Genomic DNA, 63,304 nt, shown 5'->3' with positions numbered 1-63,304 from the left:
GAGCCACAAGCCAAAGCTACTAGTGGTTGTAAATTTGGAAAGACCATGTGTGACAATCTTTTCTTTTGTGTGTGTGTGTGTGTTAGCTTTGCCTTGTTTAGGTTGGCAAGTGGCATCTGTGGCTTTTTGGTGGGTGGTTTATTAGGTACCCACCTTGGATTTACCCACATCTTAAATCATGTGAATTTCTATGAAGAACTATTTGCACCTTGGGTTGACGCCATGATAGAAGACATGCATATGGAGGTCCACAGAATGGGAAAATTAATAAGATTCTTGCGACTAGGGATTTCATGTGAGCCTCTTTATTGTATAAACAAGGAGAATAACCAAGTGATTCATGAGTGGACGATGTAAGGATTACTAGGACTTGGAAAATTAAGGGAAGAACGGAATCAAAATCAATGCTCAAATGAGTCGTCTTGGAAAGGGGTTGCCAAGCAGCTAAAATTTAGCTCTTTAAAGCTTGGACCTTAAGTCTAAGAGGAAACAATGTGTGGTGTATGCAAGTTATACTCACAATAAGTAGAATTATTCACAATATCCAATTTAAACTTGAATTGCCTAAAAGCAAAGGTGGAGAGTAGCAATAAATTATTGATGTGATACGATAGATGGTTATGGGTCTCTCACGTGTGCTTTTGTAAACGTAGCTCTGATGGCTAATTAATAACTTCTAAGATGAGAGGTGGCACACTCACATAAACTAGGGTGTAATATATAGTGGTGCCGATAAAAGCACCCTTCTCAACGATAGATCTGAGATGGAAGTAGATGAAAAGGTAGAGGTTCTAGGTGCTTTGCCATTTACCTATTCATATAGGAATCTATCTTCTGTAAGACGGCGCTGGGCTTTATAATGCGGCTTTACCATCATGAGGTTAATGACAAGTAGGGAAGTCATTAACTTCATGTGTGTCCTTGCATATGACTAGAGCTGGTGGCCCCAGGACTATTCTAAAGTCTTATCTGGCCTAGTGTGAAAGCTAGTCATTTGTAAATAAGTCAACTTTGACATTAACCACCAATACAGATCCATTTCGTTGTAATAGAATACTTGTGAGCTCTCCTTCTCCTCCCTACCCTCTTGCATGTGTTCTATTGTGTCTAGCTTTCTTGATGGTAGATAGATTTTTTTCTAGGTTTCTCCTTCTCATTAGTTTCTTCTCAATCTGCCTTTGTGAGAGAGGACCACCATGAAGGCTATCTCCTCCTTGTCTCCATCTAGGAAAGGGAAGCTCTAACTTCCCCTCCTTGGCAAAGGAGAACTCCAGTGTGACAATGGAGTGAGGACATGAGAGACAAGCTACATCACCCACACAAGAAGTTGTATTTGCAGCTCTATAGTAAAGTACCAAATGACACCTAATTAAGTATGGCTAAGATAAGCTCCTTACTTGAATATATGTGGCACCACCAACTAAGAAAAGCTTAGGAGCTCTGTTTGTCCATCCATTCCAAACTATTGGGATTACCTAATTAATATTTTTCAGTGTTGATTAAGAGGTCACACTCTAAAAAATGCATGGTTTGGGAACTTTGGATATGTTTAGTTTGTTGTTTTTTATTTTGTTTTCAAGCTTGTTTGCATCATTGGGACATTGTAGTCGCATATTTTGGAATGGAAAAACCATGATCTTTTCGTGATTCACATGATTTCGAAGACCACAAGGCTTAGATTTCATTACGTTAAATTAAGAAATAGCTTAGCATTTGTGAGAAGGATTGGAATCCACTCTAAAAATATAAGCTTTGAGCTTTATTAGATGTGGATTAGAGTGGGAAAGTTAATTTTTGTTCATGCATTTGATATTTTTTCATGCTTTGTTGGAATTGTTAGCTTAGAAGCATGTAAACTCAACTAAAATAAACAATTAATCATTATATAATCATCCATAATTGGATTCAGAAGCTTAATCATCTCTATCAAGTTCAAAAAAAGCCAAAAAACTTCAAAAACTAGAAACTAGAAGACATGAGTCTTAAGTCACGCACGAAAAGACGTGAGCATGAGCTATAAATAGGTATGAGACATGAGTGTGAGCTATAACAGGTGTGAGTATGAGCTATAACACGTGTGAGTATGAGCTATAACACATGTGCACATGAACTCTAATAGAGTGTAAACTATAACGAACATGAGCATGAACTATAACATACATAGATGTGAGCTATAATAGATGTGGGACTTGAGTCAACTAGGACGTGATCATGAGTTCGAGAGCAAGTGAATCTAATATTGTACCAACTAATTAAACCTACCTTGAAGACTTGTAATGACACACCTCCCATGTCCTAGCAAGAAGTTTTTGCTATAAAATCTGTACTAGCATCAATTCTTAAGAAACTTTTGTTCTTAGTAATTATTAGAGCATTAAGTACATTTATTATTCTCAAAATTCATACATTAACCCTTATTGAGGCATGTGGCCCCACACATTGCTTGAAGTCCTTTCCCAAGCATGCCTAGACTAGCTTCCCAAGGTATCTCCGTGTAAGAAGGTACCATGCATTGGCTCCTTTAGTGTACTTCTTTCTTATTTGAGCACTTAACTTTGTATCTTTTCTAGGCAGGTCCTTCAAGTAATCCTCGTGGTTGGTAGATTTTACAATCTCATATGGCAATGTGGTGCCAACCAATGAATGTGTGTTCAAGCTAAAAACAAACACCTATAGATATATAAAAGACAAGAGTGGAAGAAAACAATGGTGAGAACACATAATACAGCTCAAAACACCTATAGATATATAAAAGACAAGAGTGGAAGAAAACAATGGTGAGAACACATAATACAGCTCAAAACAAAGACAAAGATATACTTTACTAGTTCATCCAACTCATTCAAGCTTAACAATAGAGTAATCTCACTCACAAAACTCGGTAATACTTTGCACCACTTGTATTGGAAAATCTTTCTTTAATTGTAGTAGTCCATGCTACTGTATGGTGGTTTCCTTCCCAATTTAACATAAAACATTTGACCTAGAAGGATTTAAAACTCTGGTCTTCTTTGAATCTCCTCTTCAAACTCCTTGTTAATATCATGCCAAATATTATCCCACTTGGCCATAATCACATTAACCATCATGTTCTTCCTATTACATGTCAACTGAAGGCACCATTCTCTACTACATAACCCTCCTTTACAAAAGCTATCTTCAAACCTGAAACATACCCTCCTTTACAGAAGCTATCTTCAAACTTGAAACATCATCTCTCAATCCTCTAACTCTTGCATAGGGAATAAGCCTACATATAGGAGGGGAATTGGTGGTCATTTGTAACAACTAAAAAGCCTTGTTTTCTGCATTTATCTTCACCCCTATCCATGTAGATTTTGTTCTCATCCCTATTCTCAGCCAGTAGTAGGAGGAACCTCAAACCACATAACATAGGGAATAATTTGCAAGTTAGCCTCTTTTGGGGCTAGCTCATCATCCACCGCATGAATGCTACGTGCAATGTGGTTTGCAACAGTCCAACTATCAACATCTTTACCCACATCCTCCTCCTCCTTAAAATCAATCTCCACAACTGTATTAATCTAGTCCAAAGTCTCCGAGGGTAGAGGCTTATGGTCTATAACTCTTGCCACTCTTCCCCTTTTTCTACGCTTTCCTCCACCTCCCCTAGAGGTCAAGCTGCAAAAAAACATATAAACCCCACCATCATAATTATAAACAACATTATCATCATAATCATGGCATTGATACACCAATGAAACAAAGTTCATTAATCCTTATGAGTTGCAATTCATTATTTATGCTTGAGTGTAAGTTTTCTAGAAACAAATTGCAAGTCTCATTTACTTTTTCCACAAAATTCTAAATTTTTCTCATCCATTTATAGACACAATTTATCTGAAAAGAGCAACCTTAAGTGATGATGATGAAATGATCATCAATTAAACCTCTTGTGGTGGCTACTTTCTTTTATGCAACAAAGCATATCATTATCATCAATGCCATTTTCTCATAATGATCATTATCATTATCATAGGCTCGGCCTCCTCGGGCTTGTAAAAGAGACTTTTCACAAAAAAATAAGGCATGAAGAGGTCGCACCAACGCGGCCTCCTTAGACCTTTTTCTATGTGTGCCTTTAAGTCTTACAAGAGATGCCTTCATAACTTACATACCTATGGTGGTAAAGGCCATGTTGACACACAAAAAAAATGGCCAAGGGAGGTCGTGCTAGCGCAGCCTCCATTGGCCTTTTTTTGTGCCCTTGACCCTCATATGGCATTGCCCTTACCCCTCGTATTCACAGGTTTTAGGAGACAGCATGTCATTATTTCAATTAAAAAGGCCACATTGGTGCGGCCTCTTTCAAGGATTGTTTTAAAAAAAAATATTCACACCCCCTCACCATATGCTGCTATTAGTCTCCTATCCATCAGAGCATTGCTTTACACAGAACCATTATATAGCATACATGTCCATCTCAGAGCATACCTTTACTACATACCCTATATACCTATGGTGGTCAAGGACATTTTGACACAAAAATAAAGTGGCCAAGGGAGGCCGCGCTGGCACCACCTCCCTTGGTCCTTTTTGTGCCCTTAGCCCTCGTATGGCATTTCCCTTACCCTCATATTCACAAGTTTTTGGGAGAGAGTAGGGGCGCGTCCCACAGGTGCAGCCTCCTTTGGCCATTTTTGTGTGAGAGTAGGGGCGCGTCCCAGAGGTGCAGCCTCCTTTGGCCACTTTTGGGAGAGAGTAGGGGTGCCTCCCACCACAGGTGCAGCCTCCTTTGGCCTTTTTTTGTGCCCTTCTGTTAATCCCATTTTGGATTAACAAACATGATGCTTCAATTGGGGACATTAATAAGCGTCATGAAACAGCACTATAAAAGTTGTACATTATGAGATATTGGCCACCCAAGGCCTAGTAAGTAAGTTTTGGGCACCCAAGTGTGAATAAGGGCCAAATGTATATAAGGCATTTTCTCATAAATGAAAAGACACAATCCCCTTTGTGCTATAGAGAGCTCTCCCTTGTGTCTTGAGAGAGATTGAAGGAGAGAGAGACCATTCTAGCATTGTTCCTCTTTTATACTTGTGTGTGAGAGTGAGAGAGAGAGTGATTGCCTTATGCGACAGCAGTGAGAGCCACTCTACAGTGATAGCGTGGAGGTTGGAGCTTAACAAGCGAGCTTGTAGGCCTCAAGGGTTCGAAGCATTGGTAAATGCCCTATGACAGTTGTGATATATTTCTCATCCTTTAGGTGAATGTGTAGAGTTCCCTCTTGTAGGTGTGGTAGCCCATAACATTTTTGACGCTGCTACCAGGGAAACACCTTTGTTTCTTTTATCCTCTTGGAGTTTCAGCTCCTCCCATTGCAGAGGATTCATTATTGCCGTTGCATTCTAGGTGTGCATTGTGTGGAAAATGAATGGATAAGATGTGTGTGGTAGGAAGAACTCGTGAGAAATGGGTTGCGATGATTGTGTATGTTTGTCGTGGAGTGGTCTTAGGATAGAGCTTCACTGTTGTTCATTTTGATATTTGCATCATTGAAAGCACCCGGTTTTTCTTCTTTTTCAAAAATTCATAAAAATCAAAAACATAAGAAACCATTGAATATGCCAAGAACTTGCATTCCATTCCTTAGAAGTGGCACAATCAATTAGGTATCAATTGGATAAGTATTATGCACCCAAAATCACAACTTTCATCGTGCGAGAAGTTCCACACGTGAAACTGCAAAAAATGTTCATTGCCAAAAATAGGCAACCTTATCCTAACACCTCTAACGCCACGAAGTCTCTGCCAAAATTTTTGAACACGTGAAAGTTCAGCAAAGTGTTCATGACGTGAAACCTTCAGAAGTTGTTCATGGGGCGTGAAGCCCTCTCTTGTTCATGACGTGAAACCTTTTGAAATTTCTCAAAGCGTGAAACCCTTTCTTGTTCACACGACGTGAAACCTTCTCTACAGATTCACGAGTTGACCTTTCTCTGTAATTTCACGGCTTCAAAAACAAAGCGATGTAATCGGAAGCAAAATCAAATTGGGTTGACAAATAACTTATCAAATCGTACATACATGCACTTAAGATCTGGAAAACTCATTGTTTGGAGACGATCGTACACCTGACAAAAGTGCATCAAATCACCCAGGATCTTTCTATAAACAAAGAAGTGTGGGATCAGGATATTCCGCAAGCACACACCTGAGTGTTTAAGAAACTTGACCACCATAGTAGGCAAAGAGTCCATGGAAGAAGGGCTGAGATACACTAGATTTGGGGAAGAGGAGAAACCACCCTCCCCAACCAGGTCCAGTGGTATCATTGATATCGCACGAGGATTTTTTTGGTCTCCAAACCAGTCATGAAGGAGCACAATCTGCGAGCATGGGATCGTCAACCAGCGTTGGAATCGGTCCACGACAAGAAGTGCCCATCCAACCGTCCAATTCTAGGTTGTCGAATACTGGCACCCCCGAATAAGACGGGACATAGAAAGTGCAATCAAGATGGGTCAAATATTCTTTCCCACCACCGAGGAAGTAGAGTTAGACCTCAAACAGAGTGAGGTGGAATGACAACTATGAGAATTAATCTTAAGGAAACAAGAGTTCGATACTCAAACAATGCAAGCTGAGCAACAGAAAACGGGTGGTTTTAACCCACTCCAGTCACAAGGGAAGGAACCAAAAATAGTTATGGGAAGAAGTGAGGGAGAAATTCCAAACTTGGAACCCATAAACGAGGAATCCAGAACAGAGGAGGGGGGTTTACAACCATAGAAGAGGACGGTAAACTAGCAAGCATGGCAGGTGAAGTAGAGGACCGTCTGTACAACAAAAAGAATATTGAGCAGATGATCAATCACCCTACGTTCCTACAAGACATGGAACTCCTGATTCTACAAAGACGTACGGAGGCGACTAATGAGTCACTCCAAGGTACAACGGTGGCTAGACCATCCTATGGATGATCAGAAATACCTACAAGAGCCAATACAGGGAGGGGATGAGGTCTAGGAAGGGAGGGAGCAACTCCTCAAAGACCTAGGATAGATCCAACCATGGACCTTAATGTAGCCACAAGGACAGACCTGCTAAATATGGCGACAGAGATGGTCAGGGGATGGTCAGAGAACTCGGCAACTACTCTGGAATCCCAACCCTCCTAGATGAAACCACATATCATTTCCAAACTTGTCCAAAAATTCTCTAGGTATGGGGATCCTATCCAACATGTAGAGATTTTTGAATCCACATGTGAAACCTGTGGACCAGTCAGTGATGTGACAATGATTCATGGCTTTTCACTGACCTTGGAAGGAAAAGCTCATCAATGGTTCTAAGCCCTCAAGCCTGAGGATAAGGATAACTTCACAAGACTCAAGAACATTTTTGTGCCCAATTTTTCCCGAAGGATGACAGATGGAGCCCTGTGGCACAGTTACATAATATCAAACAAAAGGAAGTTGAGTCGATGAGAGACTGTGTCTCGTCTTAAGCACTTAAATTCAAGGTGAAAACTTTGGGAGAGGTTAACTCATGATTAGTTATTGCCTTGCTTCGGGAGAGGGATTAGAGACCACAAAATGCATGATTACTTGGTACTAGCCCACCGACCTACTACTCTTGATGCATGTTACAAACTGGCAACAACAATCGAATATGAAGATAATATGTTGGAATTGTCGCAACCGGAAGATGTTAAAACATCTTCAGTAACTACGACTTCGCATGTCTCGAGCCACCAAGAAATTCAAACTCAAAGCAAACAAGTCAGAAACATGACAATGATGAGCTCAGTAATGCCATATTAGAGAAATTGAAAGTCAAGGAGGGAAGAGAAACATGTGGGCATGGGTATAATCATCTTTACCCCTGTAGGGAATTAGTGTGGTGCTCTATGTGCACATTAAATCACACTACCACCGAGTGTCCACAGTTAAGAGCAAGGCCATTACTCTATTGTGCTCACTGTGTAAAATTAGGAAATCAAGACACTTCAATGTGTAGATATCCAAGATTTCAAAATGTTGCACAACTACCAGCACTTAGAGCCCCATTAGCTTTACCTCCTACGCCACCTGTACAGTTCACAGCTACTGCTAGACAACCCAACTTTTCCTACTTACCTAGGGGGATATTCCGGTCACAAGACACTTCACCTTTGCCACCACCCATTCTACCACCACAACCAAGTATTGATTGAAGAGCCGTCAGAAGATGTTGACATGGTGCGGGAAGTAGAACTTAGCGGAGATTACTACGAAGAAAAGACGGAGGTCATGCCGGAATATTACGTCCTACAGAACAATATGCCAGTACTTGTGTTTCAAACCACGATACAATGGAAGGGCAAGGACATGAGTTCAAACTTGAGAAGAAGACCGCTACAATGCTTTGGCTGTAGAGGGCCGCATCGAGTCACCGTACGAGTGCCCAAACAAGAATATGGTTCATACACACCAACCACAACAAGTTTCCAGAACTGGCCACAAGAGAAGAGTGAAAAAAGTGGGTAAGGGTAACATAAGGGTCACAATCCAAGATGGATTCGAAGAAGATACAATCGACACCACATCCACCCAATCGAAGGAAGAGGGGTATCAAAGGATCAATCACAAAGGTTTGGACCAAGAAGAGCAAAAAGGGCAACCAACAACTCCTAAGGGTGTCGGGGTGAATACCCCAATGCCAACGATGAAATAAGAAAGCTCGAAGACGCCAAGGCCTTAGTCAAAGAGTGCCAACAGTTTCATGAAGCCAAGCTGAGGGCCGCAAGATGAGGGCCAACCAGGTAAGGGCTACAGTTTATCCATGAAACGAGCCAACCCGGGATAGGGAATTATATGTGCCAACCCCAATTCCAGAAGAAATAGAAGAGGAGCCACCAAGCAAACACACTGTCCAGAATGTTTGAGGAAAATGGGTTGGGGGAGTCTATCCATTCCTTCCCTCTATGGAGGAATACGAGACACATACATGGGAAGAACCCTCTCCAAAGAACCCAGAGACATAGGAAGTCTCGCGGCTGTGTTGTCTATGCCACAAATGCCATTACGGAAACTGTTACGCAATTCACCAATCCTATGAACAGACGTAAAAGAATGGATGGAAGGCGGACTAAAGCCAGTTGAAACTATAGATGAGGCTCTACCACCTCTGTCTTGAGACATATGAGGAAAACCCGAGTCGTTTAAGATACCAGTTAATCAACTGGGACGCTACTACAAAAGCGACGACACAAATGCTACAATCCCGATTCATCATAATGGGTACCAAGCACTGGCTATCCTGGATGGTGGGGCGGGGGTTAGCATCATCACAAAACGTTGCCGAGAAAATTGGGGAAAACCTAATCTAAAAAAAGCCAATCTAATCGTTAAAATAGACTAATGAAACATCTTCAGGCTTCTGGAGAATGTTAAATTCAAACTCTTTATGTTTTGCTACCATCATACATTTGTGGTCATGGACTTCCTACGCCAACCTGATTCATATGACATAATATTGGGGAGACCCTTCATGAGGGAATCCAAATTGGTGCATGATTGGGCCTTGGATCATGTGTATGTACGTAGGGATTCCCAAATCTTAAAGATTGATCTGAGAACATGGAATGTGAGATCCCACTGTCCCCTCTGCACACCGGATTCCCGGTATAGTTGGCAGAGCAGAAGAAGCTCCCTCATGCACGGGGCAGGGTTTCCCACTCAGGGCCTCGCCCTCGAATGTCTGGGCGCACGAGACTAAACTGGTGTCATTCCAAAGACCAAAACCGGAAAAATTTCCCATGCCCAAAAAACGGGGACGATTCCACCATTTTGAATTTCTTAACAAATTTTTTTAACGAGGTCCAGATACTGAACTAACCTTCATCTGATTAAACGAGATAGAAGGAAAACTATTACAAACTTATCTTGAAGGAATCAATGCTTTTTTCCTAATTGAATCAGACACAGCCGTTGATCTATTCATTTGAGAAGTCTCCAGGTTATTATTTAACTATTCGAGTTTTAAGCGTATTCCTATTAATCAATTTTATTATTAAAACTCTACGTATGCATCTATTTATGCATAAAAATCAATTTTGATGAAAGTAACACTTTTATAATAAAAAAATCTTTTATGCATAAAAATCAATTTTTGATGAAAGTAACACTTTTATGATAAAAAATTTCTTTTATGCATCTATTTATGCATAAAAATCAATTTTGATGAAAGTAACACTTTTATAATAAAAAAAATTCTTTTATGCATCTATTTATGCATAAAAATCAATTTTGATGAAAGTAACACTTTTATAATAAAAAAATTCTTTTATGCATAAAAATCAATTTTTGATGAAAGTAACACTTTTATAATAAAAAAATTCTTTTATGCATCTATTTATGCATAAAAATCAATTTTGATGAAAGTAACACTTTTATAATAAAAAAATTCTTTTATGCATCTATTTATGCATAAAAATCCATTTTGATGAAAGTCACACTTTTAGAATTAAAAAAATTCTTTTATGCATAAAAATCAATTTTGATGAAAGTGACACTTTTATAATAAAAAAATTCTTTTATGCATCTCTTTATGCATAAAAATCAATTTTGATGAAAGTAACACTTCTATAATAAAAAAATTCTTTTATGCATCTATTTATGCATAAAAATCAATTTTGATGAAAGTAACACTTTTAGAATATAAAAAAATCTCCAATATGCATCTTTCTATGCATAGAAATTAATTCTAATGGAAATAACACTTTTATAATAAAAATATTTCTAATATGCATTTTTCTATGCCTAGAATGAAAATAACACTTTTAGAATACACAAACGGTGGGAATTACTCTTTTTGAATAATAAAATATAAAACTTATTTCACAAAATTTAAGAAAATTTTGCCATAAGCTCCTTTGTATAGTGGCTGACCATTTTTTAATTTTTTTCCATTCTCAAGTTACTTAGAAATGATCCCAAATGGTTTAAAGCATTCTAAACTAATCAAATTTCACTTTTTAAAGAGAAACAATATGAAAAGTTTAATTCTAAGAATTTGATTACATATCTAGGATAAAGAAAGATTGAATTCAAGAATAAAGAGATGGGGAAAGCCTTTCCAACAAGGCATAACATCATTTTTCATTTTAAAGAAAACAAAAATTAGAAAACCATTAAATGGAATAAAGAAAAAGTAGGATTTCTAGCTTATATGAATTTTTGTGAGCTTTCCTTTGGCTTGATGGTTTCAGGGATCTACTCTTGTTTGCAACAAGAGTGGCCACCAATTCTTTTGAAGAGGAAATGGTCAAAAACTAATGAATTATCAATAAATTCACTGTTTTGGCTCTATAGGGAGGAGTAGAGTAACAGTGCATAAAACACTATTAAGCTTCTACAAAGGGGGAGGCTTATATTTATAGGAAAAAGTGAGCTTCTAACCAACCAAACTGATTCTAGAATTTTTCAAATTAGTTTCGTCAATTTTTGACCATTTTTGGGTCAGTTTAGTTCACTTTTTGGATCCAGCTTTGAATTAGGAGAAATGAGAGAGATGAAATATCTAATTTTATTGATTTAAAACTCAAAAGCAATGATGGAAAAAAGGGGCCTACTTCATGAGGGGGAATCCTCACTCTGAGGTGTCAAAATTTTATTTTTTTAGTATTTCCTTTGGTCCTTAGTCCACTCAACATCTTATGTGAGTATTTACTCATTTTTGGGAGGATTTTATTTATTTCTTCAATTTACCTCCTCCCTACATTTGGATTAATCTTATTGGTCCATAGGAACCTTAATTTAAAATTTTTAGAAAATCTGGACTCTTAGGATAAGGTCTTTTGAACAGATTATAATTTATTTCTAATGCACCTTCTGAAATTCTTTTTAAACTTTTGTTTCAGAAGAATTTATTTTAATAAGATGAGATATTTTTCCATCCAAAGATATTTAAAAACTGAATCACCTCTCTCTAGAAGATTTTCTCTCTCTCTAGGCCAAAACAGGTAGAAACAAGATCTTTTATATTTCTGAAGAGGGATTTGATTGCAAGGGAAGATACTTGACTTCTTGAGAGGTTGGGGAGAAATCTTACATGGAAAGCACACCCCATGGAGGGACAGTTGTTCGGTAACAATTCAGTCACACAACAAACAGAACGGACCACCTCTATATAGATATGCCATCCCTCGGTGGGAGATCCCAAGGATGAAGAGGAAATGGAAATGTATGCATCACTTCCTCCTCTGAACTTCAGTGAAAACTGGATGCATGTGTTTGCCACCATTGATGTGATGCAACCCAAGGGGACCCCCAGTATGTGGAATCTGGAACCGCTGTCCCCACCGTGACCTTTATCTACATGATTAATTGACAGACCATTGACGACGAGGAATCAAAAGAGGAGACATCAGTAAAGAAGGTACCATAGCACAAAGCCATACCAGTGCTCAACACCTTAGATGAGGTGAAAACCAAAATGGTATATAGCCCAACGAAATGCAGAAAACCCATAGATGCCTAGTGGCTCAGGTACCTTGAGGCCACTAAGGTACACAATGAGTTCTCAAAAGATTGGGTTGAGGAGTTAAGTAAGATATCATTGGAGGGAAGGCACAAATAGAAAATCATCCTTCAAGAGCCAGAAACATCCAAGCTTACAAAAGCTAGGCAGCGAAAATGCAATAAAGCCCTAGCAGAGGCAGAACGTGAGGCTAGAAAGATCATGGCTAAAACCAAAAGTGAAAATGAGGACAAACCAGACTTGCTCTTAGTACCCGACCTCTTCAAAACCTATACTATTTGGCGAACGAAAAGTGGTCCAATTGATGGCTACAAGGGTGAAAGAGGATGGGCTGTCCACATCATACGACTATCGTCCAGTAGAAGTCAAGGAAGTGGATATTGTGGGACCAGGGGAAGTAGCTCGACCCGTATACATTGCTAAGGACTTAAAGAAGATGAGCTCATTGCTCTCCTTAAGGAATTTAAGGATTGTTTTGCCTGGAATTACAAAGAGATGAAGAGGTTACTACTCCTACGGTAGTACAACACAACATACAATTCCAATCATGGAAGGGTCGAGACTAACCAGGAAGAAATCATACCAGATGAATCCTAAGTATGCGGCAATTGTAAAGAAGGAAATTGACAAGCCCATTGCTGTGGATTTCATCTATGAAATCAAACATACGGATTGGTTGTCACCAATCATGATAGTGCCAAAAAAGAATGGAAAACTTAGGGTATGTGTTGATCTTAAAAAGGTCAACACAGCACTAGGAAAGACCATTATCAACTACCTTATACAGAACATGTTTGGAAAGAGTGGTTGGGAGAGAAGCTTGAAAAGATGCACGGGAGAAGAGAGCTTGAGATCTTGCAAGCACACACACACACTCACAAAACCCTAAAAGAGAGCACACAAGGTGAGAGGCTGAAAATCTTCTTTTTCACTCAACACTCAACACACCATATAAAAAGATAAGAGTACACACCATATAAAAAGATACTCAACCAAATACATACTAGGGTTCTATATAGTGTGAACCCAACTAAATGAGCTGACGCTATAACTATGCCAGAATGGCTGTCCACATAGTCTGTCATCCCACTGGTCGCATATCACCCATGATCTCACCAACCATGCCAGTGGTGTAAGTGTGGGGCCTATCCCCCAGGTGGGTCATCAGTGTCCACCACCGCCTCACTAGATGAGCTTGATATCTCAACAATCTCCCTCGAGCTCAACTCTATCTCATGTACACCAAGTGAAGCCCTAAATCTGCGGGGCGGGTACCCAATGCTTTGGTGTGAAGATGTCAGCGACCTAATCCTATAAGCTGACATAAACAAGCTCAATGTCTTCTACCAAAACCTTCTCTCTGACAAAATGGTAGTGGACCTCTATATGCTTCATGGGAGCATGAAAAACTGGGTTCCTGGCCAACTGTATACTGCTAATGTTATCACAAAAAATGACAACTTGTCTATCCACTGAGGTGGACACTGATGATCCGCCTGGGGGATAGGCCCCACACTTACACCAGTGGCATGGTTGGTGAGATCGTGGGTGATATGCGGCTAGGGGAGAAGAGAGCTTGAGCTCTTGCAAGCACACACACACACTCACAAAACCCTAAAAGAGAGCACACACGGTGAGAGGCTCAAAATCTTCTTCTTCTTCACTCAACACTCAACACACCATATACAAAGATAAGAGTACACACCATATGAAAAGGTACTCAACCAAATACATACTAGGGTTCTCTATAGTGTGAACCCAACTAAATGAGCTAGCGCTATAACTATGCCAGTCTTTAGAATGGCTATCCACACAGCCTGTCATCCCGCTGGCCGCATATCACCCATGATCTCACCAACCATGCCAGTGGTGTAAGTGTGGGGCCTATCTCTCCCAGGCGGGTCATCAGTGTCCACCGCCTCACTAGATGAGCTCAATATCTCAACACTCCCCCTCGAGCTCAACTTTATCTCATGTACACCAAGCAAAGCCCTAAATTTGCGGAGCTTCTCTTTACCCAATGCTTTGGTGAAGATGTCAGCGACCTGATTGTGTGTGTTGACATAAACAAGGTCAATGTCTCCTGCCAAAACCTTCTCTCTCTTTGACAAAATGGTAGTGGACCTCTATATGCTTCGTGCGAGCATGAAAAGCTGGGTTCCTGGCCAACTGTATACTGCTAATGTTGTCATAGAAAATGACAACTTGTCTATCCACACTGATAGACCCAAATCTGCAAGTAGCTTTCTCAACCAAGCTACCTCACATGCTGCCATAGTAGCACCTCTGTACTCGGCCTTTGCTGTGCTTCTTGCTACTCCAAGTCACACCAGCACTCCCCAAAGAAAACATGAACCCACTAGTAGAATTTCTATCTGAGATACTACCAGCCCAATCAGCATCTGTGTACCCATGTGCACATATCTCTGTCCCAGTTTCATAAAATAGTCCACAATGCAAAGTAAACCTCACATACCTCAGTATGCATCTCAATGCATCCAAATGCGGCTTCTGAGGAACCTGCATAAACTGACTCACTAACCCAACAATATAGCTCAAATCTGGCCTGGTGATCATCATGTAGATCAAGCTTCCTACTATGCGCCTATACATAGTAGGATCCTCCAAGATCTCTCCTGAATCTGCACTCAACTTGCCATTCTGATCCAATGGCACTGAGATAGGCTTACAACCTATCATACCATACTTGGACAACATGTCCAAGCCATACTGTCTCTGCAGTAATCAATACCATGTGGTGACCTAATCACCTCAATGTCCAAGAAATATCTGAGCTCCCCCAGATCCTTCATCTCAAACTTCTGTCTAAGCAAGATCTTTACATCAAAGATCTCTACATCATTATCCCCCGTAATGATCAGGTCATCTCTACATAGATAACAACAAGCACAACCCCTCTATCTCACTGTGTCTCACGTACAGCGAGAAATCTACATTGGCTACATGAAAGCCAATAGTGACAAGATATTCAGAAATCTTGTCAGACCATGCTCTTGGTGCTTGTTTTAAGCCATACAAGGTTTTCTTCAACTTGTAAATATGCTCGGGGTGACTCACATCCTCATAACAAGGTGGTTGCAACATATACACCTTTTCCTGCAAATTCCCATGCAAGAATGCATTCTTTACATCCATTTGATGTAAAGACCATTGCTTTGACACGGCCACTGCTATCACAACTCTCGCTGTTGCCATCTTGGCAACTGGGCTGAAAGTTTCCTCATAATCAATGCCATATGTCTGCGTATATCCTTTGGCTTACCAATCTAGCCTTGTACCTTCTTATGCTTCCATCACTGTTATGTTTTACTTTGTACAGTCACTTACATCTAATGGCTTTCTTGCCTTCAAGCAATTGCACTAAATCCCAAGTCTCATTTCCATATAGTGCATCCATCTCCTCATCCATAGCTTTCTCCCAACACACATTTCCAACAACAGCCTCATCAATGCATGTGGGCTCTGCAACCTGCACAACTTTTGCCATGTATGCATATAGTGATGTACCACATAACTATCATAGGTAAACCTTTGCACAGGATTCTTTACTCTCCCAGATCTTCGCAGCTTTGCATTCATTGCTTTCATAGTCTTCTTTTTTACACTGGGTGTTCTCATAGCTTCTAGTATCCCAAGCTCCTCATCATCAAGGCTCATCTTTGAGCCACTAGACTCTCCATCAACATGAGAATGCCATGCAGAAATGTTAGGCATACTAAGGGGCTCAACCACTTTCTCTTTGCCTTTATGTGATGTACTAATCACATTTGCAGGACTGGTATTATGCCGCAGCCTGCCACTCCATGGTCTATCAACTGAACCACTAGACGAGGACTCTCCTAGTCCACTCAAAGACTGTGATTGCTGACTTGCATTCTGTGCAACCACATTTCCACTCACATCAACCCCAATAGCTTCTTTTTTAGCAGCATACCAGCTGCTCATCTCATAAAAAACAACATCCCTGCTTACCCTCAACTCACGTGTAGCAGGGTCATAACACCTGTATTCCCTTTTGCTCAAGGGAATACCCAATAAACACACATTTTTTAGCTTTTGGATCCAGCTTAGTTCTCAGCTCATCTAGCAAATTCACATATGCAATGCATCCAAAGACTTTCAGATGAGACAAATCAGGTTTTTTGCCAGTAAACCTCTTCTCTGGAGTTACATCATGTATGGCTGCAGTTGGAGTCCTGTTCATGATGTAAATTGCTGTTAAAAACAGCCTTAGACCAATAGCTATGCAGCATATTCTTCTCTTTCATCAATGCTCGCGCAATCTCAGTAATATGCATGTTTTTTCGCTTAGCAACTCTATTTTGTTGCAGAGTGTATCTGCATGTAAACTGTCTCCGAATACCATTCTTCTTCAAAAATTCAGAGAACTCATTGGAGAAGTACTCTCCCCCTCCATATGACCTTAGGCACTTTACATATTTCCCTGTTTTCTTTTCAACCATAACTCTGAAATTCCGAAAATGAGTGAGCACCTCACCCTTCTCCTTCATGAAGTATACCCACACTTTCCTTGTGTGGTCAATAAATGTCACATAATACCTACAGCCTCCCATAGACATGGTCTTCGTAGGACCCCATACATCTGAATGCACAACATCTAGTGCATTTCTGCTCACATTTTTGTTACGTGAAAATACATTGTTAGACATATATTAATGTCCGGTCTAGGCCTAAGTGCCTCGGACTAAATTAATATATGTCTAACATATATTAATGTCCGGTCTAGGCCTAAGTGCCTCGGACTAAATTAATATATATCTAACATATATTAATTTAGTCCGAGGCACTTAGGCCTAGACCGGACATTAATATATGTCTAACATACATGCTTTGTTTGCTTTTCAAATTGGCATACTTCACATATTTTCTGCATACATTCAACTTTAAACTTTGGCAGCCTTGTCACAATTCTTTTAGTTTGCATAGAATTCATTCTCTGCACATTCACATGTCCAATTCTTTGATGCCAAATGTCTGTGTCTGCAATAAATCTTGAACCATTTGCAAATATCGCAGCACTCACTTTAGGCATGTTTACATTCAATGTAAACATTCTACCCACTCTGTTGTCTTTTGCAACCACCCTGCACTTGTCTTTAAAGTCTTCAACATAACAACCATCAAGGTTAAACCAAACCTGCAAACCCTACTCAATCATCTGGCCAACTGAAACCAGATTCTTTGTTATGTTTGGAACATGAAGTACATCTGCAAGGTACTTCAATTTGCCATCCTACATAGACAATGGCACATCTCCAACATGGGCAATTTGATGAGCAGTGACATCCCCTATTTCCACAAAACCTAATCTTTCAAGGTTTTTCATCTCCTTGTGTTGAGATATCGAGCTCATCTAGTGAGGCAGTGGACACTGATGACCCGCCTGGGGGATAGGCCCCACACTTACACCACTGGCATGGTTGGTGAGATCTTGGGTGATATGCGGCCAGTGGGATGACAGGGTGTGTGACAGCCATTCTAGAGACTGGCATAGTTATAGCGCCAGCTCATTTAGTCGGGTTCACACTATAGAGAACCCGTGTATGTATTGGTTGAGTACCTTTCATATTATGAGTACTCTTATCTTGTATGTGGTATGTTGAGTGTTGAGTAGAGAAGAAGAAGATTTTCAGCCTCTCACCTTGTGCGTTCTCTATTAGGGTTTTGTGAGTGTGTGTGTGTGCTTGCAAGAGCTCAAGCTCTCTTCCCCCCTGCATCTTTTCATGGTATCAGAGCCGGGTTCATGCTAAGGGCTGAGCTGCAAGCAAGAGAACCACAGGAAGCGGTACAAGGGTAAGAGCTTCAACTACTCTTTCCTATTGTGTTGGTGACTACACCCTTGTCGGGAGCTCTACGGGAGGCATCGGCAAACGGTCTCAAATTGAGGAGCTTTCTTCGCGGGAGTAAAGCTATAGGACAACTATTCAGTCCTATCAGACTAAAATTTTCGGGCCGAAAAGGCGTTTCGGGCGCGTCTGGACCTCCGTTTTTCAGAAAGCAGGCGATTTCAAGTACTGCGGGTAAGTCATCGATTCTCTGCAAAACTCTGTTTTAAGAACTGCAGGAAGACAGATTGACTGTGCAGACGCTGTGGGTGCTGCAAAGAGGTCTACAGTTGCCATTGGGTGTATGTATGCACTTTGAAGTCACTGGTTGTGACATTTGGGAGTACCGCTGTGCAGAAAATACTCCCAAATGTCACTGGTTGTGACATTTGGGAGTACTACAGTACCGCTGTGCAGAAAATACAGCAGTTTGTGCAGAAAAACCAGAGTGCAGTTTCTGGTAAAATTGTGTGTTTGGCAAGATGTCTAATGATGGCATAACACATATTGTGGCTGAGAAGCTGGCTAAGAATAACTTCCATGCTTGGAGGTTCAGGTTGACGAATTTCCTGATGGGAAAAGGCTATTGGGACTACATAGAAGGTGAGCATGAAGAGGCACCGGAGATACCGGACATAAATCCTACTGCTGCAGATGTGAAAGAATTTAAAGACTGGAACCAAGGAGCCAGGAAGGTTATGTATTGGCTCTCCATTAGTATACAGGACACCATGATTGGGCACATTCAGGATGCCAAGTCCCCCAAGGAGGCGTGGGACACCTTGGTAAAGCTCTATGAAACAAATACCAAGGCACGTAAGATACAGTTGAAGAATGAACTTCATACTGTGGAGAAAAAGAGCATGTCTGTGAATGACTATGCGCTGAAGATAAAGGGTATTGTGGAATCTCTTGCATCTATTGGTGTGTCAGTAGATGATGATGATAAGGTGGAAGTCTGTCTACGTGGTCTCGGGCCACAATACAAGGCGTTCAAGATGTCCATTCAGACTCGGGAAAACATTCCCAACTTTACAAATTTGGTGTCTATGCTGATTAGAGAAGAGCTTGGGTGAAGACCAACAGTCTTCACAAAGCAAAAATAGTTCAGAGCAACAGGCCTTCTACACGAGTTCAGGAAGAGGACGAGGTAGAGGAGGCCGTGGTGGATGCGGTCAAGGAGGTGGCCGAATAGGTAATCAGAATTATGGCCAGCAGCAGCAGCACCAACAACAGTCCCAAAATCAACAACAACAACAACAACACGCAGGAGGAAGAGGCAAATTCAGAGGCAGGGGGAGTCAAAGAGGCCGAGGAATTTGGCAAAGGCAATATAATGATACACGTGAATGCTATTATTGTGGTAAGCCTGGACATGTGCAGGCAGAATGTTATAAGAAGCAAGCTGACATGCAAAATGGGAAAGTGCAGCAAAACAACTATGCATCCTCAAGCAGAAATAATGAGGATAATGAAAGGTTGTTTGTTATGCAGCATGTCGTGAATGCCATGTCTGAAAATGTTGATGCAGTACAAAAAGATAATGTATGGTATGTGGATTCAGGCGCTTCGAACCACATGACGAGTCATGGGGAGTGGTTCAAGGAGATAAACCCGGAAAGACCAGGTTTTGTGAAAACAGGGGATGACACTGCTCATCCAATTGCCCACGTTGGAGATGTGCCATTGTCTATGCAGGATGGCAAAGTGAAGTACCTTGCAGATGTACTTCATGTACCGAACATAACAAAGAATCTGGTTTCAGTTGGCCAGATGATTGAGCAGGGTTTGCAGGTTCGGTTTAACCCTGATGGGTGTTATGTTGAAGATTTCAAAGACAAGTGCAGGTTGGTTGCAAAAGGCAACAGAGTGGGCAGAATGTTTACGTTGAATGTAGACATGCCTGAAATGAGTGCTGCGATATTTGCAAATGGTTCAGGAATTGTTGCAGACACAGACATTTGGCATAAAAGGATTGGACATGTAAATGTGCAGAGATTGAAGTCTATGCAGACAAAAGGAATTGTGACAGGGCTGCCAAAATTTAAAGTGGAAGGTATGCAGAAAATATGTGAAGCATGCCAATTTGGGAAGCAAACAAAGCATGTGTTTCCACGTAACAGATATGTGAGCAAAAATGCACTAGATGTTGTGCATTCAGATGTATGGGGTGTTGAAAAATACAAGTGAATAGGGTGTGTGTGGGAACAAGCTCTTGGATAGAGGCTGTAAAAGAGATGTAATTGTGAAAGAACCTGTGAAAAGGTGAGAAGAATCTACTGGGAGAGAATAATGGGTAGCATGAGGGAATTTAGGAGTGTGGAGATATTCTGGGAGATATTCAGGGAAAAGAGAAGAGGTGGAGAGAATCAGGCAAAAGGTGGAGATATTCTGGGAGTGAATCATGGAGAAATCAATGGGATTTGATGCTTGATGTAAACTCTATAAATTGAGGCATAGCCCTAATGAGAATTTGCTGGTTTTTTAGTATCCATGCCTACATTAATCTATCTGCTAATTATTCACTAATTATATCTTAATTATTTCTTAATCACTTTGTTAATCATGTTGATTCTAGTGTATGATCCACCCTAGCTCATCATTTTGCTCAAATTTCAACATGGTATCAGAGCCATGCCTAGAATCAACCAGATTTATGAGCCCATTAGTGAATTAATTAGGATTAGTAGGTAATTAGTAAAAAAAATCAATTTTTAGTGAGTTCTTCATCTTCCCCTTCACCCCCAGCCAGTGGAGGGTCTCTAGCACCTGGCACACTCACAATTAGGGTACAAGCTTCTAGCATGTCATAGCTAACTCCTTTGGCTACAAGCACATCAAAACGGCGCTGCAAACCGCGAAGGCGTTGAGGAGAAATCGACGATTTGGCCAGCGCTGATTTTTCTGAGTAAATTGCAGATCTACACTTCATCAATTCAAATTGATTCAATTCCTCCTAGCCCAAGGGGTAATCAAGCATGCTCTACAAGCTGGTGAAGACAGAATTCAATTTCATCAAGTCTACATTGAGATCAAAGCTCTTCATCAAATCTGCAGGTGACTTTGGTAAAACAGAGATTAAGCTTTCATTATTTGGTCAAATCTTGTGTTTCTTGGCTTAATCCTCTACTAGACTCATTGCTATTGATGCCTTTGAAAGCATTTGAGCTCATTTGAAGTGGAAGGCATCAGATCTGGGCTCCCCGCATACTCTGTTTTTTGCACACAAAATAGAGCATTAATTTGCTAATCAGTGATTAATCAGTGCTAATCACTATACTTTGGTGCAATTGAGGGTTCAAATTAACCATTAGGTATCTGATACAGGTCCCTATAACTTCAGATTTCAAATCGGAGTTGGTTTGATACTCCAACCATCCCGTACAAATTGGTTACCCTTAATTTAATGTAATTTCTGGTAAAATTGTGCTGATAAATTTGTGAAAATCATCATTTTGCATTCAACCCTTGGTTAATGCCTGTAAATCTCACTCAAATTCAAGATTATTCACAGCCAGAGTTGCATTTGGAATGTGCATGAGAATGAATGCTATACGCATTATGTATTGGGCACATTTTATCAGTGTAAAAATGGGAACAGACACTGCCCTTGTCCAGATTAAGGCAAGAGGTAAGACCTCCCGCATAAATTTGGGTTTGCATTGCATAATGATACAAAATAAACATAAAAAGCCCAAAGGAACTGTCAGCAAAACATTGAAACATGTTGCTCACATGGAGCAAAATGACCTGACGAACGAGCTCATGGCCCCAGCCATGAAAGAAGAAGAATATCTCTTCCCAAGAAGAGGATCCACACCGAGAAGAAGACCTGAAGGAAGACATGGACACAAGAAGAGAAGCTGCCCCGAGAAGACTGAAAGAAGAGACGAATGCGTGGAGAGAAGCTGCCACGACAAGAAGACTGAAGAGAAGAGAAGATGTGAGGCTCCAAAGAGTGAGGAGCCATGTGAAAATCTCAGAGAGAGAGAGAGAGAGAGAGAGAGAGAGACCCCACAACCCAATGTAACCTGCCCCAACAAAGTAAAACCACCTCTGAGCCACCAATGATGTAGGCCACGTGGTAGATGTATGTGTGAGCACTTTAGTCAAGGTCGCGGGCACTTATAGTAGCCTTGGACACATTGAGAGAGAGAGTGTCAAGGACTATGGAGCTTAGGGACTTGAGGCACTGGTCGCGAACTGTCAAGTAAGAAAGAAACTTGATACAGGGTCCAGGTGTGCTGAGATAACTTGAGGGGAGGAGTAGACACTGGTCGCGGACTTCCAAGTAAGGGGAGGCAAACTTGGTATAGGGTCTAGGTGTACTAGGAGTATTCACTTGAGGGGAGGTGTTGAAAAATACAAGTGAATAGGGTGTGTGTGGGAACAAGCTCTTGGATAGAGGCTGTAAAAGAGGAGATGTAATTGTGAAAGAACCTGTGAAAAGGTGAGAAGAATCTACTGGGAGAGAATAATGGGTAGCATGAGGGAATTTAGGAGTGTGGAGATATTCTGGGAGATATTCAGGGAAAAGAGAAGAGGTGGAGAGAATTAGGCAAAAGGTGGAGATATTCTGGGAGTGAATCATGGAGAAATCAATGGGATTTGATGCTTGATGTAAACTCTATAAATTGAGGCATAGCCCTAATGAGAATTTGCTGGTTTTTGAGTATCCATGCCTACATTAATCTATCTGCTAATTATTCACTAATTATGTCTTAATCATTTCTTAATCACTTTGTTAATCATGTTGATTCTAGTGTATGATCCACCCTAGCTCATCATTTTGCTCAAATTTCAACATGGGGTCCTACGAAGACCATATCTATGGGAGGCTGCAGGTATTATGTGACTTTCATTGATGACCACACAAGGAAAGTGTGGGTATATTTCATGAAGGAGAAGAGTGAGGTGTTCACTCACTTTCAGAACTTCAGAGTTTTGGTTGAAAAGCAAACAGGGAAATATGTAAAGTGCCTAAGGTCAGATGGAGGGGGAGAGTACTTCTCCAATGAGTTCTCTGAATTTTTGAAGCACTCCGCAGCAAAATGGAGTTGCTGAACGGAAAAACATGCACATTGCTGAGATTGCGCGAGCATTGATGGAAGAGAAGAATATGCTGCATTGCTATTGGGCTGAGGCTGTTTCTACAGCAGTATACATCATGAATAGGACTCCAACTGCAGCCATACATGATGTAACTCCAGAGGAGAGGTTTACTGGCAGAAAACTAGATTTGTCTCATTTGAAAGTCTTTGGATGCATTGCATATGTGCATGTGCCAAATGAGCTGAGAACTAAGGTGGATCCAAAAGCTGAAAAATGTGTGTTTATTGGATACTCCCTTGAGCAAAAGGGATACAGGTGTTATAACCCTGCTACACGTGAGTTGAGGGTAAGCAGGGATGTTGTCTTTGATGAGATGAGCAGCTGGTATGCTGCTGAAAAAGAAGCTGTTGGGGCTGATGTGAGTGGAAGTGTGGTTGCACAGAATGCAGGTCACAATCACAGTCTTTGAGTGGACCAGGAGAGTCCTCATCTAGTGGGTCTATTGATAGACCATGGAGTGTGGCAGGCTGCGTCATAATACCAGTCCTGCAAATGTGATTAGTGCATCACGTAAAGGAAAAGAGAAAGTGGTTGAGCCCCTTGGTATGCCTGACATTTCTGCAGGGCATTCTCATGTTGATGGAGAGTCTAGTGGCTCAGATATGAGCCTTGATGAGGAGCTTGGGATCCCAGCTATGAGAACACCTGGTGTAAAGAAGGCTATGGAAGCCATGAATGAAAAGCTGCGAAGATCAAGGAGAGTGAAGAACCCTGTGCAGAGATTTACATATGATGGTTATGTGGCACATCACTATGCATATATGGCAAAGGTTGTGCAGGTTGTAGAGTCCACATGCATTGATGAGGCTGTTGGAAATGTGTGTTGGGAGAAAGCTATGGATGAGGAGATGGATGCACTATATGGAAATGAGACTTGGGATTTAGTGCAATTGCCTGAAGGCAAGAAAGCCATTGGATGCAAGTGGGTCTACAAAGTTAAACATAACAGTGATGGGAGCATAAACAGGTACAAGGCTAGATTGGTAGCCAAAGGATATGCGCAGACATATGGGATTGATTATGAGGAAACTTTCAGCCCAGTTGCCAAGATGGCAACGGTGAGAGTTGTGATAGCAGTGGCTGTGTCAAAGCAATGGTCTTTACATCAGATGGATGTAAAGAATGCATTCTTGCATGGGGATTTGCAAGAAGAGGTGTATATGTTGCAGCCACCTGGTTATGAGGATGTGGGTCACCCCGAGCATGTTTGCAGGTTGAAGAAAGCCTTGTATGGCTTAAAGCAAGCACCAAGAGCATGGTCTAACAAGATTTTTAAATATCTTGTCACTATTGGCTTTCATGTAGCCAATGCAGATTTCTCACTGTATGTGAGACATGGTGATAGAGGAGTTGTGCTTGTTGTCATTACGGGGGACCGTGATGCAGAGATCTTTGATGTAAAGATCTTGCTTAGACAGAAATTTGAGATAAAGGATCTGGGGGAGCTCAGATATTTCTTGGGCATTGAGGTGATTAGGTCACCACATGGTATTGGATTACTGCAGAGACAGTATGGCTTGGACATGTTGTCCAAGTATGGTATGACAGGCTGTAAGCCTATTTCCGTGCCATTGGATCAAAATGGCAAGTTGAGTGCAGATTCAGGAGAGATCTTGGAGGATCCTACTATGTACAGGAGCATAGTAGGAAGTCTGATCTACATGACGATCACCAGACCAGATTTGAGCTATGCTGTTGGGTTGGTGAGTCAGTTTATGCAGGTTCCACGGAAACCACATTTGGATGCAGTGAGACGCATACTGAGGTATGTGAGGTCTACTTTGCATTGTGGACTATTCTATGAGACTGGGATAGAGATATGTATACATGGGTACACAGATACTGATTGGGCTGGTAGTATCTCAGACAGAAGATCTACCAATGGCTTTATGTTTTCTTTGGGGAGTGCTGTTGTGACTTGGAGCAGCAAGAAGTAGCCTATGGTTGCTCTATCGAGTACAGAGGTCGAGTAGTACAGAGGAGCTACTATGGCAGCATGTGAGGTAGCTTGGTTGTTGAGAAAGCTACTTGCAGATTTGGGTCTATCAGTGGATAGACAAGTTGTCATTTTCTGTGACAACATTAGCAGTATACAGTTGGCCAGGAACCCAGTCTTTTATGCTCGTACGAAGCACATAGAGGTCCACTACCACTTCGTCAGAGAGAAGGTCTTGGCAGGAGATCTTGACCTTGTTTATGTCAGCACAGAGGATCAGGTAGCTGACATCTTCACCAAAGCATTGGTGGGTACAGAGAAGCTCCGCAGATTCAGGGCTTCTCTTGGTGTACATGAGATGGAGTTGAGCTCAAGGGGGAGTGTTGAGATATCGAGCTCATCTAGTGAGGCGGTGGACACTGATGACCCGCCTGGGGGATAGGCCCCACACTTACACCACTGGCATGGTTGGTGAGATCTTGGGTGATATGCGGCCAGTGGGATGACAGGCTGTGTGACAGCCATTCTAGAGACTGGCATAGTTATAGCGCCAGCTCATTTAGTCGGGTTCATACTATAGAGAACCCGTGTATGTATTGGTTGAGTACCTTTCATATTATGAGTACTCTTATCTTGTATGTGGTGTGTTGAGTGTTGAGTAGAGAAGAAGAAGATTTTCAGCCTCTCACCTTGTGCGTTCTCTATTAGGGTTTTGTGAGTGTGTGTGTGTGCTTGCAAGAGCTCAAGCTCTCTTCCTCCCTGCATCTTTTCACCTTGAACCACTCCCCATGACTTGTCATGTGGTTCAAAGCACTTGAATCAACGTACCATACATCATCTTTATGTATCTTTATGTGCTGCTTCAACATTTTCAGACATATCATTAACAACCATGCTGCATAACAAACAACCTTTCATTATGCTTATTGTTTCTGCTCGAGGATGCATAGTTATTTTGCTGCAATTTCTCATTTTGCATGTCAGCCTGCTTCTTTATTATAACAATCTGCCTGCACATGTCCATGCTTACCCCACAATAAAAGCATCCACGTGTATCATTATATTGCCTTTGCCAATTTCCACGACCTCTTTGACTCCCCTTGCCTCTGAATTGGCCTCTTCCACCTGCGTGTTGTTGTTGTTGTGAGTTCTGGGAGGACTGTTGTTCTTGCTACTGCTAGATTACCTGTTCGGCCACCTCCTTGGCTGCGTCCACGGCCTAATCTACCTCGTCCTCTTCCCGAACTTGTGTAGAAGGCCTATTGCTCTGAACTATTTTTGTTTTGATGACTGTTGGTCTTCACCCAAGCTCCTCTTTTATAATCAACATAGACACTAAATTTGTGAAATTGGGAATATTTTTCCGAGTCTGAATAGACATCTTGAGAACGCCTTGTATTGTGGCCTGAGACCACGTAGACAGACTTCCACCTTATCATCATCATCTACTGAAACGCCAATAGATGCAAGGGATTCCACAATACCTTTGATCTTCAATGCATAGTCATTCACAGACATACTCTTTTTCTCCACAGTATGAAGTTCATTCTTCAACTGTATCTTTCGTGCCTTGGTATTCGTTTCATAGAGTTTTACCAAGGTGTCCCATGCCTCCTTGGGGGACTTGGCATCATGTATGTGTCCAATCATGGGTGTCCTGTATACTCATAGAGAGCCAATAACTTTTTTGGCTCCTTGGTTCCAATCCTTGAACTCTTTCACATCTGCACAGCAGCAGTCGGATTGATCTCCGGTATCTCCAGTGCCTCTTCATGCTCACCTTCTATACAGTCCCAGCAGTAACCCTTTCCCATCAGAAAATTTGTCAGCCTGAACCTCCAAGCAGCATGGAAGTTAGTCTTATCAAGCTTCTCAGCAACAATCTAGTTTATGCCATCATTTGACATCTTGCCAGACACACAAATTTACCAGAAACAGCACAGGGGTTTATCCTGTGCACAAAATGCTGTATTTTTTGTAGTACACTCAAATGTCACAACCAGTGACCTCAATGTGCATACATACACTCAATGGCAACTCTTGATCTCCTTGCAGCACACACAATGTCTGCACAACCAATCTGTCTTCCTGCACCTCTTAAAATAGAGTTCTGCAGAGAATTGCGGTGACTTACCCGTAGTGCTCGAAAATCACCTGCTTTTTTTGAAAAACAGAGGTCGTAATGCGCCCGAAACGCATTTTCGGCCCGAAAAAATTCGTCCAAGAGGATAGATTAGTTACCCTATAGCTTTACTCCCGCAACAAAGAAAGCTCCTTAATTTATTAGTATGGATTTTATTGCTGGACTACCTTCAGTGTAATCAGGTTACAACTCCATCTTCGTGGTAGTTGACAGACTAACCAAAGTTGCCCATCTGATTCCAATAAAAGAAACCTACACTGCAGCGGATGTGGCTAGAGTGTTCCTCAAAGAAATCTTCAGATTGCATGGCCTACCCCCAGGAGATTAGTAAGTGATCGAGATCCCAAATTCACGTCAAGATTCTGGACTGCATTCTTCGAAGTAGTAGGAACTTTCTTGGATCTCAGCACAACTTACCACCCCGAGACCGATGGTCAAACAAAAAGGGTGAACCAAGTAATCAAAGATATACTTCGGTCATGCTGTGTGGCAGGGAACCCAAGAAGTGGCTAAGCTATTTGCACCTAGTCAAACAAAAAGGGTGAACCAAGTAATCAAAGATATACTTCGGTCATGCTGTGGTGGCAGGGAACCCAAGAAGTGGCTAAGCTATCTGCACCTAGTCGAATTCGCCTACTACAATGCTTCTTATCACTGAAGTATCGGGATGAGCCCTTTCAAAGCTCTATATGGACAAGACTGCCTAACACCATTAACTTGGTCCGACCCATTGATTAGGGTCGAGATGTCCAGACAGATGCTTGAGGACATGGAGTAGCAGATGCAGTCAATCCGCAAGTAAATAAAGCTACCCAAGATAGACATAAGCAGTATGCAGATAAGAAGAGGTCAAGCAAAAAATTCGAAGAAGCAGATATGGTCTTCATTCGAGTACGCCCCAAAAGAAGTTCTCTATCTCTTGGGAAGTACAAGAAGTTATCCACTAGATACTGTGGGCCATATCTAATTACAAAGAAAGTAGGTGACTTAGCCTATGAACTTCTTCTGCCTCCTCATCTCAAAGTACATAATGTATTTCATGTCAGCCTACTGAAGAAGTATGTACCGAGCCCAGAACTCCAACCTGAAGAAATCCTTGATGTTCGAGAGAAGGTTCTTAGGAACAGAATTCTGAGAGAATTATTGGTCAAATGGAAGTTCTATCCTTTTGAAGACCCCACCTAGGAGAAAAAAGCCAAACTGATGCAGGATTACTCCTCCCAGTTTGCGAGATGAGGACATTTCACGTTTTTCAAGTGGGAGAGGATGTAAGATTCCTCCCCAGCCCCTCAAGATGTCCAGTTTCTTCCCCTGTAATCAATCCCCTTTTCATAATAATAAAAGATCTTATTTCTATCTATTTTGGCCTAAAGAGAGAAAATATTCTAGAGAGAGGTAATTCAATTTTTAGATATCTTTGCATGGAAAAATATCCCTTTCTATCAAAATAAATTCTCCCGAAACAGAAGTTTAAAATGAAATTCCTATGGTGCATTAGAAATAAATTATAATGTGCATAAAAGAAGGTCCAAAAAAAGGTTTGATAGGCCAATGAGATTAATCCAAATGTAGGGAGGAAATGATTTTAAGAATAAAAGAAAAACCCCCAAAAAATGAGTAAATGCTCACATAAGATGAAGAGTGGACTAACGACCAAAGAAAAGAATTAAAAAACTGAATTTTGACACCTCAGTGTGGGGATTCCCCTCATGAAGTAGGCGCATCTTTTCTCATCATTACCCCCAATTTTTAATCAATAAAATGAGATATTTTCATCTCTCCTCTCTCTTGTTTCCAATCTAGATCCAAAAAGTAAGCTGAACTGACCCAAAAATGATCAAAAATTGACCAAACTAATCTAGAAAATTCTAGAATCAGTTTGCTTGGTTAGAGGCTCAATTTTTTCTATAAATAGAAGCATCTCCCTTTGTAAAAGCTTAATGGTGTTTATGCACTGTTACTCTACTCCTGTCTTGAGCCATCTACATTGAATTTTTTAATAATTCAATTGTTTTTGGCCTAATCCTCTCCAAAGTGAATTGGTGGGCCACTATTGCTTCAAACAAGAGTAGAACCCTCAATCCCTCAAGCCAAAGGAGAGCTTACAAACTCCATATAAGCTTATGTTCTTACTTTGTTTTACGAATTTCAATGAAAAATCTATGGTTTTCTTGATTTTTATGTTTTGCAAATGACTGAATTAAATTCAAATGCTATGCCTTTGATGAAAAGGCCACCCCTTCTCTTCTTTACATTCCAACCTTTCTTAATCCTAAAAAGATTAACTAAGTGATTAATTAAACTCTTCTTATCGTTTACTCTCTTGAATTTAGAAAAGTGTGTAGATTAGAGTTCTATAATTCTAAATTGGGTTAATTAAGTTAAGTGAAGAAAGATAAAAATGAGAAATGGTCAGTCATACAAAGGAGGTTATGGTAAAAATTTTTAGAATTTTGTGAAAAAGAAAGTTTGTTTTTATGTTATTCCAAAAGAGTAATTCCCACCATTTTTGCATCTAAAAGAAATATTCTAATTACTCCATGTATATATTCACCTATGAATATGCATGGATATCATTGATATTAATTATTAAATTTGATTTCTATGCATAGAAAGATGCATAAAAGAATTTTCTTATTACAAAAGTGTTATTCTTATTAAATTTGATTTATATGCATAGAAAGATGCATAATGAAATTTTTTTATAAAACTGTTATTCTTATTAAATTTGATTTCTATGCATACAAAGATGCATAATGGAATTTTTTTTATAAAAGTGTTATTCTTATTAAATTTGATTTTTATGCATAGAAAGATGCACAAAGGATTTTTTTTTATTACAAAAGTGTTACTCTTATTAAACTTGATTTTTATACATAGATAGATGCATTAAGGAATTTTTTTTATAAAAGTGTTATTCTTATTAAATTTGATTTTTATGCATAGAAAGATGCATTAAGGAATTTTTTTATTACAAAAGAGTTATTCTTATTAAACTTGATTTTTATACATAGATAGATGATTAAGGATTTTTTTATAAAAGCATTATTCTTATAAAAATTGATTTTTATGCATAAATAGATGCATAAAGAAATTCTTTTTATTTTAAAGTGTTATTCCTATTCAATTTGATTTTATGCATAGATAGATGCATAAAAGAATTTTTTTATAAAAGTGTTATTCCCATTGAAGTTGATTTTTATGCATAAATAGATGCATAAAGAATTTTTATATCAAAATTAGAATTCTCTTAAATTCTATGTTTAAATTCTATGAGTATTTGATAAATGAATAATTAAATACTCTAAGAGAGAAATTTCTATCGTTTTATATTCCCACGGATTATAAAAAGAAAATTCAGGAAACCTATCGAGATTGAAATATTCAGATAAATGATTAATTTATTCCTCATTGGAATTCGTAACTAATTTAGAAATTAGTTAAGTGAATATTCAAAGAAAGAAATTCAATAAAATAGTAACTGAATTATCAAACCTTTTTTAGAAAGATAGTTCAGGAAAAATCTTATCCGACTCGAACCTTGAATCAGACTATGACCAAGACCAAACTTTTTCGTCAGTTTCGAGGAAAAAAGGTGTGACCAGTTTTGAAAAATACACTCAAAACTCCTGCCAAATCTGAAACTAAGTTTGAAACCATCTGAATTGATCTGTGGATCAAGATTATAGAATTCGAGGAATTCTGGTATCAAATTCAGAATTCCGATCAAGAAGTTTTGGGGATACTCATTCAAGAAATACTCCTTGTATTCAAAAGAAAATCAAACTGAAAACTTACTTAGAAACCCTGTTTTTTTAAAGGACTGTCTTACGCCACCAGAATGTTAGAGGGAGCATTTGGTATATGTTTTTCTAAGGGAAGTTCGGTTTTGCAACAGCTGGCGAGGAGTGTTCAAAGGACGGCTCACATGGCAAAGCCTGCCCAGGTCTTGACCATCCTCAGTATGGTTGAAAAATGGTGCGCTTCCGGTACGATGGGCGAGGGCTGATGAAGCGCTCCCTGAGTGAAGTGCCAAGACACCTAAGGAGGATCCTGGAGGGTTCTGACCACCCAGGAGATGCACGGGCTTGCGGTGCCTATGACACCCATGCGTATGTCGTGGAAGATATGTATGATGGACGAAATGATTATTGTAATATGTTACTGGATCTCGTTGTTGCTGACCAGTTAGTCTCAACAACGAAGAGTCCACAATGATACTGTTTTTTAAGAAACAAGGGACTGGATGGAATTTCTGAGTTATGACATCGGTAACCAATAACCGTTTGTCAATGGATTATCTTATATGTTAAAGTTTTAAAGAGGAGTGTGTGCGTATGTGTAGTATTCGAAAGCAAAAGTTAAGAAAGGCATTGAATTATGGGTGGGTGAGTAATTTTCTGGTTCTATCGATTCCAGTGGATGGGTGGTGGCTAGCCCATGGACCCCGGATGGGGTTAGGCTGGAATCAGTGGAGTTTTAATAATTAAATTAAAATAAAATAAATACGCTTAGAATTCGAGTAGTTAAATAAAAACTTGAAGAATTTCTCAAATGAGTAGATCAATGGCTGTGCTGCCACTTTGGTTAGGAAAAAAGCGTTGATTTTCTCAAATGATTAGATCAACGGCTGCGCCTGATTTTGGTTAGGAAAAAAGCGTTGATTTCTTCAAACTAAGTCTAATAATTTTCCTTCTATCTGGTTTAATCAGGTGAAGGATAGTTTAGTATGTTGACCCGGTTAGAAAATTCGTTAAGAAAATAAAAAAAGTGGAATCGTCCCCATTTTTCGAGCAAGGGAAATTTTCCCAGTTTCAGTTTTGGAATGACCACCAGATTAGTCTCATGTCTGGACATTCGAGGGCGAGCCCTCGAGTGGGAAACCCTGCCCCGCGCAAGAGGAAGCTACTTCCACTGCTAACAACCGGGAATCCGGTGCGCAAAGGGGGCAGAGGGGTCTCACAAAAACCAACAAAACTCTTCCCTATTTGTGTTGGTGACTACACTCTTGTCGGGAGCTCTACGAGAGGCACCGGCAAATGATCTCTAATTGAGGAGCTTTCTTCGCGGGAGTAAAGCTATAGGGTAACTATATTGTCCTATCGGACTACATTTTTCAGGCCGAAAACACATTTCGGGTGCATCTGGACCTCCGTTTTTCAGAAAGCAGGCGATTTCGAGCACTGCGGAGTAAGTCATCGATTCTCTGCAGAACTCTATTTTAAGAACTGCAGGAAGATAGATTGGCTGTGCAGACACTGTGGGTGCTGCAAAGAGGTCAACAGTTGCCATTGGGTGTATGTATGCATATTGAAGTCAATGGTTGTGACATTTGAGAGTACTACAGTACCGCTCTGCAGATTGGCATAACACAGATTGTGGCTGAGAAGCTTGATAAGAATAACTTCCATGCTTGGAGGTTCAGGTTGACGAATTTCCTGATGGGAAAGGGCTATTGGGACTACATAATAGAAGGTGAGCATGAAGAGGCACCGAAGATACCGAATATAAATCCGACTATTGCAGATGTGAGAGAGTTTAAAGACTGGAACCAAGAAGCCAGGAAAGTTATGTATTGGCTCTCCATTAGTATACAGGACACCATGATTAGGCACATTCAGGATGCCAAGTCTATGAAACAAATACCAAGGCACGTAAGATACAGTTGAAGAATGAACTTCATACTGTGGAGAAAAAGAGCATGTCTGTGAATGGCTATGCATTGAAGATCAAGGGTATTGTGGAATCCCTTGCATCTATTGGTGTGTCAGTAAATGATGATGATAAGGTGGAAGTCTGTCTACGTGGTCTCGGGCCACAATACAAGGCGTTCAAGACGCCTATTTAGACTCGGAAAAATGTTCCCAACTTTACGTCTATGCTGATTATAGAAGAGAAGAGCTTGGGTGAAGACCAACAGTCTTCACAAAACAAAAACAGTTCAGAGCAACAGGCCTTCTACACAAGTTCAGGTAGAGGACGAGGTAGAGGAGGCCGTGGACGCGATCAAGGAGGTGGCCAAACAGGTAATCAGAATTATGGCCAACAGCAACAGTCCCAGAATACACAACAACAACATCAACAACACACAGGTGAAAGAGGCAAATTCAGAGGCAGGGGGAGTCAAAGAGGATGTGGAAATTGGCAAAGGCAATATAATGATGCACGTGAATGCTTTTATTGTGGTAAGCCTAGACATGTGCAGGCAGAATGTTATAAGAAGTAGGCTGACATGCAAAATGGGAAAGTGCAGCAAAACAACTATGCATCCTCAAGTAGAAACAATGAGGATAATGAAAGGTTGTTTGTTATGAAGCATGTCGTGAATGCCATGTCTGAAAATGTTGAGAAGCAGCACAAAAAGATGATGTATGGTATGTGGATTCAGGTGCTTCAAACCACATGACAAGTCATGGTGGGGAGTGGTTCAAGGAGATGAAAAACCTTAAACGATCAGGTTTTGTGGAAACAGGGCATGGCATTACTCATCCAATTGCCCATGTTGGAGATGTGCCATTGTCTATGCAGGATGACAAAGTGAAGTACCTTGCAGATGTACTTCACGTTCCGAACATAACAAAGAATCTGGTTTCAGTTGGCCAGATGATTGAGCAGGGTTTGCAGGTTCGGTTTAACCCTGATGGTTTTTATGTTGAAGACTTTAAAGACAAGTGCAGGTTGGTTGCAAAAGGCAACAGAGTGGGCATAATGTTTACGTTGAATGTAGACATGCCTGAAATGAGTGGTGCGATGTTTGCAAATGGTTTAGGAATTGTTGCAGACATAGACATTTGGCATAAAAGAATTGGACATGTGAATGTGCAGAGAATGAAGTCTATACAGACTAAAGGAATTCTGACAGGGCTGCCAAAATTTAAAGTGGAAGGTATGCAAAGAATATGTGAAGCATGCCAATTTGGAAAGCAAACAAAGCATGTATTTCCACGTAACAGATATGTGAGCAGAAATGCACTAGATGTTGTGCATTCAGATGTATGGGGTCCTACGAAGACCATGTCTATGGGAGGCTGCAGGTATTATGTGACATTCATTGATGACCACACAAGGAAAGTGTGGGTATATTTCATGAAGGAGAAGAGTGAGGTGTTCACTCACTTTCAGAATTTCAGAGTTTTGGTTGAAAAGCAAACATGGAAATATGTAAAGTGCCTAAGGTCAGATGGAGGGGGAGAGTACTTCTCCAATGAGTTCTCTGAATTTTTGAAGAAGAATGGTATTCGGAGACAGTTTACATGCAGATACACTCCGCACAGCAAAATGGAGTTGCTGAGCAGAAAAAGAGGCACATTGCTGAGATTGTGCGAGCATTGATGGAAGAGAAGAATATGCCACATAGCTATTGGGCTGAGGCTGTTTCTACAGCAATATACATCATGAACAGGACTCCAATTGCAGCCATACATGATGTAACTCCAGAGGAGAGGTTTACTGGCAGAAAACCTGATTTGTCTTATCTGAAAGTCTTTGGATGCATTGCATATGTGCATGTGCCAAATGAGCTGAGAACTAAGCTAGATCCAAAAGCTAAAAAATGTGTGTTTATTGGATATTCCCTTGAGCAAAAGGGATACAGGTGTTATAACCCTGCTACACGTGAGTTGAGGGTAAGCAAGGATGTTGTCTTTGATGAGATGAGTAGCTGGTATGCTGCTGAAAAAGAAGCTGTTGGGACTGATGTGAGTGGAAGTGTGGTTGCACAGAATGCAGGTCAGCAATCACAGTCTTTGAGTGGACCAGGAGAGTCCTCATCTAGTGGGTCTGTTGTGATAAACCATGGAGTGGTAGGCTGCGTCATAATACAAGTCCTGCAAATGTGATTAGTATATCACGTAAAGGAAAAGAGAAAGTGGTTGAGCCCCTTGGTATGCCTGACATTTCTGCAGGGCATTCTCATGTTGATGGAGAGTCTAGTGGCTCAGATATGAGCCTTGATGAGGAGCTTGGGATCCCAGCTATGAGAACACCTTGTGTAAAGAAGGCTATGGAAGCCATGAATGAAAAGCTGCGAAGATCTGGGAGAGTGAAAAACCCTGTGCAGAGGTTTACCTACTATCATGGTTATGTGGCACATCACTATGCATATATGGCAAAGGTTGTGCAGGTTGTAGAGCCCACATGCATTGATGAGGCTATTGGAAATGTGTGTTGGGAGACAGCTATGGATGAGGAGATGGATGCACTATATGGAAATGAAACTTGGGATTTGGTGCAATTGCCTGAAGGCAAGAAAGCCATTGGATGCAAGTGGGTGTACAAAGTAAAACACAACAGTAATGGAAGCATAAATAGGTATAAGGCTAGATTGGTAGCCAAAGGATATGCGCAGACATATGGCATTGATTATGAGGGAACTTTCAGTCCAGTTGCCAAGATGGCAACAGTGAGAGTTGTGATAGTAGTGGCTGCGTCAAAGCAATGGTCTTTACATCAGATGGATGTAAAGAATGCATTCTTGCATGGGGATTTGCAAGAAGAGGTGTATATGCTGCAACCACCTGGATATGAGGATGTGGGTCACCCCGAGCATGTTTGCATGTTGAAGAAAGCCTTGTATGGCTTAAAACAAGCACCAAGAGCATGGTCTGACAAGATTTCTAGATATCTTGTCACTATTGGCTTTCATGTAGCCAATGCAGATTTGTATGTGAGACATGGTGATAGAGGGATTGTGCTTGTTGTCATCTATGTAGATCATTACGGGGGACCATGATGCAGAGATCTTTGATGTAAAGATCTTGCTTAGACAGAAGTTCGAGATGAAGGATCTGGGGGGGAGCTCAGATAGTTCTTGGGCATTGAGGTGATTAGGTCACCACATGGTATTGAATTATTGCAGAGACAGTATAGCTTGGACATGTTGTCCAAGTATGGTATGACAGGCTGTAAGCCTATTTCCGTGCCATTGGATCAGAATGGCAAGTTGAGTGCAGATTCAGGAGAGATCTTGGAGGATCTTACTATGTATAGGCGCATAGTAGGAAGCTTGATCTACATGACGATCACCAGACCAGATTTGAGCTATGCTGTTGGGTTGGTGAGTCAGTTTATGCAGGTTCCACGGAAACTGCATTTGGATGCATTGAGATGCATACTGAGGTATGTGAGGTCTACTTTGCATTGTGGACTATTTTATGAGACTGGGACAGAGATATGTGTACATGGGTATCAAGATGATACATACAGGTGAGAGCAATGCTACGATGCTATCTGTAGAATGAAAATACAGGACTATAAGGCCCAAATCCCAAAGGGGATAAAATAGTGCTATCTAAGCACATCCCTAACTAAGCACAACTCTAGCTAAGCACAAAGTGCCATAACTTGACATAGCTAGATAATAACTGAATGAACATGAGGTCACGTAGGCCCCATGGGTCCGGGGGAAAAAACCTCCAGCTGCCGGAGTAAAAAGTGCCCCGTGTGATCACTGGCACTCCCCGTGGGTATGTAACGGAACGGTAAAACCCAACAAACCCCCCTGGAGTGATATGTGATCACTGTACAAGTAAGCATCAATCACCAAAAGTAAATAGGTTTAAGGCATGTCGAAAGGCCTCAAACTTCTCCCTGGAAAGTGCTTTGGTGAAGATATCTGCGACATTCTGATCAGTAGGACAGTAGATCAGACTGACATCCCCTGCATGTAACCGCTCCCGTACAAAGTGATAGTGAACCTCAATATGTTTCGTCCGTGCATGAAACACTGGGTTCTTAGCCAAAGCAATAGAACTTTGACTATCTGAAAAGATGGGAGTGGGCTCATCAACAGAAGAAGACAAATCAGCCATGAGTCTTCTGAGCCATACACACTCTACAACTGCCGTGAAGGCTGCCTTGTACTCAGCCTCACATGAACTGGTCGCTACCGTGGACTGCTTCTTGCTCAACCATGATATACAGCAAGAACCAAGGAAGAAACAGTTACCACTGGTACTCTGTCTGGTGTCAAAATCACCTGCCCAGTCCGAATCACAGTAGGCATGCAGCTGAAAATCACCCCCCTTGGGATAAAGCAACCCAAGGTGCCGTGAGCCCTGCAAATAACGGAAGACCCGTTTCACTGCCTGCCAATGTGAAGCACGAGGACTGTGCATGAATCTGCTCAACTGTGACACTGCATACTGGATGTCTGGCCTAGTGTTACACAAGTAAATAAGGCATCCAACAGCCTGAGCATAGGTACTCACATCAAAAGGTTCACTGCTATCATGCAGTGACAACTTAAGCCCTGTCTCCATAGGAGTACTAATAGGCTTACAGTCTTGTAGACGGAACCTCTCAAGAAGTTTGCCCACATACTTCGACTGTACAAGCCCAATACCTTTCTCATCCTGTATGAACTGGATACCCAAATAATAATGCAGTGGCCCCAAGTCTGACATGTCGAATGTCTTCTTCAAATCAGCCTTGAAATCTGCAATTTTGACATCACTAGTGCCAGTCAGCAGTAAATCATCAACATAAAGTATGATGATAATCAAATCCCCCCCGTCCTGCTTAACATAGAGGGTGGACTCAGATGGACAGTTGACATAACCCTGGCTCAGCAAATAAGCATCTATCTTGGCATACCATGCCCGCGGAGCCTGTTTCAGCCCATATAGTGCTCTTTTCAACCTGCAAACTTTACGTTCACTGCCAGGTACTGCAAAACCAATGGGCTGATTTACATAAACTTCTTCCTGTAGATCCCCATTCAAAAATGCAGTTTTGATATCAAGCTGAAATACTGTCCACTGATAATGGGCGGCCATAGCAATCACAGATCTAACTGTAGTCATGCGGGAAGTGGGGGCAAATGTCTCATCATAGTCAATCCCCTTCTTCTGTGCATAGCCCTTTGCAACAAGCCGGGCTTTGTACCTGTCAATGGAACCATCTGCTTTACGTTTAACCTTATAAACCCATTTGGTCCCAATGGCCTTCTTCCCTGTAGGCAAGTCTACAAGATCCCATGTATGATTGCTCTGTATGGAGTGCATCTCCTCCTGCATGGCTGTCCGCCAATGCTCATAAGCATTTGCATCATCAAATGAGTCTGGCTGCTCTTCATCTGCGCATACCTCCATAACATAATCCAAAAGATGACCCTGCTCATGCAACCTAGCATCTGCACGTGTACGGCCAACAACTGGAGCATCCAAATGGCTGTCCCTCATAGTAGTAGTATACCACCTGGGTAACTGCCTCGCTTCCTGTATGCCATCCAATTCTTGCTGTACTTCATGTTGCATATCCAAATCTGCCATAGGCTGATTTCCAGCAGCTACAGGAGGTGCTACTGGCTGTGCATTACCACCAACAACAGGAACACCAACTGTATCATCCATAGGAATAGGCAAAAGCCTCTCAAATATGTCAGGAGGAGCCTGATAAGACTCATAACCAGCCAAGGAAAGTTCTGATTTTTCGTCGAAAATCACATCCCTGCTAGTCAAAATTTTCTTACTGACAGGATTATAGAGCCTATAGCCCTTGCTCTCCTTACTGTAGCCAACAAAAATGCATTTGACTGCCTTGTCATCAAGCTTTCTTCTGATCTCCTTTGGCACATGAGCATAAGCAATACAACCAAAAGTACGAAGATGTGCTACAGAAGGTCTCCTGCCATACCACGTCTCAAAAGGTGTAACCTTCTTCAGTGCCTTTGTAGGACACCTGTTCAAAATATGGCATGCTGCCATGATTGCCTCCATCCATAGGACATTCGGCATCTTTTTAGCCTTGAGCATGCACCTGGCCATCTCAAGATGTGACCGATTCTTAATCTCAGCCAAACCATTCTGCTGAGGTGTGTAAGGGCATGTGTACTGATGAGAGATCCCTCTCTCCTGCAAAACAGTATTTAAGATCTTTGACATGTATTCCCCCCCTCGGTCAGATCTGAGAGACTGCAACTTACATGAGGACTGATTTTCAGCCATGGCTATCCAAGCCATAAATGCATCATACACTTGTGACTTCCTGGTCAAAGCAAATATCCATGTGAACCTGGAAAAGTCATCAATAAAAGTGACAAAATAGAAGTGACCCCCCAATGATTTAACATTCATGGGTCCACAAACGTCACTGTGTACAACCTGTAACTTCTGTGTGGCTCGAAAGGACGACCTGGCAAAAGAAAATCTGTGCATCTTCCCCAAAATACAGCCCTCACAAACATGTGGTGGTGGCTTCTGCATAGGAGGCAAGTCCTCCACCATGCTGTGCCTGTGCATAAGCATCAAACTTCCAAAATTGACATGCCCCAGACGAGCATGCCATAACTCTGCAGTGGACTGTGCAGGAGTAAGAGTGGTGGCCAAAAAAACAGCCTGATCAACAGGCTCTCGTGTATCCAACTGATACAGGCCACGCGTCAAAGTACCTGTCATCAAAAGACAGCCATGCGGGCTTCTTACAACACACTGATCTCCCTCGAAAGCAACAATAAGTCCACTCTTCGCCATGGAAGATACTGATAACAGATTCTTTTTGATTCCTGGTACAAACAAGGAATCCGTGAGGCATACAGTGGAGCCATCTATGGCTGTAAGTATAATCTTACCCACACCTTTCACTGGATAGGTGGCACCATTTGCACATGCCACAGTCTTTTTGACAGAAGGAGGTATCATGGATGCAAAGAAATCACGCCTGGCTGTAATGTGCTTTGAAGCACCACTATCAAAGTACCAAGCATTATCAGACTCACCAACATGTAGTGCATGGGAAGCATCATAACTGCATGTATAAAAACACCAATCCTGCTCTTCAACAAAATCAGCATTCTCTTCTGTAGTACCTGCAATAGAAGCATCGGCAACTAGACCTTTCTCCCTTTGCCTTTCTCGTGCAATCCTCTTAGGACACTCTGTAATGAAATGCCCTGGCTTTTTGCAATAGTGACAACGCCCTTTCTTCTTAGGCTTGTCACCATCCTTCTTCACGCCTGAAGAAGTAGTTGCACTAACACTGCCATGTGGTTTTGGTACAGGATGGGGTTTAGGCTGAAACTTGCCTTTCCCTTTAGATCTAGCATAAAAAGCATCCTCTGCAGCACCCGTCCTCATATCCTTGTTCTTCCTAACCTGCTCCTCCTGCAACAATAAAGAAACCAGCTCCTGGTATGTGAGTGGCTGTGGTGCATTCCTCAAAGACAAGTTCAACGAAGTATGGAAACCCAAGTAAGACGGTGGCAAAGATCTCAAAGCTGTCTGAACAAGCTGAGACTCTGGTATGATCTCATCAATGTTGATCAGCTGCTCTCTCAAATCTTGTATCCTATTCAAATGTGTTTGCATAGCATCACCTTCCTTCATCTCAAGATGATCCAGCTCTCTCTTTAAGAAAGAAACTTTAGCTTCATTCCTGGCTGCGTATAACCTCTCCAAGGTTAGCCAGGCTGCTCTAGCATCTGTGCAAGAGCGAATATGTGGAATAATCTGTCTCTGCACTGAAAGAGAGATAAGAGACATAGCCTGTGCATCTCTCTTATCCCACCTCTTCTGATCATCCGTCCTAGGAGGAGGTGGAGGTGGTGCCAGTTGCTGTTGCCTACCCCCCTGAGGTGGAGTGGCAGGTGCAACTGTAAGAGGCCTAATCTCGTCACCATTGACATACTCCCAAAGACCTTTGGCCACCAAGATGTTCTTCATCATGAAGGACCACATCGAAAAATTGGTGCCATCAAGCCTGTCCTCCTTGGACACAATCTGTAGCACATCATTCTGATTCTGTGCCATTATATGCAATCAAAAAGACAGTAACACACAGTATGTGTGTCTCACAACAAGTGTACCTGCAGCAAAATAAAAGAATACCCAAGAAAGAAGGTCACTTTATGTGACACTTACGGGATCAATAATTCTGATTTTCTGCTGCAGCATAATCAATGCATCAAATGTCTCACTGTAGTATCTGACAGTGCCTGCAATCTCCCACTTATGACAGTGAAGTCAACTATAAGTGCATTCACCACTGAGAGTTCTCAAAGCACATAAATCTGAATATTTAAATTCAGGCCTGCATTATTTCTGTGCATAAATCCCTGTGTAATCAACTCAAAAACTGAGTATTTTTGTCCAAGCTTGTATCTGATACTTCACACAATGTTCTTGAGCATAAAGGAATGAAAAGCCCCTTGTTTATCCACCACAGAACTGAGATTCACTCAGTGTGGATCAACAAGATAAATGTTGGTCTGGCCGCCTATAAGGCAGGCCTCTGCTGCCTGAATCTCTCTTGGGAAAGCTGATTGGACAGCCAATGCATGGCCCTAGGGTGGCTATAACTCTTGCCAGGTATCTTCCAGATGGCCTTGTTGCAAGAGGAACATCAATGATGATCTCTTTCTCAGTGGGCTTCTTGGCTGTGGCCTTGATCTCGATCAGATAGCTCCTTCCAACCCACCCGATCCATCCTGCAATGTAGAGAAACAAAATGCCCGGATACACAAATTCGCCCAGATTGGCTTGGTCCCCATCCACAATCAAATGCGGCAGCCTGTCGGTTCCGCACAGCAGACCCTGCTTGCCATAGAAATCGAAGCGGCGATTGGTCTTCTCGATGGTAGCGTTGATAGCTAAGGCGGGGGCGCTATCAGGGGCGTACTTCTCGAGCCGTTTGGCGAGCTTCTTGATCTCCTTCTCCTCACGTTTGGCGAAGGCCTTGGAGTCCTTGCAGGGTAAAGCCAGCGACGTCGGCGAGGGCGGGGAGGGAGGGATCGTGCTAGCTGTTCTGTGCAGACCTGCTCTGATACCAAATCAAGATGATACATACAGGTGAGAGCAATGCTACGATGCTATCTGTAGAATGAAAATACAGGACTATAAGGCCCAAATCCCAAAGGGGATAAAATAGTGCTATCTAAGCACATCCCTAACTAAGCACAACTCTAGCTAAGCACAAAGTGCCATAACTTGACATAGCTAGATAATAACTGAATGAACATGAGGTCACGTAGGCCCCATGGGTCCGGGGGAAAAAACCTCCAGCTGCCGGAGTAAAAAGTGCCCCGTGTGATCACTGGCACTCCCCGTGGGTATGTAACGGAACGGTAAAACCCAACAGGGTACACAGATGCTGATTGGGCTGGTAGTATCTCAGATAGAAGATCTACTAGTCGCTTCATGTTTTCTTTGGGAAGTGCTGCTGACTTGGAGTAGCAAGAGGCAGCCTACGGTTGCTCTATCCAGTACAGAGGCTGAGTACAGAGAGGAGCTGCTATGGCAGCATGTGAGGTAGCTTGGTTGAGAAAGCTACTTGCAGATTTGGATCTATCAGTGGATAGACAAGTTGTCATTTTCTGTGACAACATTAGCAGTATACAGTTGGCCAGGAACCCAGTTTTTCATGCTCGCACGAAGCATATAGAGGTCCACTACCATTTCGTCAGAGAGAAGGTCTTGGCAGGAGACCTTGACCTTGTTTATGTCAGCACAGAGGATTAGGTAGCTGACATCTTCACCAAAGCATTGGGTACAGAGAAGCTCCGCAGATTCAGGGCTTCGCTTGGTGTACATGAGATGGAGTTGAGCTCGAGGGGGAGTGTTGAGATATCGAGCTCATCTAGTGAGGCGGTGGACACTAATGACCCGCCTGGGGGATAGGCCCCACACTTATACTACTGGCATGGTTGGTAAGATCACTTATACCACTGGCATGGTTGGTGAGATCATGGGTGATATGCAGCCAGTGGGATGACAGGCTGTGCGACAGCCATTCTAGAGATCATGGGTGATATGCGGCCAGTGGGATGACAGGCTGTGCGACAGCCATTCTAGAGACTGGCATAGTTATAGCGCCAACTCATTTAGTCGGGTTCACACTATAGAGAACCCTTGTATGTATTGGTTGAGTACCTTTCATATTATGTATACTCTTATCTTTGTATATGGTGTGTTGAGTGTTGAGTAGAGAAGAAGAAGATTTTCAGCCTCTCACCTTATGTGTTCTCTATTAGGGTTTTGTGAGTGTGTGTGTGCTTGCAAGAGCTCAAGCTCTCTTCCCCCCTGCATCTTTTCATCTCTCATTCCCCACACCGACCACTCTCCTTCTATCTCTCCCCATCGACCAATCCCCCCCCCCCCATCACCACCTCCCTCACCCAACAACCACCCCCTCACTCCCTCTCCCCAATTACCAATCCCCCCCTTACCTCACCCCACCAACCAACCCCCCCTACCTCACACCCTTCACTCCCCTCTCCTTAGCCCCTCCGCCGACCACTCTCACCTACGCGGTCGACCCCACTAGCCCCCACCCCCTCCCCCCTGTTCACTCATCCAACCAACCCAACCCTTTTCCCTCACGACCCCACCAACCCCCGCAACTCTCTCCCCCTCCCACTCCTCACCAACCAACACCCCCCTCACTCGTGCACGGCATCCCCCCCTATCCTCTCTTACTCACCCCTCCAACTTGGGGAAGTCATCTCCATCTCCCCCCCCCTCCCCATGTATCTAGAAAGCAGAGCCATGCGGGACCAATATGGGGAGCTACACCCCAGCGAAGGCTCAACTAACACATGGCGGGAGCTAGAAGATGTCAAAGAACCAACCATAGCATACTTATGGGAGATACATTATATTGGGGTCACCCGCATATCAATGACAGGATTTGATGGCCATCTGCCCATCTAATGCCCTCCTCTAACCCATCACATGAAAGCCAAGTTAATATGGAAAATTTCATTTGAAAAGCTAACTGTAAAAATGCCCATCTTTAAAACATTGTAAAAAATAGCCAAAACGTCAATGGAAGGGCAATATAAAAAAATGCTCGTCTAGTACTAATTCTATGGTTAATAATAGTTATTATTAGTTAGGCCTTCAATATTCAAATCCTTGCATTGAATTCAAATCCTTCAATTTCTTACATTGAATTCAAATCAAGCCCTTCCTTGGATTCCTTGCATAGTAGGGGACGGAGCGATGGCCACTGAATCATGGCACTGATGGGGCCAATGTGCCAAATTAAATTCCAATCACATCAAAGCCTAAAGGGCTAAAGGGGCGCTAGAAGAGGGTGATGATCAGAAATTATTCAAAATGATGTGCATTGCTTGGTGAACTTCTTCGGGCAGTAATGAGGCCTGCCTGCGTTTCACTATTCGACTCGAGGCTCCAAGGAAGGCTTGCTCTGCTGCCACAGCGCTCTCTCTCTCTCTCTCTCTCTCTCTCTCTCTCTCGTATTTTCGAGCTTGTTCTCGCTATGACAAGGAACGGCTCGGCAGTAGCAATGTCCAGACACATTCGCCCGACGTGCACTTCAGGGAGACTGACGGGGAGTTCCTCAAGGTGAAGCACCTGATCAAAATGGCAATCTCTTCACACTGGTATGCATGTACATCTTGCTCAGTGTATTCATCACTTTCTCTGCGTGTGTGTATGTAGATACCACATGCTTAGAAAGGCTATTCCATCAGTATCTCTTTATTTTTTCTGACCCTAATTGGGAGTTACTAATAAGTTGACATTGTCAACACCACAGATTTTGGTTGTTTCTTGAGAATAGCATATTACTCCTGTGTTCTTTTCCAAAGCCTTAGGTAGATGTAGGAGTACTTGTTGTTGTGGATGTCAAAGTGTTGTGTTTAACTGTAGAGGCTAGCCCTTGTGTTTATTAATCACATGGATTTCAGTCCTAGTATTTTGTATCTACATTAAATACATTCTGGACCAGATAGGCTCAAATTTGAAAGGACTTTTTTTTAAAAAGGGAAAATTATGTAATTCACCTTCTTGATTGTAATGTAAACTTAGATGTCTTTTAAAGTGTAGATGATTAATTTTTGGGAAGACCCTTTTGAACTAAGCTTAATTATTTTGACCCAGCACCCGCTTCATCATCTATGATTGCTTTGCTACCCCCATCGCGTACCAAGTGGCCTGCTTTGTTTGATGGAATGCCCAGGTGCCATAATCTAGCTGATTTATCATCTAATTAACATGCTTAAATTCTATTATTATTGATCTCCAGTTCAAAACAAGCGAAAAGTTTCATTATGCTAGACAAGACATGATCATAATGTGGTTTTTTACTTAATATATGGTGTATTGTCCATCATTAACTAAACTTTTTGTTCGTTTTGCTTATAATTAATGGGCAGGTTATATATCAGCTTAACTTGCCCTTATGCACAGAGAGTATGGATTGCAAGGAATTTCAAGGTAGCATGAGCTCAACTCTTTTAAAATTTGCAGCTTCTAGATTAACATGTATTTGCTTAATATACATTAACACTTGTACATTAAAACTTTTCGTTCATTTTTAAGCAACTACTTTCTCTGTTTGTGTGGTTTCAGTGGTACATGGGCAAGCTGTCTCAGGTCTCAGGTTTATGTCGTTAAAGTTCAGAATCGGTAGGTTTTACACCATGTGCATCCACCACTGTGATCCTGTTAACATTTTGGGATAAACTGTATGCTAATATATTTAACAATTGCCACACATGATCCACATGATCCATTTTGCACAAGATGTTAGCAGTATAATAAGAATGATAACTACACCAGATTATCTGTCCTATATGCAGATAGAATGATAACTGCAGCAGATTATCTGTCATGAGAATGATAACTACAGCAGATTATCTGTCCTACATGCATTTCAAAGCTTACAATGACCTCAATCCTTATTATGCCATGTCTGGTATCATAGCAGCCATGTTTGAGCGGCTTATTTGCCATACCATACAAGATGGTTTAAAGTTGTTACTAGAAATAAAAAAGATTTTTATTAGTAGAAAATTACAATTGTTATTTTATTAATTTGTAGCTACTTTTGTATCTATGTCCCTGAAGGCAGGATGGGTTTAAGCTGTATTTACTAGGCGTGATTCATGTGGTGCAGGGTATAGATGGTTGTAGAGTTGAGCGTGTGATGGAGTTGTGCCACATAGCAGCTAACAAAAATACAGTTCCAGGAGATGTTTCTGCCATGGTTCCTGGAGGGTAATCTAAAATTTTTAATACTCTGGATTCAAATAGTGATCATAAACACTATTAAGAGCTGGTTGCTTACAGTTTTTATGTTGTTCTATAGTTTTCTATGTCCTGTAGCCCCTCTCTTTCTCATGAACTGTCACTCCCTCTTTCAATTTTAGACATGGCATCCATTGACACTATATTTTAGGATATACTTGCATGTGGCATGTTAGAGATTTCTTCATTGTTGTCTGAAACATTGAGTTTCTTTCCATTGTTATTGCGGTAATCAGGAACTCCTGTCCTCACATCAAGAGGATTCGTCGAGGAGGATTTTGAGGTGGTGGCTAAATTCTTTGACAGTGATGTGCCCACCAAAGAGTAAAAAGCAAAATGGCACATATCGGTCACCCCCACCAAAGAGTAAAAAGCAAAAGAAACTTGACCAAATGCTTGGGTTGCATGCTTTGCCATCAGATGCAAGCATTGATACAAGTCGGGCAATTGATGATCATGGTGAAACTTCAGTAGCAATTTCCCAACAAGAGAATGCTGGAAATAAAAAACACAGCAGGGTGTTTTTGGAGGGTTGGAAAACAGCGTATCCTTGGGTTTATGTGATCACAAATAACAAGGGCAATGAACGCTTGAGGTGTAGGGAAATCCTTTCGCAAAAGAAGGGTCTTCATCGATACAAAAGAATGCACTATGCGTGCATGGCAACTCCAAAGAACACAACGAGGCAAAACAAATATGGAGAGAACATAAGAAAAGGTCAGTTGTGCCTATGGAAAAGCATATTGAAGCTATGACAAATGATGAAAGGGCTACGTAGGATCATAACAGTCATGCAGACTTTATGGTATGTCATGAAGAGAAGTTTGTCTTTGGTTTCTTAGGATGCCAAATATGCCTATAGTGAGTGAGTATTCCTCCTACACAAGTACAAATGCTGGTAAAGAATTTGCAAAGGCAATCGAATTAGTATATTGGGATATATTGAAGAAAGCAATCAATAACATCCCCTTTTACTCCATTCAGGTTGATGAAAGCACAGACATCACCATGCACCAATACATGATTATCTATATAACTTTCATTGAGGAGGGAGGGAATGGGTCAATCACTACAAAGTTTGTAAATCTTTTGCAAGTAAAAAATGCTACAGCTGAGGCTTTACATAATGCTTTGATAAGCTTTTTATAGGAAATGGGTTTACCTTTGTCGAAAATGATTGGAATTTCCACAGATGGAGCAAGTTTGATGACAGGTTCTAGTACAGGTTTGGTTACAAGGTTGAAGAACCACATTCCACATCTAGTGAGCTTCCATTGCATTGCACACAGAGAGGCCCTTGTAGCTGGAGATGCTTTTAATGGCTTCAAAGAGTTCAAGCTCATAGATACGATAGCAAAAAGGCTTTATGAATGGGCAGCCAGGTCAGCCAAAAGGCATGTGATTCTCGCTGATGTTGTGAAGGAATTCGGTCTCGGTAGAGATGGAAAACTGAGATTATGAAAAATGCATGATGTGAGATGGCTCTCGAAGGGGCAAGTCATGGTGAGAACCATAAAGATTATCCCCAGCCTTGTTGACAATCATGAAGTTTGAATTTGCAGCCATGTATTAGTGCAGTTTTTGTTACACTTTTTTGCTGATGTGCTTAGAGAGCTAAATGTTCTCAATTGTAAATTGCAAGAAGAGCATCCAGATATCTCTCTTATTGGAAGCCACTTAGTATCCATTGTTGAAACTCTTCGTTTAACATTTCTTGGAAATAGCTTCGGAGTTGGTACTAAGCATGTAGAAGCTTTCTTAAGGATGGCACATGGACAAATGGGAGTAGTGAGTTATCAAGATACAGATGGTCTTGTTCACTCTCATTACTTGCACTTGGGACCAATGTGTGAAGGGGATGATGTAAACCCACATGAAACCATTGGAAGTGTAATGGCACATTTGGTTTCAATATGCCAACGCTATATCATAAGCTTAGAGCAAGCATTGTGGGACAGGTTTAAAGCAGATTTTGATCTTTTTATGGCAGCAAAGTTCTTCAATCCAAAGGACTACAATGAGGATTTAACAAAGTTGGATGTCTCCACAAGAGAATGGCTATAAATTCTTTGTAATCACTTTCGACAAGGCCCAAATGCATTCATAAATGAGCTAGAGTGCAAAGGGGAACGTAGGTCTTTTATTACAAGAATGAGGAATTGTTTCAAGGGTAAGGAGATGCACTTAGCTTGGCAAGATTGTTGCAATCATGAAGAGTGGGAGCACTCATTTCCATGGACTATGAAGCTTTGGAGAGTTCTTTTAGTGTTACCCCTTTCATCAATAGCATGCGAGAGAGGGTTTCCAAAGATGAATAAGATCAAAGACAAGTTTCGAAACCGTTTGTCGCTTGATATGCTTAACCTAACAATGTTTATTGATTTGAATACTCCAAAGGTAAAACACCCTAAAACTTTGGGATGAATGTTTTGAAGCTTGGAAGCTTTTGAAGAACAGGAAATCTACACCCATGCATACAGCTTGACTTGGGCTTGTGTTCTTACCATCCTTATCTATCTATTATGCTGTAAACGGTGCCACTTGATGCTCATGAGTCATGGTTTTTCTTCACTTGTCTTTTTGTTCCTGCTCATGAGTCTTTTTGTGTCCTCATGCCAAAGGCTTTCCAATTATATATATGAGCATCTTTGTACTAATCCTCTTTTGTAAGTAGACATGTATATGTTTGGCATACTAATACATTCTATGTTACTTCTTGGATATTATTCATATACTTTTTTGGAAGTAGAAAAATTTGTATAAAGACTATTGCATGTCGAAGGTTTTTTAAACATGTCAGTAGAAGGGCTCACTAAAAATTTGCCATGCTTATAAAAATGGCAAGACTACAGGCTAAATGTTTTTTGAAAATCCATGGTCCCCTTTAAACCCTAACAGTGCCGCACATGCAAGAACGGCATGCCCCTAATCAATGCAACTCCCAGCAGGCATGATAGGACGTTGCGTGCTGCTGCAGGTGGCTCACAGCTAGGCTCTGAAGAAGAATCACCTTTCGATAGGAGGGACTACTCTCTATTGAACAAGAGTGCTAATATTCTCAAGGCCGAATATTCGATTCTAGGAGAGAGGTAGCTCACCCTCTTCCCTCATACACCTCTCTCACTCACTCCAGCGCTCCCCCCTCCCCCCCCCCTTTCTCTCATGCACCCCAGCCCCAGCGCCCCCCCCTCACTCTCTCATGCAGTGCACCAGGCACCCCTCACCCAACCCCCTCATTGACCAAGCGCCCCCTCCCTCTCACCCAACCCCACCCTCTCACTTGGCCCATTATTCTCTCTCTCTCTCTCTCTCTCTCTCTCCCCCCCCTTTCTCATTCACCGACCCCCTCTCGGCTCCTCCCGTCTAGCCTTGCGCACACAAAGAAAAGCAAAACAAAAATCTTTATTAAACCCCACCGACCACCCCCCGTCTTCCCCTTCCTCTCCATCGCACTCACCAACAACCAACCTGATCCGCCCACCCCCCCCTTTCTCCCCACACTATGGGGATCGTTAACAAGTTGCCGAAGGGATGCAAAACGGGATCTTTTACTTGCTATAGAGAAGGTGAGTTGCAACATGTGAACCTTCTTCTGAACCACAAGTCCAAGCTTGTCAAGACTCTCTTTACCACAGTGCCCTTTCTTTGCTTCACTATGCAGCTTCCCATGGCCAACTTGATGTCTTCTTGCTGCTTTTGGTGAACGAGACTTTGGTGGAGGTCTTGATTTATCACAACCAGACACCCTTGAGGTTTTCTTGCAAGCATGGCAGTCGCTTGTATTGAGCTGTGGTGGAAGGGGGAGCCAGTGTCCTCATGTTTCGATGCATCTTGTGGGAGGACTTGCAGGCACTACACTACACACAGTGGGCACTGCCTTAAGATAATCTTGAAGCAGCCTCAGTTTTGGGAGCACGCCTTTTCATGTTGCGGTCCGAGCTCTTCTCTTTGGCTACAGAGCCCTTGGTATGGCCATCTTCGTGGCAATTTATGAGGAGTCTTCACACTGAAGCAAAAGTTATGTTGGGGGAGGGTGCCTTGGCACATGCTAATGAGGCTTGGGAGAAGCAGATCTTTTTTGTTAATGAGAAGCGGATCTTTTATATACTGGCCATGGCCAGGTTTCATTTTGTATCCTTGTATGTCTAGACTTCGTGCCGGAAGTTTTTCCCAGACGAAGTGGCCAGTGATTATTGTTTAGTGGGTTTGTGCTTTTGTTGGTGTTAACCTTCCTACCGGATGCTTTGTCCGGGGGATGATAGTGGTAATACAGGTAGTGATGGCTTGCTTGACGAAGTGCCCAGGAGCTCTCAAAAATAGCTTGCTAAATGAAGTGCCCATGAGATCTTAGAAATAGCTTGTTAGATAAAGTGCCTAGGAGTTCTCAAAAATGGTTTGTTGGATGAAGTGCCCAAGAGCTCTCAGTTTAATCATTTTTTCTATAGCTCGTTTGCTGGATGAAGTTGCCCAGGAGCTTAGTTGAATCATTTTTTATTTATTCTCTCTCCAAAAGATTAGAAGAATCATTGTATGAGGTATGCATGGGAGCCTACTTGCCAGATGTCCCACCATCACCTCCGACATCTTCGACCGCTCCGATCGTTGTCACCCCTAGTGCCCTTTGACCGCTCCAACCGCCAGTGCCCTTTGACCGCTCCGATCGCCATCACCATCCATGCCCTCCGACGACCTCCAACCGCTGCCACCGCCAATGCACCTCCGACGTGCATGGACTCTTAAGACGATGAGTATTTTAATGGGATATCATGCACTTCATATTTATACATGACATTCATAGATCATTTTCATAGACCAAATTAACAAATGTATACTATGAAATCCATTTGATTCTACACACATGTATAATGTGAAATCCATTATGAAGAAGGGGTAAGAAGGTACCAGCCTTTACTGGAATTAAACTGAAAATGATATAATGATGCTCTTGAAGTTATATGAAGCCCATCTTCAAAGCAATGTGAGAGACATGACCAATGCCCATGAACAATTGTATAAATCCATGTTTTCAATGGATGAAAAAACAATAGCCTTTACACATGTATCACATGGATACACAATTTTGGTACGTGTAGCATGAGTCAGAGAAAACTTAAGCTGTGCGCTTTGATCAAAAGTTAACAAGCCAGAATGGGACAAGGACGGAGAGAGAGTTTTGCACTTGTGCCTGACCCTCACGAAAACCAAAGAGATGATTCCTCATTACAAATTGCCAAAAAAAGGCATACAAATATATTGATCATGTTTGTGTTCCAGATACCGAAGCTATGACAAATAGTCCGACGTAGCGTTTAGAGATGTGCAGTATTTTAGAAAAGGGACTCTGAAAGATCCACATGACAAGGTGAATCTATGTACCCGCATCTGATTTCTGTTGAATTGTTCATTGCGCACAAAAAAAAAAGGCCCTTGTTTAACAAATAAACAAACTCTCAAAAGGAAAAACTGATATTGTATCTAAAAAATTAAGTGAAAGCTTATGCTTGCATGCATTACACATCTCTGTCGAACCAAGAACCAAGACCCTTTCTATCAGCAGTTTACAAACTTATTATCAGACTTGATTTGATTTGATAGACATGAGGATTCTCCCCTCAAAAGTATCATGTTTCAAAATAACAGAGGGATTATAATAATGTCACCCTCTTCTACAATTTCTAGTTTCTCCACTGTTCTATGGAATGAGAATTGTTGCATCTAAGAATTAAGACTTGATTTGAGAGACCTGAATGGTTTTGAAGGGGTCACATTCATGAGCTTGTACTTCTTATGATCTCTTTCCAAATGGTTACACCCTAAATCCAACCTTCTATGCCATGCAGAAGCCACCATTTTTCCAACGTTCCATACCGCATCAACCATTGTGATCAGCAAGCCAGCAAGGTCGCCATGAAGTTGAAAGCCAGCAAGCTCATCCAGTTTCTCACAAGCTCAGTTGAAAGAAGGATATGTTTGGACATCAGTATGCACAAAGGTCTCACATGAAGGGCTGCTGACCTGTGATCCCATAACTCTGCATACATCAAAAAGGACCAAGAATTGAGACAAAAAAAAGTGAGCATGCTCTCAGAGAATCTTTCCTCAACACCTACCAAGGCCTTCATTGAGATTTGCACGTGACTCTGAATTACCTGGCAATAGATTGAGGCACCAAGCCAGACAGATTGATGAGTTGAGTGTTAGCAGAAATAATCAACCAGCCAACCCGAAGGATAGGTCATTGAAGGTAAAGACCAAAAACAAACAAAACCAAAGTACATCTTGCAAGTAAAAGCAAAAGATTATTCAGCGCTAAGACTGTAGCCTAAGAAAAGATGAGCAATTGCTAAAAATATCCAAGTTGTTGGAACACATATGCTTCCCCAAATGCTGACTGAATCTGTTGCTCTTGCCTAATGCACGCTTCTGAGCTCCTTGATTGCTGAGGAGGCAGCAGATTGAGGCACCAAGCCAGACAGATTGATGAGTTGAGTGTTAGCAGAAATAATCAACCAGCCAACCCGAAGGATAGGTCATTGAAGGTAAAGACCAAAAACAAACAAAACCAAAGTACATCTTGCAAGTAAAAGCAAAAGATTATTCAGCGCTAAGACTGTAGCCTAAGAAAAGATGAGCAATTGCTAAAAATATCCAAGTTGTTGGAACACATATGCTTCCCCAAATGCTGACTGAATCTGTTGCTCTTGCCTAATGCACGCTTCTGAGCTCCTTGATTGCTGAGGAGGCAGCAGATTGATTTACAGCTGAAGTGGGGAGGGAAAGCCCCTAATCAGGCTTCTCAACCTCCTTTTATGCAGGTTGGTTGGTCAACCAGTTGCCTGACCTACTGCCATCCTACCCAACCTGCCTGCCATGTTCACATTTGGGCATCTGCCCACACGTGGGTACCTGAAGCCACCTACACTGTAGCTTACCACAGTTATAGACCATTGTGAGCTCTAACTAATAAAGGGACAAGGTAACTTGGCATATATGCAGGCCAGCAGTAGGTGGACGCCTCTAATACCAAAGGGAGGGGTGGCAGTGCTGGTGTTGTTTGTACATACCTTTTTTTGTTGTTTCTTGCTGTTTAAATTTGCTTCGTGCTTTGAAGGATCTATCGAGTACCTGACAATTGGATAGAGCACATTATGTAACAAAATAGACTAAAATTTGAAACATACCCGCTAGACATACCTCAATAATGACATCCATTTGTTGTCTCCAATTCCAGCATACAAAAATCCAAAGTATCAAATTTCTCTGCCAGCCCCTCATGTCTTCTTTATTATCCACGTTGGGGTCTTGAGAAAATCTTTGCAAGCCCTTGAATTCTTTATTTTTCATATTGAGGTATTGAGAGAGAATGGTCGAAGCTAGCCGTGGTAGTTCAAAAATCATTTTCACTCACGTAAAAAATAATAAAATAATCATTTTCTTGTTATTGTGTGTACTGAAAGTAGAGTTGGTGGGTATCACCTTGCAACCAGTGTAGCAAGTTGGAGTCAAATCTTGGCAATGGCCGGTAGGAATAAATTAGGATAATGTGTTGGGTGTGTTGTTCCCCTATCCTAAGCCTTACATGCAATATGTGATTCTTGAACTACCATCGACTATCTTGGACTATTCTTTCTCAAGATCTCAATGCCACATGCTTTCCATGGGACTATATTTTGCCAAAAGTAAGCGAAAGGAACCTGCTAAAAGAGATTAATCAAGATAATTACAAGCATATCACCTTTGTCACCAATTGCTATGTGCATGTGTCCATATTCTAGAGTGGTAACACGAAAACAAAGCACCAAACAAGGGGAGTAACAAGATCAACCTTACCACGGTCTTCGTTATTTTCATTCTCCACCTCTTCAATCTTTTTGGAATTCAATTAAGAGTCAACCGACGTGCCCTCCGAGAAAATGTTAAGATTTTCTCTACTTGTGTGTCTGTCATCGGAATGATCTTCTACAAGCATTTGTCAGCCAACTCACGAGTGTATGAGCTTTTGTCCTCTTGGACTGCCTTCTTATTATTCTCCCCCACTCGTGAGCTTTTGCCTTCTTGAATCTGCATTCTCCAGTGTTGTGATGGTATCGACAAGGGCGTGGTGCAGCGTCAAAGAGTTTCTGAAAAACACTGTTGACAAGCCATTAGACATGGTCATCCCACATGATCCCATTATCAAAATGACTGCTCAAAGTAGCTGCATCCGTAGTAATCAAGATGAGTCACCAAACAAACAATCAGCTTGAAATTGCCAGAGAAGCATAAAGTAGTGGTGGAGGTAAAAATACAAAACAAAACGACCTCTAAGACGATCTTGTCATGCTTCTAATTTTTTACAAAGGCATCAGGATACCCAAGGGCAGGCGCGCCAATTAGCTGTGCAGACAGGGGACATACGATGGATCTTCATTAGCACACTGAGATCTTACCTGATTTTGGTCTGCTAACCAGCTTGTATTCGAGTTTGCTTCGGTAACCAGGCATGCTTGCATGACGCTTTGAAGGTGGGGCGCAGCCTAAGCAACAGTACTAGTAGTGAGGCTGTAACCTTCTGAAACCTTATCTCCTCAGACACTAAGCATCAGAAACTCCATATTTGCCTGCAAAACTTCCAGATCTAGTGTGTGTGGATCCAGATCTACTGTGTGTGGGCTGATCCACAGTGATCAAAACTAACAGCTCCCGTCACTTATTCCTGTGCTTTCTAATGACTTACGAAGAAACAGGCTCTTCAATTTCAAAGCTCTGTGATTCAGAGAGAAACAAAGCTTCTGTATAGCGCTCTCATGTATGTTGAGAGGGCTGGGCCTAAACCTAAATGTGTGAAAGCGGTGCGCCTCATTCCCTATTTCTATGGGTTTTCCGGTGGTTTTGGTGTTTTTCGTGGTGGTTTTGTTATTTTCATGAGTTTTATGGTTTTGGTGTTTTTCCTGGTGGTTTTTATGGTTTTGGTGTTTCCCCGGTGGGTTTTCGTGGTGGTTTTGTTATTTTCATGAGTTTTTATGGTTTTGGTGTTTTTCCTGGTGGTTTTTATGGTTTTTGCTAGTGAAACTCTAGTAGAGGGGGACGCTGTGGTGGGTGCTCACAATGTGGAGAGAACATGTGTCCTTTATGGCACGTGCATGCCAACCATGTATTGTGCTAAATGCCCAAATCGCACATGCTTGTGTACCCTCACTTCACATTTTGCTCTTTTGCAATGCATCCTCGATGGTCCAGCCCAAAGAGTTTTGTTTGCCGTGAAATCAGCTTCCCCCTTTTACTGGCTGAGCTCCATCCTCCCTATGTGGTGAAAATCAAGACAAGCCCTTCTAGGACTAGTTAGCTCATACTACAAGGACCCTACAGCTTGAATCTCAAGCTCCTTCATCGACTAGGCAAGCTAAAATCCACGAAAAACTAGGCAATAATTTTAGGTGAGCTAGTTTTTGAACTTAATCATCTTCATCTCTTCAAGGTTATTCTCCCTACATCATTTGCCCCCCTTTTAACTTTCACCTTACATGCTCAATTTGATCCTCCAACTTTCAGCCTTGCTAATCACCTTATCAAGCACTTAATCATTGTCATTAGTAGTTAATTAATAATAGTTAGCAAAATTAAGCTTATAACTCATCAGTTAGGGTTATTTTAGTTTTGTCATTTGCATCTTAAATTACGCTCACCTTCATGCATTGCATGATTTTCATGTTCTTCAACTCATTTGTATTGCCAAATTGTAAGAAGAAAAGACACTGCCTAAGCTAAAGCTAGGTAAGACCACCTCAAATGGCAACAAACACAACAAGTCACATTGAGAGGTTCACTAGGGATGGGTTTCACACTTTGTCTACACAAATGAAGTACCTCTTAATGCACAAAAAGCTGTGGAAAATTATTAAAGAAAATGCACTAAGTATGCCAAAAGCACAACTACATAAGATGACCGTATTACAAACCACAACATCCACACATAATGCATCAAAGGCACTTAATGAATAAAACTCAATCACCAAGCATCAAGCATAAGAGTCAAAGATCATCGAGTCCACATCCACACATAATGAATGAAAGGCTCTTAAGGAAGTAAAACTCAAAGGCACTTAAGGAATAAAACTCAAACACCAAGCATCAAGCATAAGAGTCAAAGATCATCGAGTCCACATCCACACATAATGAATGAAAGGCACTTAAGGAAGTAAAACTCGATCACCAAGCATCAAGCATAAGAGTTAAAGAGCATCGAGTCCACATCAAAGGCACTTAAGGAATAAAACTCAATCACCAAGCATCAAGCATAAGAGTCAAAGATCATCGAGTCCGCATCCACACATAATGAATGAAAGGCACTTAAGGAAGTAAAACTCAATCACCAAGCATCAAGCATAAGAGTCAAAGAGCATCGAGTCCACATCAACAAAGCTATCAAAGAGCCAGAAGTCAAGCCAAGGAGCAAAGACCAAGAGCCAAGAAGCATCCAACAAGAGAAAGGATGAGACAAAGAGCTAGGATAATAAGGACAAACAAGATGGATGAAGGTAATTACATAAGGTAATTAAAGTTGCACAAAGGTGATAAAAGTTGCACAAAGAAGCAAGAACATAATCACATAAGGTCTTCATCAAGAAAAGCAGAGGAGATGTAGAGGAGACCATAGTCACCTCACTTCTCTAAGCAAGCAAGCAAAGCCGGTTTACAAGGGTGCACAGTACTGTACAAGGCAGCAAGCGCACTACTAGGGTATACAAATTGTATTGATATTCTTGTTGAGATGCTACCTGTAATAGTGTGCCAGGCAGTCAACAATAGACAGTGCAAGGAGGTTATAGCATGAAGCATGGGCATTGTGGCATGCAGTAGTACAACAATTGTACAGAACCGTACAATTAGTCTTTATACAATAGCACAACGTGCAACATAGTGTGCTTGCAGCATGAGGGTGCCTCTTTGGCAAACACTTCTTCCATTCACAAGGGGGGGAAGGGGGGGGCGGGGCGGGATTTGGTTGAAGACATTGATACTAATTCCAAGATTAAGAAATAGTACACAAGGTGGGGGAGAGCATGGATTAAAGTGGGTTTTTCTACTTAGCCTCAATTAGAGAGGATTATTGAATTTGATAAGCACATGTTTTAGTATGTTAGGGTTTAAATATGTGATTCTTTATCTGAATTTTAAGTTAGAGGGATCAATCTATAGTCATTAATTTGTGTACTTTGAATGTCTTATCATTGATTGGTATCCTAGAGATTGCATCACATTTGGTGTTATTGCCCCCTGCTGTTACCTTAGAAAAGAACCCGCCATAACTTTATTATTATCCTTTACCTTAGTTTAGAGGAAGCGTAGAAATAAGGTTCCAAAAGGCATGTCGGATCAGAGATGACTCTTTGTTTCTCAATCTAGATGATTATTTACACACTAAAGCGTTGATGTATACAAGAGATGAGAAGAAATAGAGAAGATATATGCAAAAGGGATCCAGAGTCAGCTATGTATCTTTGTTCCATAATTTTGTATGTGTAATATGCAATGTTTTGTAATTAGTGTGTTAATGATTTGAATGTTCGAAAATGTTGTAATCATGTTTAATGTTAAATTCGTAAACTTTGTGTTGGATTATCCGCCAACACTTTTGGTGATCCTGCTGTGATCAATTCCTTATGCATGCTTTGGTTTATGATTGGAGTGTACTGCAAATTTTGCATGGAGCTGCCATGGGTAGATTTTATGCCCTTTGCCTATAAAGTTGCAGATCGTCCACTCTCTTTTAGGATATCCTTTAGTTCATCTTTGTTGTCACTCATACCTTGATGGCATCTTGTCATTCTGTCTTACATGTCGATGTGTTCTCTTTATATGAAGAGGTTTCACCTATTCCGCATGTCTGTGTTTTGTTAATCTTTTTGTGGCATTTGGTGGTTGATCGAGTTAAAGTGACTACATTTTGTTGGTGTTTTGGTCTAGGTGTATTAGAACGACTTCCATTTTCCACATTCAAGCATTTTATCACTTTTGTGTGGCTATCACGTAGTCTTCCTCATCCATGCTCAATTGGATGTGCAGGAATTGCTTCTTCTGAAAGCAGAGCGTGGCAATGACTCTTATTAGGCTGTTGTCCATTGCTGGATCATTCATGTATGATGGATCAGACTTGACATTATAATGCTTCCCAGGAGCATTGCCACCGTGCAGCATTGGATAGTCTATGGGAGGATGCACCCACGGTTGAGGACTATGAGGCTATAGAGGTGCACTCCAAAGCCAAAAAGTGTTGGATGTATCAGGATCAAGCAATACAGGCAGTGGAGGGCTAAAAAAGCACTAGAATCATGTCATAGAGCCGACAAAGTGGTAGAGGAACTGTTTGACACAACAAAGCATATTGTTAAAGCTCAAAATTAAGAAGGAAAGAACACTGTAGAACTTTAGAAGGAAGGAGGAAAACAAAAATTTAGCTCGATTAAGGATAATGACATCCAGCAGCAATGCTTGGCCAAGAGAGGGGTAGATATTTTACCTCATAAAGAAGGAAGCAAGAGATGGGCGACTAAAGGATCATTCGAATATGATCTGTGGGAGGACTTGTAGAAGATGAAGCTTAACATTACATTGGATCAATTTTTATGTTTAGTTATCAGCAACAACTGTTGAAAAGGATAGTACCTATGGAGAAATTGGTGAAAGTTGAAGCCAGTAGCAATCAGGTACATGTAGTACAATGTGGATTGCTAGAACCAATTTTGAACTATGATGAAGCAGTTTTGGAGGTCACAGTAACATTTAAAGGTTAGACATTGTTTGGCATTCTTATGAGACAGATGATCCAGAGTCAGTGGTGTTAATGGGCCCCACAGATTGGGCATTAGACAGTGTTCTCTGGCATTCTTATTGGCGAGGATTCAGAGTGAATGTGTTGTCAGAAGAAATTGCCCACATATTAGGCATCATAAAGATACACCTGACACCCTTTGCCACTATTAAGATGGTGAATCAACAGAGAGTTATGTAGGTAGGCATCATTCAAAAACGAAGAAATTATTGTGACATACTGGTATCCTTTGTGATTCTTCGGCTGAAGGAAAACTTTGGAGCACATCCGATGCTGCTTGGCCGACTGTGGTTGTGCTATGGGAAGATCCGCCAGATGGGACTTTTTTTTGGCGAGCATTTTTGAGTGAGTGCTTTTTTGGGAATCGAGTGACTTTTTTTTTTGGTGAGCATTTTTGAGCGAGTGCTTTTTGGGAATCGAGTGAGCAGATTCCATAAAGATTCCCCCCTCCCCCAAGACAGAGAGGGCCTACAATTGAGGTTATTGGTTTGAACTGAGAATAAAACCTAGTTTTTTAATGTACATCTTCCAATTATAAAAATTCCAAGCCCCTTTCCATGAAGAGAGAGGGGCGAAGCAAGTTAGAGAGAGCAACATGACATAATTACTTCGGCAGGAGTGAACACATAAACACATGTCACATCACATCCTCTACATTGGGGTTATTGGTTTAAATTGAAAATAAAACCAAGTTCATTCACGTACACCTTTAAAATATAGAAATGCGAAAACCAACATCACATCCTCTACATTGGGGTTATTGGTTTAAAGTGAAAATAAAACCAAGTTCATTCATGTACACCTTCCAAATACAGAAATGTGAAAACCAACATCTTTACTACTATGGGCCTCGCTTGTTCTTTGGGGTGTAGGAGGCACAAAGTAAGCGAACGGTGTTTGTACCCTTCCATACTTTCTCTAGCAAGACACGCTCAAATGATTCATCAATAAAACCATGGACTCGCCAAATTGCAATTAAGCCCACCACTTTGTCCTTAACTTGAGAAAAATTTTCATCATTTTTAGGAAGTGGAAAGGATGTGAGACCTTTCCATGCTTGTGCACCATCTATGGTCTTTTGCTTGATCTCCACATCGGTGGCCTCCCTCTCGATACGCGTAGCAACAACTTCAATGCTAACATTTGATGAGGTCATCACAAACAAAAAGAAGGAGGGTTTAGGTTGCTTCTTCTAACAAGACTTGGTGGCAATGCTGTACAACAAATTGCTTTGGAGCTTGCCTTTATATTTATAGTAGTGGGAGAGGTTCAACACTCAAAATAAAAAACTATATTTGTTTTTTTAAATATTATTTATAAAGATTTCTTTCCTCAAATTTTGGCACCACAATAAAAAATGCATATTTTGAACTTGTTTGGGAAAGAGCAAGTATGTATTTGAAGGAGATAGACATTGCACAATAGAACCCTCTACAATGAGGTGACATCCACAAAGGTTAAGCTCAACTGATTATCCTTGCATTCAAATTTCTAAATTAGGGTATGTTCTCCTGCAAGACAAGCCATTGTAAAGCTCAAGGTCAGATAGGATAGGTTAGTGAATAAACATATTCTCGCTTTGGCTTAAGCCTAGCATACATAAATAAATAAAGTACAAGTGCTTACATGCAAGGTACGGCATCTTCTTAGCGTCTCTATCTACAAAATCTGGACATGTACAAGACAGTTCGTCTTTCACATGCACATCATATTTTCCCACGTTTGCATCATCCCCGTGCGATTTGATCTTGAAAACTTTATACTTGTGCTCCACTTTTTCTGCACTTCTTCTACCACCATAGCTTTCATTTTCAAAGTAGCCTTTATTTTCTTGCCTGCTTCCTCTGATATTAACATGTGGTACTTGACTCATGCCATTTCGCATGCTTGACCCACCAGCCTCTATGTTATTAGTGGACCCATATGGCGGATCTTTTGAAGTTGTAGTTGTAAAGAACCTTGAAGCCCCACTGCTACGCGATGGGGTGGGCACAACACCTTCTGCATTCTTGCACTCCACCTGGTATCCACCTTCCCACAATGAATGTACCTCCTCGTTTGTGAGGTTCGTTCCTATAACAACTTGCCATATCTTGGGTGGTGGACTGGGCTTTGGGTCTATGTTGTTGTCCACTATATAGCAATGAAGCACGCGGTCAAGATAGAACCACATCCATTGTCTAATGAGACCATTAGGGTGCTGCGATAGCTTTCAAAGGAAGGTGCAGACACACCTTTAGCAGATCTTACTATGTGTTGTCCACACCTCTTACCCACACACCCTTAGCAGATCTGACTATGTATTGCCCACACCTCTTACCCCCACGAGGCGTTCCGTTGCATGTGACCTTGCTGCCAATGCATGTCTTCAAATTGCCCACATTGCGCTCAATGGCATTGCCCTTTGTGACTTTTGTAGTTCTTTCTAGAGGTTTGCTTGTATCATGTTCTTTGAAATTGATCTTTCGTGGCCTCCCAGAATACTTGTGGTCTCTTACATGTGTGTTGTACTCTGGTCGATGTGTGGCCTTGTCATCAATATCAATTACCACCCTTGATGGTCTCTTGTGACATGCACTCTCTTTGTCACCAATGAGAGGGGTAGGCGCCCTGTACATGGGTGTTCCTTCAGCTGCCTGATTAACTATTTGGACCACTTGGGTAGGGCTTGCAGAGCACCGTTCTTTTAGTTTCTCCAAGCTTGGGTCTCTCCCTATGTGCTTACCTTGAGTGTAAGAGACTGCCTTTGTGCTTTGCAAAATTCCATTCGCCATATCGGTAGTACATGCATAATAAAGAGAAATCTTGCATCTATATCCTTTCCCTGCTAGCCAACTTCCATGCTTGCTTTCTGCTAGGTTTGTTCTTGGGGTATTTGTACCATCATTACTTCTCTTTATTGTAGTCTCATGACTGAACCTCAATGTGCTATGGGCACTTCCCACTAGCTCAATCAAGAGTCCATTGCTGACAATTTCTTGTCTATCACATGACCACTGCACCACCATTAACGTATCAATCGAGCCTCCACTGATGCAGCTTCACTGGTAGGAGCCATGCACCACTTCTCACACATTGCTTTGTGCTCTCCTTGAGACATAACACACATATACTTTGTTGTGTGGGCAACCATGCTTTGCTCCCAATTAAATATGCAAGACCTCTCCCTATCTGTCAAGACGTTTTCTCCACCATTGAACACATGTCAAACTGCATTCCAATTTGACTGAGCCTCGCTGCCCCATGAAACCATAGAAATTTGCCCTCACAACCATGGTTGTCCACATCACTTCATTAATGCATTCCCATAATAGAAATTGGGCATCCATATCCTCCTCTTTCATTTCACATGTCAGAAACGGTGAGAAGATCATGCATGCTGCGTGAAAACGATAGTCATTTAAGAGGTACAATTAGCTTGCTCTAACCACCTAAACACTCTACATTGGTAATTTTCTACCTTGGATAATATACATGGCAAGCCATGATCACCCAATATGATGTTCATTGGGTGTGGTCGAACTATATCCATGCATGTCGCAGGTCGCCAGAGCTGGTCCGTCGCATTCTATTCACCAAATCCAACCCTGAAGCAGGTCCAATGATGGACATCTTGAAAACATAGCACTTCTCACCTGAGGACCCTTGACCTGGGAACCTGCTTCTATGGAAAAAGTCATAAGTGCACTCTTACTTCAGCTTCAGAAGTGCATCCAAGCCAAAACTCTCCTTTAAAGGGCCTTGCCGCGGGCTGTAGGCGAGTGACCTCCGAAACCTAAAAAGTAAATTGTTCAAATATTACAATGCATCTTATCAAGAATTAATAACTATTTAACACCTACCAAATTTACCAACCAGATTAGCCTACCAGTTGTCTTCTACTAGTGGTCCCATCTCCTCTGCAATGTTGATAAACTCTTGTTTCCCAATGAAATGAGAGGAACCACCTTCTTGCACTAG

General features: G+C 41.5%; 1 protein-coding gene, 1 long non-coding RNA gene and 2 pseudogenes across 8 annotated transcripts; 2 read left to right on the top strand and 2 right to left on the bottom strand.

Moving 5' to 3' along the window:
* Positions 1 to 41,696: 41,696 nt before the first annotated feature.
* On the bottom strand, positions 41,697 to 42,519 carry LOC147606682 (photosystem I reaction center subunit III, chloroplastic pseudogene; annotated as a pseudogene).
* A 1,966-nt stretch (positions 42,520 to 44,485) lies between these two features.
* On the top strand, positions 44,486 to 48,771 carry LOC147606681 (uncharacterized). The gene is made up of 5 exons (XR_015264954.1): positions 44,486 to 44,885; positions 45,385 to 45,463; positions 45,660 to 45,720; positions 46,403 to 46,503; positions 46,770 to 48,771. It is a non-coding gene; the product is annotated as an uncharacterized LOC147606681 (long non-coding RNA).
* On the top strand, positions 46,842 to 49,162 carry LOC147606680 (uncharacterized; annotated as a pseudogene).
* Positions 49,163 to 51,978: 2,816 nt separating this feature from the next.
* On the bottom strand, positions 51,979 to 55,416 carry LOC147606679 (uncharacterized). 7 transcript variants are annotated; one of them, XM_086791933.1, is made up of 5 exons: positions 54,963 to 55,416; positions 54,364 to 54,653; positions 53,728 to 54,227; positions 53,598 to 53,658; positions 51,979 to 52,564 (listed from the first exon to the last, which is right to left on the bottom strand). In XM_086791933.1, exons 3-5 carry the CDS (start codon positions 53,929 to 53,931, stop codon positions 52,419 to 52,421), a joined length of 411 nt encoding a protein of 136 aa, XP_086648059.1. In that variant the 5' UTR covers positions 53,932 to 54,227; positions 54,364 to 54,653; positions 54,963 to 55,416; the 3' UTR covers positions 51,979 to 52,418. The 7 variants fall into 7 exon arrangements, 4 of the variants coding, with proteins under 4 accessions (XP_086648059.1, XP_086648061.1, XP_086648060.1 ...); XM_086791935.1 differs by having other exon boundaries at positions 54,359 to 54,663; positions 54,963 to 55,395; XM_086791934.1 differs by having other exon boundaries at positions 53,728 to 54,230; positions 54,364 to 54,663; positions 54,963 to 55,395.
* Between the last annotated feature and the right edge of the window lie 7,888 nt (positions 55,417 to 63,304).

The sequence above is a fragment of the Cibotium barometz genome, chromosome 57 (assembly GCF_041138505.1).
Source record: "Cibotium barometz isolate CiBa-2024 chromosome 57, ASM4113850v1, whole genome shotgun sequence".
Taxonomy (NCBI): domain Eukaryota; kingdom Viridiplantae; phylum Streptophyta; class Polypodiopsida; order Cyatheales; family Cibotiaceae; genus Cibotium; species Cibotium barometz.
Note: the sequence above shows the minus strand (reverse complement) of the source record. Positions and strands in the feature narration are given on the sequence as shown.

What these genes read in the sequence shown, in the direction of transcription:
- LOC147606679 (XM_086791933.1), bottom strand. Translation starts at nt 53,931, where the DNA reads ATGATTTTTGAACTACCACGGCTAGCTTCGACCATTCTCTCTCAATAC. An exon ending in AAATGGATGTCATTATTGAG is followed by an intron (nt 53,659 to 53,727) that starts GTATGTCTAGCG and finishes TCCAATTGTCAG; the next exon opens with GTACTCGATAGATCCTTCAA. An exon ending in GCAAGAAACAACAAAAAAAG is followed by an intron (nt 52,565 to 53,597) that starts GTATGTACAAAC and finishes TGATGTATGCAG; the next exon opens with AGTTATGGGATCACAGGTCA.